Source organism: Engraulis encrasicolus, chromosome 19 (assembly GCF_034702125.1).
Source record: "Engraulis encrasicolus isolate BLACKSEA-1 chromosome 19, IST_EnEncr_1.0, whole genome shotgun sequence".
Classification (NCBI taxonomy): Eukaryota; Metazoa; Chordata; class Actinopteri; order Clupeiformes; family Engraulidae; genus Engraulis; species Engraulis encrasicolus.
This window is the reverse complement of record NC_085875.1, coordinates 34743021-34813925: the sequence shown is the minus strand read 5'-3', so window position 1 is coordinate 34813925 and position 70905 is coordinate 34743021. Positions and strand designations below refer to the sequence as shown.

General features: G+C 42.9%; 5 protein-coding genes and 1 long non-coding RNA gene across 9 annotated transcripts in view; 2 read left to right on the top strand and 4 right to left on the bottom strand.

Moving 5' to 3' along the window:
* The window catches only part of hivep2b (HIVEP zinc finger 2b), a 16278-nt gene extending 10617 nt beyond the window's left edge, over window positions 1-5661 (bottom strand). Inside the window, exons 1-2 of one of the 3 annotated variants that reach the window (XM_063184209.1) lie at window positions 4843-5661; window positions 1-29 (exon numbers count right to left, since the gene is read on the bottom strand). The exon at window positions 1-29 is cut by the window's left edge and continues 67 nt beyond it. The gene's annotated coding sequence lies outside the window, so the exon portion shown is untranslated. The remainder of the gene's footprint in view (window positions 30-4842) is intronic. The other 2 variants (XM_063184210.1, XM_063184211.1) reach the window with 2 other exon arrangements.
* A 7978-nt stretch (window positions 5662-13639) lies between these two features.
* Window positions 13640-24403, bottom strand: fuca2 (alpha-L-fucosidase 2). Its single transcript, XM_063184208.1, has 7 exons — window positions 24037-24403; window positions 23699-23886; window positions 22846-23185; window positions 22006-22216; window positions 20667-20857; window positions 17949-18057; window positions 13640-14619 (listed from the first exon to the last, which is right to left on the bottom strand). The coding sequence occupies exons 1-7, from the start codon at window positions 24270-24272 to the stop codon at window positions 14479-14481; spliced, it is 1416 nt and encodes a 471-aa protein (XP_063040278.1). The 5' UTR covers window positions 24273-24403; the 3' UTR covers window positions 13640-14478.
* Window positions 24404-27226: 2823 nt separating this feature from the next.
* On the bottom strand, window positions 27227-30264 carry LOC134470141 (uncharacterized). Its single transcript, XR_010039161.1, has 3 exons — window positions 29920-30264; window positions 28873-29018; window positions 27227-28244 (listed from the first exon to the last, which is right to left on the bottom strand). It is a non-coding gene; the product is annotated as an uncharacterized LOC134470141 (long non-coding RNA).
* Window positions 30265-31037: 773 nt separating this feature from the next.
* LOC134470140 (putative deoxyribonuclease TATDN3) lies at window positions 31038-35164 on the top strand. 2 transcript variants are annotated; one of them, XM_063224163.1, is made up of 10 exons: window positions 31038-31236; window positions 31337-31369; window positions 31477-31550; window positions 31977-32061; window positions 32808-32870; window positions 33128-33237; window positions 33592-33647; window positions 33754-33866; window positions 34338-34418; window positions 34875-35164. In XM_063224163.1, exons 1-10 carry the CDS (start codon window positions 31183-31185, stop codon window positions 35016-35018), a joined length of 813 nt encoding a protein of 270 aa, XP_063080233.1. In that variant the 5' UTR covers window positions 31038-31182; the 3' UTR covers window positions 35019-35164. The 2 variants fall into 2 exon arrangements, with proteins under 2 accessions (XP_063080233.1, XP_063080234.1); XM_063224164.1 differs by having other exon boundaries at window positions 31039-31236; window positions 34341-34418.
* Window positions 35165-40399: 5235 nt separating this feature from the next.
* On the top strand, window positions 40400-53679 carry coq8ab (coenzyme Q8A, genome duplicate b). The gene is made up of 15 exons (XM_063224162.1): window positions 40400-40858; window positions 41042-41201; window positions 41428-41679; window positions 42041-42107; window positions 43734-43811; window positions 44299-44424; window positions 46426-46511; window positions 47197-47337; window positions 48209-48290; window positions 48625-48718; window positions 49127-49268; window positions 50384-50491; window positions 50932-50997; window positions 51287-51373; window positions 52714-53679. The coding sequence occupies exons 2-15, from the start codon at window positions 41061-41063 to the stop codon at window positions 53020-53022; spliced, it is 1779 nt and encodes a 592-aa protein (XP_063080232.1). The 5' UTR covers window positions 40400-40858; window positions 41042-41060; the 3' UTR covers window positions 53023-53679.
* Window positions 53680-57499: 3820 nt separating this feature from the next.
* On the bottom strand, window positions 57500-68075 carry LOC134470138 (proton-coupled zinc antiporter SLC30A2-like). Its single transcript, XM_063224160.1, has 8 exons — window positions 67822-68075; window positions 67392-67588; window positions 62484-62630; window positions 60707-60860; window positions 59885-60089; window positions 59008-59113; window positions 58501-58635; window positions 57500-58040 (listed from the first exon to the last, which is right to left on the bottom strand). The coding sequence occupies exons 1-8, from the start codon at window positions 67887-67889 to the stop codon at window positions 57895-57897; spliced, it is 1158 nt and encodes a 385-aa protein (XP_063080230.1). The 5' UTR covers window positions 67890-68075; the 3' UTR covers window positions 57500-57894.
* Between the last annotated feature and the right edge of the window lie 2830 nt (window positions 68076-70905).

Sequence of the window (70905 nt, the reverse complement as noted above, 5' to 3'; positions counted from 1 at the left end):
GGGTCAGGTGTGCCTCTTCAACTGGCTGGCTAAGGAAAACACATGGTGGGGGGAGAGACAAGAAAACAACAAGTTGTTAAAGCACAATTGCAGCGCTTACCAGTAAATCCTGTCTCTACACTTGTGTACCAGCAATCTTCACAGACATACAGAAATTTACGGCATTAATATAACCCATAGCCCATCTGTGGTTTGACATAGCATGGGTGACAAAAAACAAGGTGTTAAAGAACAAAAGAGCGTTTAGCAGTCAATCCTGTCTGCACTTTACTTGTGTACCAGCTATCTTCATATAGAAATAATTTACGGCATTGAGCTGTCCCATCTGTGGTGTAGTGTGCCATGGCATGGCTGACTCTGACTCAGTAGTGAAAGCAGCACATTATTCACATACAGGCCAGGCACTCTCTTGGCTGGAGCTGTGTTTCAATTTCTCTTCATTTTCGATTCGCATAAGTTATTCACAACATCCCCACAAAACAGGATACCACCACAGGATGCGAGTGCCAGGCAGCAACTTATGGAGTCTGTATGACTTTGTCAGAGACCCCTGTATTGAATATGGGATTAGACGCTCTTTGAAGGGGGGAACTGATCCGCTCACTATCCCGTTCATGGATCCCTCTGTCATTATTTTTTTTTGGCCCATTCTTACAGCGAATCTCCCTGTGCGTGAGGGCCTCGCCGATCGTCTCTTAGCCAAGGGGGAGATCCGTTACTTGTGCTTCCGGGAGCTTGTTTTCTCATCCAAACACCAGCTCTCTGGTGAGCCGAAGCGAGGGGGGGGATCGATACGGTGTAGGATGCCCGTGCAGCTCTGTGGTTCTGACATTGACTCCCAGGACAAAGCACTTCAGGGTGACTCTGCACGCCTCATGGTGAAAGACCCCCCGGTGTTATTATCATGTCATTGTAAAAAAAATGTGGGCCCGGGGCCCTACCGTGGCACTAACAGTAGGGCACTCCTCTACTATGCGGCTGACCCGGGTTCGATTCCCGGCCGGGGTCCTTTGCCAGCCGTTCCCCGTCTCTCTCTCCCAACTCACGTCCTGTCTCCCCTCAACTGTCCTGTCTGATAATAACCAATAAAGTCTTGAAAAGCCCCAAAAAATACTAAAAAATAAAATTGAAATAAATTGAAAAGATACTGTACATACTATAGAGGGGCTAGGGGCTCAGAGGTGGCTTAGTCCAGGTATCATCAGGTCTCCTCACTGTAGCATTCACACAACACCCACCCACCTCTCTGTCTCCCTCTCTCTCTCTGTCTCTCATGTGCACACTCTTGTTCTTTTGCTCTTAGCCATGTGAAATGGATGGACTACTGTACTTCTTATGTAGAGTTGCTATGGCTACTGAGATAACTACTACTTATTCAGACCCCCTCTAGGTATGTGCTGTTAGGTCTAGAGAGAGAGAATGGACAGCAGTGATACTGTATGTGGGAAAGGCGAACAGCCCTCGTTCCCTCCATCCCACATGCGGATGATTCATTTTTTTCTTGTCATATTCATGGTAAAGCATTATCTATTGCGCTTGTAGTGAAGAGATAACCTTTGACTGGAACAAGGACATCTATTAGCAAGTTTCTGTGAGATTAAAGGCTGTGTGAGAAGAGTATGATGATAGTGCTTCACTGAATGCTCTGCCGTAATCTTAAGGGTAAATATTGGCCCCATGTGGCAAAACAATCACATTCAGGAGCAAAATCATTTTAGGGGGATTTTTGCTGTACTTGTGTATCTTTATTAGGATGACTTCCCTCACCCATATCATACCATATAAAAAGTAAATCAGCAAATTATCATAATATTAATCCAGGAAGCAAAATGACTGCCGCTCCGACATGGAAAAGATGAATGCCTCAAAGAAGATAGGATAATTTAAACTGGGAGGAAATTGTCCTTCCATTTACCCCCTTCAGGGCAAGACCTTCACATTAAGAAGCTAGGTGAAGACAGTTTCATGGCTCTTTCCCTCCCTCCCCCTGTCCCTCCCTCCTTCCTTCCTTCCTTCCATCTCTCTCTCTCTCTCTCTCCCTCCCTCCATCTCTCTCTCTCTCTCTCTCTCTCTCTCTCTCTCTCTCTCTCTCTCTCTCTCTCTCTCTATCTCGACCTCGCTCCATCTCTCTCCCTCCCTCCCTCCATCTCTCTCTTTCTCTCTCTGTAGCAGCTTATTCTGACACTGCCCAAGGAGCAGATGATGTTGTCAGAGTTTTAAGAAATGAGCCTCCCATTAGCTGCTGCGGAATAATAACACGTTCCCCTCGGCCTCGGCTTCATCTCATCGCACTGAACTGTACTACACACAGGGCAGAGATATATTAGTCCAGGGCTACAGCCGAGACACCCAGGCTTCATTGCACTGTACTGTACTACACACACAGGGCCGAGCTATTAGTCCAGAACAACAGCCGAGACACCCAGGCTTCATTGCACTGTACTGTACTACACACACAGGGCCGAGCTATTAGTCCAGGGCAACAGCCGAGACACCCACCGAGGCCCCTCCGATCATTCCCACATCCCCTCAGTTAGAAGAAGAAGCTGGGTCCTCACCGCACAGCTTTACCAAGGGTGCTATCTGGTCCCACACCTCACCGCACAGCTTTACCAAGGGTGCTATCTGGTCCCGCACAGCTTTACCAAGGGTGCTATCTGGTCCCGCACCTCACCTCACAGCTTTACCAAGGGTGCTATCTGGTCCCGCACCTCACCTCACAACTTTACCAAGGGTGCTATCTGGTCCCGCACCTCACAGCTTTAACAAGGGTGCTATCTGGTCCCGCACCTCACCTCACAGCTTTATCAAGGGTGCTATCTGGTCCCGCACCTCACCTCACAGCTTTACCAAGGGTGCTATCTGATCCCGCACCTCACAGCTTTAACAAGGGTGCTATCTGGTCCCGCACCTCACATCTTTACCAAGGGTGCTATCTGGTCCCGCACCTCACCTCACAGCTTTACCAAGGGTGCTATCTGGTCCCTCACCTCACAGCTTTACCAAGGGTGCTATCTGGTCCCGCACCTCACCTCACAGCTTTACCAAGGGTGCTATCTGGTCCCGCACCTCACCTCACAGCTTTACCAAGGGTGCTATCTGATCCCGCACCTCACAGCTTTAACAAGGGTGCTATCTGGTCCCGCACCTCACCTCACAGCTTTATCAAGGGTGCTATCTGGATCAGACCTCGTTGCTCTGCCTTAATTAGGACATTCAGATATGCTCCTGACATTACAGCACATCAAGGAAGACTCAGAGAAAGCAATGAAATGGTTGCATAACACATCAGCCAGCTAGCAGGCTGTCTAGTCTCGGGCGATTTAAAAGTTTAAAGCGATATATCGCCCCCGAGTGAAACTGAAACAACATGATCAGTGGAGGGGGGGGGGCGGGAGGGTTTGTGTTGTGGAGGCTTCATATTCTGCTCTGCATCCACTCTCTGTGTGTGTGTGTGTGTGTGTGTGTGTGTGTGTGTGTGTGTGTGTGTGTGTGTGTGTGTGTGTGTGTGTGTGTGTGTGTGTGTGTGTGTGTGTGTGTGTGTGTGTGTGTACCTGTGAGCATGTGTGTGTACATATCTTTGTGAGTTTGAGAGTGCTGTAATGGCAGGGCAAGTGTGTGTGTGAAGTGTGTGTAGATGAGTCTGTGTAAGAAGGGGTTGTGGGCTGCGAGATCCCCTCTTACAGTAAGTCAGCTGTGTTTGGAATATATGTGTGGCTCGCACGTGAGCGAGGTGTGCGTAAACGTGGCTGGGGTGGGGATATCTGTGTGTGTGTGTGTGTGTGTGTGTGTGTGTGTGTGTGTGTGTGTGTGTGTGTGTGTGTGTGTGTGTGTGTGTGTGTGTGTGTGTGTGTGTGTGTGTGTGTGTGTGTGTGTGTGTGTGTGTGTGTGTGTGTGTTACGGTAAGCAAGCATAAGCCATGTTTGGAGTGCGCTTTCTGGGTGATGGGGTGGGGATATAATGGCAATGTTGTGGAAGAACTTGTCTGGGGGGGGGGGGTCCTTTCAAGGTCATTCTGACCTCACTCCCGGGTTTCCCCCCCTGAATGAGGGCTATTAATACAAACAAACAGCCTCAGCGCATCCACAGAGATGCCCGGAAAAACCACACACACACAAACACACACATACAGACATGCACAAGGCTGAGATGGAGCAGGGATGGAGCCACAGCTTAAAAATACATCTCTGTCATATGAGCACTTCTCTAAATCCACATCTTGACCACGGGGACATATGTTTTTTTTAAAACTCTTTGTCTCTGCAAAAGGCTGCCTCTTCCATTTTAGTCTCGGGTAGTGAAAGAAGAGCTGGTGGGTGTCTGAGGATCTTGACCAAAAAAAAGTTAAATCACTGTGAAAGGAACTAGCATCAGGCCAGCCAAGCTCCCTGCCGCAGCATCTGTGACAAGCTATGGGGAGAGATCAGAGAATATCCCCGACTTGAGGGGATAACTATTCATTACATCATTCTTGCAACATATACTGTACACACAGGCATACGCACAGTCACACACACCACGTATGTACACAAGAGCAAACACGACAATACATGCTCACTAACACCATCTACACCACCACCACTGACAGACTGACACTGCTTCATGACCCGTTCGTTTTCCCCTAAAGCTATGGAGCTACAGAAACCGCTCAGCCTCGAAGCCCCTGGGGCAGGAACACGGCAGCCTTTCGCGCTAACGCCGTACATCACAGCTCGCCGAACGAAGGAGCCGCGCGCAGAAATGAGGCTCGCACTTTAACGTCCAACGACCCACCATCTGGAAAGCACATCAACCAACGGCCACACAGACATCAATGACATTTAACATCATCCACCCACTGACCTGCCAGTCTTGACAGCCTCCAATTCAGCACATCTGGCCAGATTTTAGTTATATTCCTTTTCGCCCCGGTAGTAGCGGCTGACCTCTCGCCAGGGTCAAGGGGAAAAAGCCAAACGATTCGTGGTGAAGCGAATGTCTTGCCGTCTGCGCGCACAGCACAAGACCCACTGATGTAAGTGAGTCACCACAGAAAATACCTCACAGAGACGCGTATCCAGGAACAAAAATAGCAGCGGGGCCCACTGAAGGATTATGCAACTGCCCACGATTGGGCTCTTCTGCAGTATCAGTGCAGCTCAGCAAGGCAGGCTGTCTGAGCGCACGGTTTCTATCCGACCGCCGGTGAGCTATTTTGCCGTTGAACGGTATAGATATGTTCGCTGTTAAAGAAAAATGAAATGAAACATTCATCCCACGTCAGCGGCTGTTTGGGGGGGATTATTCTAAGATAGGATGGCCGTAGCTGAACTGTCGTCTCCGGTTAATAATCTCCCTCTCTCCCTTTCTGCCTGAACACCGGGAGGAATGACTCGCTCTGTTTCATCTGAGGGGTAGCGCAGAGTAGGCTACTACTGCTGTAGAATGTCCCCGCGCGCACGCATACAGGCTTAAATTAGGGCAGCGGTCTCCGTGGAGAGATTCCGCCAGGAGGATCGCGCGCTGGCCTTCCTCATTTCTGCGTGGCACGCGCTGACCTGATTGACAGCCGCCCTGTGCATGGTCATCTCGCTGTCAGCACACCCTAAGGCCACAACATCCCTCCTATAATACACAACCACAGGGGGAAAGAGCAAGCCCCACCACACATAACACTGAAGTGATGTAGAAGGCTAACATGCAAAACACACTATAATCATATATTTTATTAATGCATGGCATAATACTTTGTTATGGTCAGTCTCCACCCACCCATGTTCTTTTCCATATAAATAACACCCTTCAACTGTACCTAATTACTTAATAATGTCCATCAATGGGAGGACACACATTTAGAAGAAAAGTGATCCATGTAACTAGTCTTTCCCCCACCCCAACCTTGCCCTTTTGATACAATACAATTTACACAACTAAAAATATTTGACCCGCTTTGACCAGCGTCTTGAGTTTCAGGGGGAGAGGACAACTGCAGGCCTAGCTGCTTGAGCAGGGGGGGATTAAGCTAGAGTGGCATGGGGGCCATATATTGTCCCTCCCGCATAGGCCTACACTACACTTCAACTGCCAGTAATGTAACACAAGCCACATTACCGTAAACATGCTGAATTAGAAATCTGCATATGGGTTTTGGCAGTTCTCAGCTGTTGTGACTCGCAGATGCTTGCATGAGAAATATAAATAGAATACACCCCATGGCTGTGCCCCCCCCCCCCAACCCACCCAACCACCCACCGCTGAAAGACACACTATCAACAATGCAATTTATTTATGCTTTGCCTTGAGTGGGTTCTTGGCTCCCGCTCAATGTGTAGTTAAGGTCAGATCTGTGGTTGGTTGGTCCCCATACTCTCTCGCTCCCTCCCTCCCTCACACCCATCCTGCGTGGCGCCCCCCCCCCCCCCCCATAAATATGATGCTCTACTCTACCCCCTCTGGATGTCCTGTTCTGCTTGGCATCCCCAGGCTCCAAGACACACAGCTCTGTTGACCGGCTCAAATCCCCAGCAAATTTACATGTGATTCAATACCGGCTGGCCGATCCGGCCAGCCAGCCAGCTAGCCACCCTCTCTCTCTCTCTCTCGCTCTCTCTCTCGCTCTCTCTCTCTCTCTCTCGCTCTCTCTCTCGCTCTCTCTCTCTCTCTCTCTCTCCACTTACAGCCTATTCATGACATTAGGGACAGACAAATGGAAAGCTAGAGACAGCCGCTGATAAAGAAAGACGGAGAGCAGAAGAGTTAAAAAAAATGGTGCCAAAAACATTGACAGAAAAGTCTCAAGAGAAAACCTTGTCGTTACCCATTTTGACTTGGTTCATGTCTGCCATCTTTTTGTGTCACTGTATTCGCCACAGACCCCCTGCAGACCAGACGTGAGCTTCTTTGTGTGCATGTTCCTTTAAATGCTCATGCCATTTTAATGAGCCACTTAAATAATTCAGGAAACAAGAGCAATTAAAGGTATTACCATTACAATGGAGTTAGTTAGACTTCTTTGATCTGTAGGCTATGGTATTTTTTTTTATGCATGGCATTGGCGAGCGTGTACTTGCCAGTGTAGGATCGCCATTACATAACACAATACAACTCACACCACCTCTCAGAAATGGTTGTTAAATTGAGGGACAGCTGTTGGTGGCCGGCCAGACATGCGGTTGGTTGTCCACGGTGGGGAGCAGGCCTGCCGACAGGGGCGGACAAAGAGGTATGTTGTCCCGGGCCCAGGGAGATGGGGGGGGGGGCATAATTGGGTCCCTATTACATTTTATGTATTGGGTAGGGGACCCTTTCAGAGGACTTTGTCCTGGGCCCAGTGAAAGTTGTCAGCATCCCTGGTGGGGAGTTTTGCAGGACGGACCTTTTGACTGGCACACGGGGTCACATGGCACAACAATGGGCACCCACCACACACCAACTTTAAAGGCTCCTGATGCGATGAGTCATCACAACCCCCCCCCCCCCCCTTCCTTCCTGCCTGTCATAAATTTGACTGACAGCTCAATATCAAGCAGAGGACCAGAGCGGCTGGTGTATATAAGTACATCGCAGCAGGTGTAGGCTAAAGCTGTGCTGTCGGGCCCAGATGACTAGGCAGTACAGTACACGATGTCCTCTTTGTCAACCGTGAAAACACATTTTCCCATCATTAATTGATTCCCATCTTGCCTCTCTTTGGAAACACAATCCTCCATTGGTGTTTGGCAGGTATAAGAAAACCACATGTAGGCCTATGTAGCATGATACGCGCTGCCGGAACATTTCACACAAGGCCTTATCAGCAAAAGAATAGCAGCCTCGCCTCACCTAGGCTGTAAAACTCAATACAGCGTTCGGGAACATCCATGTAAATGCCCTATGCAAATGGAGGACGGGCAAGAGAGGCAACACGGTAGCACGCAGGGGTAAAGAGCAGAGCAGGGCAATAATACAAGTGCAGAATATGTTTTTGAATGCAGAGGATTTGCAGAACACTTTTTTTTCCTAACACCTTTAAAAGACTTCAGGAAATAGACAGAGACTGTGACACTGAGGAAGGCTCTTGCAGCCGAAACATCTGTCTGTCTCTGCAATGTTTGAATAAAAAAGAAAAGAATAAGAAAGAAGAAAAAACTGAGTGCGATCCATTTCCTTACTACTCCTGACCCCTTTGCAACATGCAGCCTTGCACACTCATGCACACTCCTCTGCCCTCTCTCATTGAGCCACATTGTTCATGTAATTCCACCAAGCCATTGGAATACAAGTGCTCACAGCATTCCCATGGCAACGAGATGCTGTGTTCTATGAAGGTTTTTTTTCAGGCGTGTGTCTCTGATACATGCATGTGAAAGAAAGAAACCATTGGCTATACAGTACATAGGCTACCAGCTCACTCACCTCATGCACAAGGAGCATTTTTATGGTAACATGCACAAATGGCAAACGACACATGCTTATAGCTATATTACAACACTTAGCAAATATAGTCAACAATGACAAAATTGCACACAGTTAAGTTTAGCAGCCTATTACTGAAAAGAAAAAGATAAATATTAATAATAATAATTTAGTTTAATTGCATGTTTGGCATACCTGAAGAGCTGTCTGGGTGTCCCTGACTCAGTTCAAATGGCCCTCGTCCTTACCTTGGAAGAGTACAAAAAAAGCTACAGGGAAGACTTCCAAGTCCCCCCCATGCAACGCCGCCAGCCAGCACCACCCCCGGTTTGTTATAAATAAAAACACCCCCTGATACAGCAGCACCCCACAAATGTATCTTTTACTCCTCCATTCATTGTCACAGCTGACACGGGTCGGGCGGCGCTCACCTGATACAGGATCTCCAGTTCCATGTCACCCCCCCACCGGTGTTCTCACAGGGTGCAGCTCACTCGCAGGATGCCCTCCTCCTCCCACTCCCTCTCCCCCTACTCCTCCTCCTCCTCTCTCCCTCCCTCCCTCCCTCCCTCTTCTCTTTCTACCGCTCCGTAGGCTGGGTATTCACACAGTCTCCTCTCCTCTCCGACACACCACACGCCGCCTGCGTCCCTGTACTGTACCTCCCTCCGAGCGCTTGGCTCGCGTCTCACCCCCGAGCACTGCAGGAAGCCAACGGGAATCATATCTCTCGGTATAAACAACACCTGGCCTGTTGATTGGCTCATCACCGTGACAACCATTCTCAAGCACTCCTGGGTGGGAGGGTGGTGTTTTGGAGAGGGGGGGGGGGAGGAGGTGAGGGGAAGCAGAGGGAGCGAGGGAGGGGGGGACTCACATCAGAACAGAAATAGAACAAGGCTATTTTACCTCTATGGGCTGCACAATGCTGTCAAAAGAGGGAGGGAGGGGGAGATAAGGGAGGAGGAGAGAGAGAATGAAAGGGAAGGAGAAAATGGATAAAGCACAGAGACAGAGAAAGAGAGACGGTCGGAGAGAAATAAAAACCATCTCAAGGACAGCTCTGTCTGTCGTGCACATGTCTCAGACTAAACGCTGACACACTGTGTCCAAGGCAATGTTGTTGTTCTCCAAGACAGGCAACACAGACTCTATGGGGGGGACTCCTTGCAGTTTTATCTCCTAAAATGCAAGCGTCTGTCTGAAATGCATTGCATATGTGTTGCATTGTAAAAACCCACAGAGAGGGCTGGGTGTTAGAGAGAAGGCCAACATGCAGGACTAGTTACAGTGACTGGCCATTTAATGGGCCTCAGAAAAGGAGTTCCTTCCTGTGCCTATAAACACACTAGACGTCTCCCACTCTCTTCACAGCACAACATACGTACATTATTTTTCCCTTCACAGAAGAGCGTAATACCCCCTCACACCAGAGAAATAACTGCACCGTTTGCAGTTTTTTTTAGGCACCACACCCACAAATGGCAACTATATCCTTATGATCCACACGATGCGCCAGGATTAAACGACAAAAAAAGGAATAGACAATGTGAAAAATCTTGGTGATTCATAGTCCGCAGACAGTCGCAGCCACTCGCCGGCTGTTTCATTTCTGACACATTTGCAGCTCTCAGTCTCTCATTAAAATGCCTGAAAGCTTCAGGGCTGAGAGTCTTAACTTACACTAAGAATCTATTATGTTGTCCCTGAGTCTTGCTGCTGCCGTGCCTCTGCTCTGCTCTGCTCAAACGGCTCTTGTTAACAACACTTGAGTGTTAGCTGCCTCCATATGTCTTATTTTACAAGTCTTATAGGCCTGACGTATGTGTCCGGTCAGGGTGTGTCTGGTCTTGTTGAGGCCAAAGGATGTGTGTGACACCGAGCCGGCTAATTCTTATTCATCATGCATCATCACACTGACACTATTCTTTCTTTCTCATCTCATCCACATTAATTAACAGGGAATTAATTTTGTGTGTGGGAGGGTGGGGTGTGTTCATGTGTGCATATATGTGTGTGTGCGTGTGCATGTGTGGGAGAGAGAGAAGGAGAGGGAGAATGTGTGAGATAAAAACTGTGAGAGAGAGAGAGAGAGAGAGAGAGAGAGAGAGAGAGAGAGAGAGAGAGAGAGAGAGAGAGAGAGAGAGACAGAGAGAGCAAAAGAAAGAGAGACCTCGAACATCTTCTCAGTTGGCTTGTTAGTGAAGATTTAGCTCATGGCATGTTCAGAAGCCCAACATTAGCACTTTCCAGAGGTGATATTCCAGAGAGAGAGAGAGAGAGAGAGAGAGAGAGAGAGAGAGAGAGAGAGAGAGAGAGAGAGAGAGAGAGAGAGAGAGAGAGAGAGAGAGATTGTGTGAGAGAGAGACAGAGGCAGCCACAGAGAGAGGTGAGAGAGACAGCCACAGAGAGGGAGACAGCTCTGTCACATCCGTAGCAACACACCTCCCAGTCAAAACTCCTGATAGGCCTTTGAACAGTGCTGCATGCTTGATCCAAAAGAACTGAGACGTCTCTTCACACGATGACCCAGGACGCCCACAAAGCTGTCATGATGTCATAATTGTTGTTGACGAACACGGCAAGGTGATCTTAACTTGTTCTAAAAATAAAACATCAAGAGGTGATGGGCCTTTTTTCATCACAGGCTGCCTGCTGCATTTTTAATTCTTTGTGTGCAGCAAGCCCAAAATGTAAATATGTTCCACAAATCCGCATTAAAGGGATGAGCAAATGCCCTCAATATGCCCAAACTCCTGGGAGGCACTTCAGAAGCCCCTTACATACAACTTCCCCCCGCCCCCACCTCCCACCACCCCACACCCCATGTCTTAATACATCTTATCAACAACAGACACATTTTTTGACACAGACTTGCAAAAACTTTCTTTCTCTGCTTAATCCGAGCGATGGAACAGGGAGATAAAGGAGTGAGTTTTTTGCCGGGCTTTTGCTGTTTGCTGTGGATTGCTGCCCTGAGGAGTCTACACCCATAACCAGAACCAGGGCTGCTGACAGCATTGGCCGGGCCCAGGACAAAGTCTTCTGAAAGGGCCCAATACACCCAGCCCAATACATACAATGTAATGAGGGCAACAATTCTGGGCCTCTTATTTCCCAGGGGCCTGAGACAACTGCCCCCTTTGTCTCCCCCCGTCGGCACCCATGACCAGCGCTGCTGCCGCTGCTGCTGCCATTCCAGACATAGCAGCCCATGCAGCATAGTTTCCATCCAGCAGTTAAAACGAACGCTGAGGCTAATTGACCCCAGCGCTGTGTCGCACATATGGACGGACATAAAAAGCGCAGGCAGGCAGCCGGCTGACTGAACTGAACTGACTGACTGACTGACTGACGGGGGAAACCCACAAGGGCGGGCGGGTGGGTGTTGCTCGGAGAGCGCTGGGGTTGGGTGGGTCATGGGTAGGTGTCATGTGCTTGTTCCACTCCCACTGGCTAGAACATGTGTCAGTGCTTCCTGGTTCTCATAGCTGAGAGGTGAGGTGGAGGGTGTTCACTTTTTAACTCTACACTAGAGAGAGAGAGAGCAGTTTGCAGAGGAGAAGATTACAAACATGTTTAAGCCGCCGCTTCTTAATGTGTTTTTTAGTTATTAACGACACTGTCAATCATTTTGGGCGTCCACTCAGTGGACTTTGTGGATAGAACATGTGTTAAAGCAGTATCAAAAAGTAAATAGTGAAAAATCAAATAGCAAGATATTTTGCAAGACATGGCTTGTCTGTTTTTTTTTATAGATTCTTGAAGAACATATCACACACCAGACACCAACACCAGAAAAAAGCAAAACATGGCACTGCATGGCATATGCTCCATTCTGTCTTACTACAGTGCAATAACACTATGGCGTAAATGAGTAGAGCAGGGCTGATATCTGCAGTCTGCTGCCTGCTTCTGTAGAAGAGGATCCCCCTGTTGTCCCCCTCTCTCCCTCTCCCTCTCCCTCTCCCTCCCTCTCTCCCTTCGTCAGCCAGAACAGACTCAAGAACCCCCCCTCATCCCCCCATCCCCTCTCCTCCCTCCCCTCCCCTCCCCTCCCTCCACCCCCCCCACTGGCTCCCACAGACGCTGTCTCTACAGAGACCCCAGCGTGTGCCAGAGTACACGCACTCAGACCTCCTCTAGCCATCCGAGAAGCAGCGTCTGGCTGGCCGCAGTCGTGAAAAACCCACCGCCGCGGCTGAGGGATGGAAAAAAGATTTCACTCGCGACGTAAACGCTTGTGTGTTTTGAACGTGGCTTTTTGAAATGTTATCTGGGGAAAAAAATTAAATAATAATAAATGAAAAAAAAGATCTTTACATTTTGTTGTAAAGCTGTCACGAGTGAACGCGCCGTCGCGCACAGGCTTTATTTTCCTGCTCTGACGTGTGTGCGCCCAGCTTGTGATCTTGAAAAACACTGTGGTGCTATTCTTGGCAGTTCAGCGGAGGTGTCTGAAAGAGGCGAGGGAAGTGGGAATGTGTGTGTGAGTGGGAATGTGTTTGTGTGTGTGTGTGTGTGCGCGAGAGAGAGGGAGAGTGTGTGGCATACTGTATGTATGTGTGCATTTGTGTGTAGGTGTGTGGTGTATGTGCATGTGTGAATGTGTGTACAAGTGTGTGTGTGTGTGTGTATGTGTACAAGTGTGTGTGTGAATGTGTGTACAAGTGTGTGTGTGTGTGTGTGTGTGTGTGTGTGTGTGTGTGTGTGTGTGTGTGAATGTACGTGTGTGTGTGTGTACAAGTGTGTGTACATGCGTGTGTGTTCGCTCGCTCTCATCAGACTCCCCACACACGCACACTTGCCAGGCATGATGGGTCATTCACACTCTCCACTCCTCCCTCGCTTCCTGTGAGCAGAAAGAAGCTTTGCGTCAATCAGCTCCCTTTCAGTCACGATTTTAGGCATGTCTCCAGAGGCAGCACAGCCGTCTTATGATCATCATACAGCCGCCCGCAGTAGCAGCAGCAGCAGCTTATGCATCCACCTTTCATCACACAGGCTGTTGCATGAAGCTTAAACACGCGGCTTCTTTTAGAGGATGTTTGACAAGAACTTTCTGCTCTTTGGGGGATATATTTTATATGTCAGTGATGTTCTCTTGCTTGCTTCCAAATACTGTAATATTTGTTCGGTTCTCTTAAACAAGAGATCTTGTTGTTTTAAAGACTCTTGACGCTTGTTTTAAATGGCTATGTACTAAGAAAAACAATAGGATGTTTGCAATGTGAAGTCACATTAAATCAGATTTAGAACCAAGGACTATAAAGCACATCAAATCAATTTATTTTAAAATGTAAAAAAAGTGTTCATCAAAAAAATATGTTCAAACTTTTAAAAGAAGCATAAAGACACAAAAAGTAGACACAGAATGATTGAAGACTTAACATTGAATAGTGGTCATAATTATAAGCATCCCTTTTCACACAAATCTCTTCTCTTCCTATGGTGGAATGACAGAAATTTGCACTAATTATTCACAAAATCAAATGGTCTAACCATCTCATCCTAACTGCATAGCCATACAAACATTTAATTTTCATCTCGCAAGCACTCATACACTCATTACAAATCATATGATGCGTCAAAACACACCCAGCCTTAAATGGACATTGTGTACTAGTAGAGCTGTGAGTAATTGGGTCTTAAGGACTATCAGTTATACTACCCTACTACCATCACCAGCATAACATAATTCAAAAGTGCATTTCCAGAGGATTCACAGTACATGTACAGTATCCTTAAAAAGATGAACCATTTAGATCTCCTGCAAAACTGAAAAATTACAACAGGGTACGAATCATTGCAACCATTTTTTTAAAAGTCCCTTTTGAAAACATACAGCGCTTAATAAATGTCAAAACATCAAAAATCTATTAAATCACCACCAAAAATCCCTGCATTCCCTGAATTAAGTAACTGCTATTCTAAAAAAGCCATGACAGCATTACTCATGCCTCATGTCTGAGTATACATCCTCCACCCAACTCTCTCTCTCTCTCTCTCTCTGTGTGCACTTTAGCTGCATTCATTCATGTCCCGTATACTTCATTCATAACGCTCAACCATTTCTCAATGCCAACGTCGGTAACGTCTTTCCCTCTAGGAGGCACCAGTGAGCTTGAGTGTCCAGGCCCAGGAGCAAGGCATCTGAGGTGGGGAGAGTGGAGGCAAGAACACCCTCACACCTCCGGCAGCCACCGGCTCCCATTTCACCGGCTGCTTGTAGCCCACTAGCGCCACCTGTGGCACACAAATGGAAAAACAAGCAGTTAGGGGAAAAAAAACCCAGAAATAAAGACATGACCTCACTTTATGTGGTATGCACATGGAAAAAGGCTGGGATCTATTTACACAATGGGCAATTCACAGACAGCAGAAAGTAAGAAAGCATATCACAGACGTGCTGCTAAAAATCTCCTTAGAACACCACCTGGCCTTAGTAGAAACGTGAGAGAATGATTATTAAGTTTCCTTATGTGCAGTGAAAAACCAACAACAATGTCGATAATCATATTTACAATGTTAGTGCAGATTTGTGCAGTGAAAAACCAACAGCAATGTCGATAATCATATCTACAATGTTAGTGCATATTTCACAGGGGAAACAGCTGAGGTTGTTCTGCCGAATGCAGCTGGGTTTTTAGCAGTGCTTAATTTGTAAATCACAAGGTACCGGAACGCAAAACACATATGACACCACAGCGATGATGAGTTGGACAGAGGTCCCGGAACGCACAGAAAAAAACTACATAGGCTACAATTACGCAAACGAATAAAAGGGGAGGGTGCAATTCCCTGCATTTTAACGACATTGAGCATGTCAGCTCATGGAACCATACTTTTGTTTTTTAATACGGTTGGCAATCCAATGGCCAACAACCATAGCCTATTAAATGATGTAATGACAACAACCAATATTTCAGTTTGATCGCTAACTTTATGCTTAGTAGTTTCAGCAAATGCAGTGCATGGAAATTATGCTTTCCACATGAGGTGAAAAGAAACCGAATCGGTCTTCTACTACCCATGGAAAGGACAGCGCATGGCTTTCCAATTGTTATCCTTTCCCCGTATTCACACAACGTTGGCAAATCCACGCTTTGTTGGCGACTTTCTTGCATATAATTTGGCTAATCCGCATGTGCTGTTGCGATATGCCACTTCACTATTTCAAGGGCTCGTGCACTGATGGTAAGCGAGCGGCAGCGAAGACGGCGATGTTCCCTAGACTTGGCTTTTCACACTGACTGTCTGCTCGCGCTGCGGTCCGATTGAAAATCCCTCCAGCCAGTGCTTTATTTGGAGCGTGTATGCCATATTTGAATGAAACATCACATTGTCTTTGCTGTTTTCGTGCTCAAATTGACTTGTAAGCAGCTGTCGGGTCCTGGGAGGGAAGGAAACGCGCGCACTAGGCGGAGCGCTCGCCAGCCGTGGAAGATATCATCCTCTCACCTCGGCTATCTATCTTCTATTTTTGCTACATGGCTGATTAATGCACCAAAAGTGGCCCAGGCGCCCGTGCCACTATAAACTAGTATGTCCAAAACCTTGTGCGCCGACCAAAATTTGATGAAAACTTTTAAACAATGTTTGGCACAGCCAGGCTTTCCATCTCATCCGCGCATATGAACAAACAGCGAGGGAGGGGCAACTTCATGTAGCCTACATTTAATCAGATACTCGGGATGGAAATGTAGATCCATAATAGTTATGATTCTTAAATGTGTGGGACAAGCAGTAGGCTACCAATTGCGCTTCCCTCACCAAAATAGCCACGCAAACGCTGGACTTCTCCTACTGCAATACGTGGAGAGGTCGCCACTTCAGAATCCTCTCTCTTTCACTCAAACACTCTCACTATGTCGAATGTCATATATGATTAACTGTTGCATGCCCCTGCGTCGCGATTATAAAATATGATGTCGATCTTTTTTTTAAGTCGGTGCCCGTTGCCTTCAGCTCTACCATATTGTAACGTGCAGCCGACTGTAGGCTATTTTAAAGTTTTAAAGGTTATGAGTTGGTTTAGCCTTTCGTTACCTTTCCAAATATGAATAAAAACCACTGACCAACACATAAGAAATAACGTAGATCAACACAACGAATATCTTTTTTCTTTTTTAGTAGTGCACTTTTGCAAACCCTTGTTTGCAGACTTGCGCGCTCGGTCTCAATTTGGAACAGCGCACATCAGTGTCTACTGTCTAGCTTTCGTGATTCAGAAATGGTGATCTTCTCGGCGCGCACACTTCGTGGTTCCTTCTCGCTTGCTCACTCGTGGTTGTTGCGATCCTGACAGTCTCAAACCCAATGTATAGGCTGCACGGTGAGATGGGAAATGTAGCCTAGTGAACATCATGATGCTGCGCTCTCACTCCTGAGGAGGCAGAGGTAGTCCGTTATAATAGGCTATATATATATTTTATTAATTCACGGGAGGTGCCGGATCAGCCAAAATAAGTCCCGGAACACAGGGGGGTCAAAATTACGAGGTGGGGGATCCTGTTCCGGCATGTTCCGTCTCAAATTAAGCACTGGTTTTTAGAAGAAGGCAGCTGATATCTCATTTTAATTCCAAAATCAAGATGTGGATGCACGGTCACATGTGTATCAATAAACTTGTCATGCAATAACAATGTGATCTCATTGCACCTCAGACTAAAATGCAGAGGGAGAAAGAGGGAAAAACAAGGCTATTGCACTGGCAAGACTCTGGAACAATAAAACTAAGAGCATAAAAGTCAGACAAGTCACACAAAGATCACATTATACTCTACTGCACACTGCAATACTTCCAATAACCTTTATCAAGAACATAATTTCTCAGAATCAAGGAAGGTGCCAATACTCAGGATGGTGCAAATATATAAATAATCAATAAAATACACTATTGGTTTTACTGTATGTGTCCAAGTATGGCATCAGAGAAAGAGCTCAAAAACAGGTTTGATTACAGCAGTGGTTCCCAACCTGAGGTTCACAGACGCACAGCGGGGTGGTGTGGTCACACAGAGAAGGGACTGCTGCAGACATTCTGAATGTACTAGGCCTATATGCTTTTATAGGTAGTGAAGAAACTTAGTATGAGGAAGGGCCAGGGTGGCCCGAAATGTCACGCAATAAAATGGCTTAAATAGGAGCTCATCGGTGTGCGGTTTTTCTTCACTACCTATTGATTAACTGTTTTTGAACCTGCACCCGAAACCAGTCATTGGATGTGCGTGAGATTTGATTGCTATATGCTTTTATACATTATAATAAAACCATGTCATACATTTGGTGGCAACAGGATTCACCTTTATGGTTAAGAGTTATATTTAAATGTTTCTGTAAACCTCTTACTAAAAAAATAGCAATATTAATAAAAATCATAAAATAAACAATATTAAATGTTTGCCGTTTGGGTTACTTGCAGATATGCTTCAGGTCCAAAAAGGGGGTCCAGGCCAGAAAAAAAAAAAACCTTAAGGAACCGCTGGATTAGAGTGCGTCACTGGGGGAGCCTTATTTGACTAAGCTGCTTTCAAATACAGTCGTAAACGCCATATTGTACACAGCCATCTCACCTGAGTCTGGCCTGCAGATGCCTTCGGTGCACCGAGAACAACAGATCCGTCAGCAGGCCAGGAGAGGAGGATGGCGTAGACGGCCTTCTCCTTCGGCCCGTAAGTGTACCTGCACAAGGATTTAAAATGTACTGTAGGTTGGTGATAAGGATGTCTGGCAAATATGGATGATAGAGATGGATGACAAAGACTGATTCCACAAAGCAGATTTCTTGTGTTAATTCTAGCACCAACTAGAGGGGTTAAACTCAACTCTTTTTTAGAATTAACACTTTAAAATGTACTGTGCAGCCATTAGTTTATAAAGATTCAAATTCTCTCGGATCAGCCACTGATGTGACCGAAAGCATTTCCTATTCAGGATGTTCCTTTATGTTTTCAAACTAAAACCACACATTTTGCGTCAATCAGATCCCTTTCCGCGGTGACTTTATAGACATGTCTCCAGAGACAACCGTCTTATGATCATCATATAGCCATAGTAACAGCAGCCTATACCTTACATCACACAGGCTGTTGGATGAGCTTAAACATGCGGCTTCTTTGAGGATGTGTGACAAGAACGATCTCCTCTTTGGGGAGTGTTTTTTGTCAGTGGTGTTCTGCTTTCAAATGGTATTTCTTTTTTTTCTCAGACTTTTATGGCGGGTGGCACTTCCCTAATACGCATGGTGTTTAGAGAAGCTACACAAACAATCATCTGTCTGTTGTGAAACCACATTAAGCCTGTTCTGAAACAAGGGACAATGAAGCACAAGCGATGTATTAAAACAGACCATATGATTGCTTTTTTCTTCTTCAGTGCAATCAGAGATGGCAACTTTGCCCCAAATATGGTCAATGCTGCAGGGAAATTTGCAATGCAAAATGCAAACTTCGCTTTCGGGTTTCACTTTTCACAAAGGCCCACATGACATTGAATTGTAATGCAAGTTCTCCATTGCCTCTTTTCCACTGCCAGTTTTCTGGTAGGCCAACAGGTCGACAAAGCCTGAGTAGGCCGCCACTTTTTGCTTTTCGAATAGGCACGACACCGCTCAATCGTAAAGCAAAAAATGGTGGCCGAGTCACACTGTGTCGAGCTGTAGGCCTTCCGGAAAACCTGCAGTGGAAAAGAGGCACATGTGTCTACAAAGCGAATTTGGCAACAATCAAGGCATTAATGATCGAGTTATTGACAGATGAATCAGCAACAGACAGTACCTGCAATATTACAATACCATGCCAACACCCTCAGATAATAACTGAGGACAAGTGTAATGCTAATGGCAACTCCTTCTCACACCAGAGTCACAAGATAACCAATTACATCAGTATTCACTTGCTTTGTTTGTGTATGTTGCTGTCAGACATTGTATGCTGTATGCTCATTTAGAAGGAGTGAGTGTTTGCTGATGATTTTCAATTTATCTTAAGTGGGTCATGTTAGTTAAATGAGTCACATAATATAATCTACTGGCTTTCTTTTTGGAGGCTTTAAACTAAAGACATTTCACCTTTCTTTAAAATCTTCTCTTCAGTGCTGACGAGGAGCTATAGGTGGACATCTCCAGAGCTCCTGGATCATGTGACCGCGTGACTGTCCCTCCGATTCTCACCTTGCCAGCAGACTCGTGGCTCTTTTGTCATATGACACTTCACTGGTGCGGTGTACAACTTCCTCTCCTGTTCTGACTTCAGGAGGAGTCATCATAACACTCTGCAGGGGTGTCTGAGGACATGCCCTATCAATCTCATATGCTGCACTCTCATGTAAATCCCATATACTCTTTTTAGTAGGCTTAGGCATAACACTTGCTCTGACCATAAACAGGTAAGCAACTATACAGTACACCCGTTTTCTGTTATGCCCCCATTTTGTGGTCATAATGGCCATGTTCAAGATGCATGAATGTTGCCCTGAACAACTGTGTGCCTATGGCAACTGAGAGGGAGATTTTTTTGGTGCCGTTCTGGAAGAGAAAACATTGTCTTCAATTGGATAATTGCTCGAACATGACTAACAAAGGCTAGCAAATACACTCAAACATGCATAACAAATGTTAGCAAATACACACAAATGTCAGTTACGCCCAAACAATTTGTTAAGTCAGAAAACCACAGCGGTTGAACATGCCCACCCAGTGACCGCACTTTCCATAATGGAAGACATGTTCATCCCTGTAGTAGGACAGACAATCATGTGACCTATCAATCTCACCTACTGCATTTCCCTCCCTCCTACTCCAGCGTGTACCTTGCTCATACTGGTTTTTCAGGATATCCTACCCTTTTTTTCACAATTTTACTCGTCTCAGACCTGCATAGAGGGCATTGTGGATTTGGTCAGGTGTTGTCAGTCGCATACACACATGACTCTATCCGGCACTTTGCCAGTCATTAGGTTGGAAAACTAGTTTGTTAACTAGTTTGTTTTTGTAGTGATTGCCAAGGATGTACCTCAGGTCTTATGACCTTAATCTCTGTTGAGATCTGATCTTAGACAATTGACAATAAGTCCATGTATGAGTACTGTCTATGTCTATACTGTCTATGCCCTTGCCTAGATTAGTCTATGTCTGCATGGGAGAGCAAGAAACGCAATTTCAAATTCTTTGTATGACCAGTGCATGTAAAGAAATTGACAATAAACTTAACTTGACTTGATAAGTAGAGACAGTGACTTAAGTGCTATAAAAGGTGTGAGGTGCTTGGGAGTGTGCACGTGAGGAGTCTGACCAGAGTCCAGGGGTGACTGTGTCGTTCTGGGCTCTCCATGGGGCGGACCCGTAGATGGCCTCTCCATTGACCTTCATCCACTGGCCTAGCTCCCGGAGACGCTGCTCGAAGATGGGGGAGATGCGGCCGTCACGCGTGGGGCCCACATTCACCAGCATATTCCCACCACAAGACACGGTCTCCACTAGAGTCTGAAAGATATGCAAAGACAGAATTACTAAATCATACATAGCGGTTATACACATGACTTGCAACTGAAGTGTTCCCTAGGCCACAACAATAAACCATTTCATGGATATGGCAACATAGACATAGCATTTCAAGGATAGTACAACAGTGTAAACATACTAGTAATACATTTTACAGTAATACAATAAAATACAATATAATAATACAACATCAACATGTAAATCACAAAAATCTTTTGGCTGTAAATGGGGTCAGGTAAACAGCAGAAGTATGTTGTACACGGAAATGTAACTACAATATTAATGACGACAGTGGACTTTGGAATGCCATAAAACTATGGCCTGAATGCAAAAGCCCGTCACACAAACACAATGCAAAGTTATATCATTACATTACATGACATTACATTACATAGCATTTAGCAGACACCTTTGACCAAGGCGACTTACAAGGACAACATTTAAGCAAGAACAGGGTAAGGCACAGTGTACAGTTGCAACACTGACAGCATAGTGTCAAAAATCACATATTAGGGGAGCATTGAACAGTGTTAAGTGATATACCTGGCTAAGTTAACCTACAGAAGACAAAAACCTGCTAATAAAAAGCCAGCAGGTATCATTTAGTAGAGAAAATCAGGAAGGCCATTTTATCATCTGATTTAGAACTACCTCCAGGTTAACTGTGTGTGTGTGTGTGTGTGTGTGTGTGTGTGTGTGTGTGTGTGTGTGTGTGTATATGTGTGAGTGTGTGCGCGCATACGTGTGTATATGTGTGGTGGTGGGGTCTTTTTTATTTTTATGAATCACATGTGTAATATTTATGTGTTCTTTTTTTCCCCTCACAGGGGTGTGTGTGTAATGTATGGTCTGCTTTATTTTGGACGAATGTTTGACGGTTGGTAGCGCCAAAGGGGAAGCACTACACTAAAAGCAGTTGTTTGTTTACATATTACATGTTTCCTTGTTTAGTATACATGCGTGTCATTTGTCTGTGCTGTTTTTTGGTGTTACATCACACTCTCATGTCCAATGAAATGTCTCTTATCTTAACTTAACATGGTTTGGTGCTGAACTGCCTTCGTGGGATACCCCTCACCCACCCATGACCCATCCATGTCAACCTGTTTGGCCATGCTGCTACTGCTTACGTTTATGATCTCTTGGGTGGTGAGGTAGTCACTCAGCACGGCCTCTCGACGGTAGCCCCACGAATGCTTGTCAATGGTCATGCAGTTCTCCCACTTGTGCTTGACCAGGTGCCCTGGGTTGTAGCGGTCATCGCAGGTGTAGTAGCCTCCGTGCTTGCAGACAGTGTCTTTTCCCCAGCGGTCGTTGGTCACCACCGTGTCTTTCACCGGGCTGCAACACAAAATTATTCAATTATATAATATTTCAAAGAGAATGAAGAAATGTAATGTTCAAAAAATAGCAGCATAGGGGAAATTGTGCACATCCCAGGTCAAGGTGCAGGACAAAGGCTGAATCAAGTTTTAACGTGAGGAGTCTCCACACAAATCCATTTTTTTCTGATTTCAAGCATGCAGGATCCTCACTATAAACTTTATTAACCAATTAGTGAAACACACAAGTGCACCGCACACAGTCAGTTGTGGAATATAAGATGATCAATAGCCTAGATGGTTTTAAATGGGCTTTGAAAAAATGGCTTAGAGATCAGTCAGTGTAGTAACTTATATTACTTTCAGTGGAAAGAGTATGTGCTATGTGTATGCTATGTATTGAATGTGTTATAATTTTAGTTTGGTCTCAGTGCTACTCTTGTCATTTTAACAATGGCTGCCATAAACACCACTAAACACCAAGGACCACAATGGAAATAAGCTTCCGAGCTTTATTGTGCTATCCTGACTCTCTGTTTTTTTATTTAAGTATGTGGTGCGGTTTATATGAAACTCAATCATGTATTTATTTTATTTATATGAACTGAAGATGTCAAATAAAATCAATCAATCATCAATCAAGCCTACCTGTCGTTGTAGAGCCAGGCAAGGAAGCCTGTGGCGTTCCAGTACTTGTCAGGCGCGTCTCCATCCCCGTCAGACCACAGCACGTCTGGCTTGTACTTCAAGATCAGATCGTACAGCTCTGGGAGGGTCTTTGTGGTGGGGAAGTAGTTGGTTGTGAAGACGTTGGCTGCGTCCTCTCTGAAGAGCGGGTTGAACCACTCAAATAAGGAGTGGTAGAGTCCCAGGCGGAGGTTGGTGTTTTTCCGTAGGGCATCCGCAAGGTCGCCCACCAGGTCCCTCTTTGGACCGACGTCCACCGCATTCCAGTTAAAGGAATTCTTTGAACCCCATAATGTAAAGCCTAAAAAGTTCAGAAAAAAAACATTAGTGATCCAACTTGTTCCAATGGGTCTGAGGTGGCATGTTACATGTAGGGTATTGAGTAGCCCAGATTTGAGTAATTATATCCGAATAGCACATTTAGAATGTTTAGAACATCTTTTCCAATGGGTCTGAGTGCATGACGTTCTTCATGGAGGGTAGGCCTACTGACTAGCCCAGATTCCAGTCATATCCACAAAGCACTCATTTTATGCATTGACCTGTACTGAATTACAACAATTCACATTCGGAACTAAATCATAAGATTGATTATTGTTATCAGGAGTCAAACTCAAGCGAATCAATAAGGCTTTTCTCACCATCTTAATCCACAACATTGTGTAAATCCAGCACAATTATATTATATAAACTACTTTTTAAAGGACTGTATGCAGGGTGAAGCAGGTAAAGGTTCCAAGTTCAATTTGGATTGAGGTGCATTAGGCCTATAGAAGAATTAGACAACACTGCATGTAACAATATTGCAACTAACCTTCGTGGTGCTTTGTAGTGAGAACAATGTATTTTGCACCAGATGCTGCAAATAATTCTGCCCACTGTTTGGGATTGTAAAACTCGGCAGTAAACTGTGGTGCAAAGTCAGGATAGGTGAACCCTGGCGGATAGTTCTTCTCCATGAAGTCAACATAGGGGTGCCATTTCTTGCCTTGCCAGAATTCCCTGCACACAATTTAGAACACTTAACTGACAAGTTTGATCAGAAATCATAAGCACAGGTTATTTCTTTTTAAAGCTAATACGCTACTTCAAGCAATGTATGCCTATAATTTCGCAAGTTCACGCACTCTATTTTGTCTGAGCATAACTTACCAAAACCATTCACTTCCAAAACTAGGAACAGAGAATACTCCCCAGTGAATGAAAATACCGAGTTTGGCTTCGTCATACCACCCTGGAAGAGGTCGGGAGTCTATGGATTCCCATGTTGGCTCGTATCTCATGGAAATGCAGCAGGTCAACGCGGACAATAGAGTAACAAATCGCACGACCTGTGCGACCGCCATCCTCCTATCTGTGCAAGGAACTAGTACAGGCAGGTACTGCATGAAATACAATACTACAGGGAAATAACAAGAACCAGGAAACAAATGCTACGCGTCATATGACTGCTCTCACATGATGCTAACCACTGGTCTAGATAGTAGCCTACTGACAAGTGACCTGCTTTTCAGAAACATCTAAGACAGTCCATACAAACAGGTTCGACGGTATGGAACGCTAAATGAGCCACGCTTAATTAAATAAATATGCCAACAAATAATTAATTAAATGTGTCATTAATTTATAAAAGTAGAAAAGTATTTAAAGTACTCCTTTCACCATTTAAGTAATTATTGAATTATATTCATTTAATTATTTCATGGCCCGTGTGTTTCAGCACATTATGAAATAATTGTATCTGTCAAACTCACCCATCAAAGTCTGTGGGCGTATCCTAAAATCTGATTGGTTGCACTGCCTATCAAGTCAAAACAGATCGAGCGTAGAGCTGATCATGAAGATTTTGTCGGACGTTGTGTAGGTATTAACGTGAATCACCCAGATCGGTGAGGTAAAAGGTGACCCGCCAGCATTCATTCACCGCGATCAACATTTCAACTGGTAAGTCCATTTTTATAAAAATTTGTAAATTTACACATGGTTAATGTTCTGACCTAGGTTAAGCAAGTTCAATTTGAACGGAATGGCTAACCTTAGCCAGCAGCTGTCTACCAGCTAGACTGTGTGCTCAGATAGTGGTTGAGAAAGAGATATAATGGGCTATGGCAGATAGTATTCATTTGTTTTTTTGTTGTTTTTTTTTCCACTAAAAGCCCATGATGTGATATGTTGTTGAGCAAGGATGAGACGTGTGCATTTGACGTGCAAGTGGATAGTGTCATGAGTGGCCCAGCCCAGCCATCCTTGAAAAATCTGTGCATGCATGTAAATTAACCTAGAGATGTTGAACTAGTTGCTTCGTCAAAACAGTCTGACTTCACTGTAGTAGCGATGTGTGTGAACATACTAGGGCCTAATAGCTTGGGTAACATTAGGTAACATTGTAGCACATACTTTGTAACGTGTACACTACGTCTATTCCAGGCAACTGATTACTGCCCGTCTCTCTTTCGCTAGCTGCTACTGCTTCCATTGGTTTTCTTGACCAAAAGCTTTTTTTTCTTTTTACAGTGAAGATGGGACTGGGACGGATGAACTGATGGCAAAGCCAGGCACCTACCAAAGAAGTGACTGCACGAGAATGCCCCACAGACCACGGCAGAATGCTGACAGGAGCAGCAACAAAACCAACTTCAGATGCATCATGTTAATTTGACGTTTCTGACATACCATGGCCACAAAGTAGTAACTTCTATTACATGTGACATGGGGTCTGCCCTATAGGCTCCCACATCCCATTAGTCCCATATATCTTCCACAGAGGTTATCTTGTATTGTTATTGTGTACTGACTTGGGTTTAAGCATGATTCCACCCTGGTTGTGGTTTAGTTAAGTCCATCTCTACTATTATGAGTAGAGCATGGTTAGAGGTCATTACATTGTGGTTTAGAGGTAGGTATGGTTGGTGTTAACTGACTGTTAGGCATGATTTCAATGAGGTTAGGGAAAGGTTTTTGGGTGGAACAGTAGGCCTACCATTGGCCTGCGGGACAATTCAATCTATTTTCTCCCCCTTTTTTGTTTTTGTTTTCAGTGTTTGTGATGTGGGACGGGCTGTGGGAACATAGACACACTCCCTTTGGTAGACACTGTTACTCAAAATTGTTACACATAATAACGCTCATTCCAGTCTCACATCAGAAACATCACCAAATCTGCCTTTTTCTATCTCAAGAACATCTCCAGACTCCAGCACTCACTCTCCGACTCTGTGACCGAAACACTTATCCATCCTTGAAAGGCACTATATAAAAGCAAGTTATTATTATTATTATTATTATATAACAATATATGTCTCAATTGTTTAACAGTTGACCAATAATGATTATCTAACCCTTACAGTGACAGTTAAGGGTTTATCGAAGTGAAAATACTGTAGGCCCCTAGGCCCTACAGGGGCAAATTATTATCAGCAGTTGTAGCATAACAGCTATATTGTATTGATGGTATTCCTACTAGGGCTGCAACTAACGATAATTTTAATAGTCGACTAATTCAGTGTTTCTCAGCCTTTTTTTAGGCGAGGCACCCTTCCAATTCATGAAAAATTTAAAGGCACCCCAAACCAACAAGCCGTAACATGGCATCGCATCCAATACCACACAAGCTTAGAAAAGTAACACATTTGGTCACACGACCTACGTTTGAAGTTGCAGCTTACTGGGGTGACCTAAATTTACTTTATTGTGCGTAAATGGCAGATGAAAGATTCCACTGACTAGCATTAACTTATCAATTTAGACAAATATATCTTATATTACATAATTTATTCATCAGCCACTTTTCCGCGGCACCCCAGGGTGCCCCGGCACCCCTGTTGAGAAATAGTGGACTAATCGATATATCTAGTCACGATTAGTCGCGAAAAAAGAGACTTCTCCAACCTTTGACAAAACTTCCTGGCCTCTTGCGCAGGGATGAAAAAATTCTTTCAGCTCACATTGATCTTTAAATCTGGATAGTAGCTTATTTACTCCAAGATACAACGTCCAATTCATACGTGCTGGACAATTTTAGGATTCAATAAAGTAATAAAGCTGATATAGTACCCATTTGTCAAGAGTAAGAGCATGTCAGATTGAACAAAGGTCTCGACTCTAGGCTTCTTTGTGGAAAACGAACAGTCTATAGCAGCCTGTAGATGGAGTAAACATGTACAGCATCACCACTTCTTCACTGTAACAAATATGTGGCATATTTGGATAGTCCGTGCCTCTTTCACTGCTTGTAAATATTATAATTATTGATGGCTAGTCTTCCTCTTGTTATTTATGCCTCCAATAGATACTTTGACTAGAAAGTTAACTTGGCTCAGTTCATGCTGAAAAGAAGATACAATTATTGACAAAGACGAACATTTATTAAATCTGTTCAATTGTGTTTCTGCAGGGAAAGAGCAAGAACAAAATACAGGAAATTGATCTGAAGTGCACAAAATGTGTATCAATGTGAAGAGGTTAGAATAACGTATTAGTTGCTTAAAGATGGCTTACACGTCTACATCAATTGCAAGATTTAAAGGATTTATAGGTTGCATGCATAGAAATACTAAAACATGCAGTGAAATTAGAGTTGTGTGCCTATACTGGGCGTAGCAAGGTTTCTCGCAGGGGAGCTGTCCGCAGCAGCCTCCTCTGGTCTTGGTGGACACGTCGTGGAACTCATCCCTTTCTGGAACCTTGGTTGACCACCTCAGTGCTATGATGTGTTTGGCCTCGGCTTGGATGGCAGGTTGACTGCAGTTAAACATGGGAAGAAAGATAAACCAAGTTGTGCAGAATTATATAAACAAGACTGAACTGGAATATACATACATTTAGGAAAATCATGGTGTAACAAAGAATGGTGATCACTTACACCTAATGGTGTAACTGAAACTTGGGTCCACCTCTGACCCAATAAACAACACAAAACCCACAAACCAATATTATTTAAAGGCGCACTTGGAATACTGTCCACATTGTGCCCAGTTTGAGAATGAGTGTAATCACTCTACTTTCCTTCTGGCCTCCAGCGCTTTAACCCATTGTAGCCTGGAGACGCATATACGCTGCATTCAGGTTCTTGAGATTTGAGGGTTTTTTTTTTATTAAAAATGTGGGTATGTTAGAGCTGAATGAACACATTGTAATGGATAACATGAGTTGTATAGTAAGAGTGCGTCTGACTGATTGTATAGTTTTTTTTTTTCTTGCAATGATACAAGCATGTCATGTTCTGTCTTCGTGTATAATAAAAGTGTAGTACTAGACTACAATGATGATACAGGCCTTGTTTATCTGCGGTTTTCTTGACAGATTTCATTGGACTGGCTGTCTGATCCAGGTGTTGTGGGCAGTCAGGCTTTGTTGATTATCTGCATAAATAACACACATAAAGTCAGATGATCCATGATCAGTGCAAGCTTGCAATCTCAGCTAAATTGATACTGTGCCATTTGTGGAAATAAGCTCATATTACGCCTCCCCTTGAGTTAAATGATCAAGGTTTACCTTCCTCCTGTACTTTCAATCGTTTTCAGAGTATGGCTGTGCAAATACTACCTCCATGCATGTGATAAACATTGAATCCTATGAGACCAGCTGGCGGCTAGAGAAAGGTAAAACTCAATCATTTAACTCACAGGGAGGTGTAATATGAGCTTATTTCCAAAAATAACACAGTAGTAGTAGTAGTAGTAGTAGTAGCATTATGTCCCAGTATTGGCAATTGTTTTGCAGTGGGTGGTACACTTCTTACACCCACACACACAAAACATTTAACAGATAAAGAATAAAATAAAAAAAAAGGTGGAGGGGTTAAGATAAAATAGTAATCTAAAAGAAAGCTCTACAGATTAAATCTTAAAATAGCTAAACAGTATCACTTCAACACTTGATTAGTCAAATAAGGTTTGATTGTACCACATTAAGATGGTACAAGTGGGTTACATATTTTACCATTTCCATACATGGATGCAATATACGCAATATACTGTATAATACCACAACGCAGATGATGTCCAGAATGATCCCGGTTGGGCGAAGGTCCAACTCGGTCATGGCACCAATGTGACAGACATTGTCTTGTGTAGGGGTAGTCTGTACGGACATCAGTAGGCCGGTTTGGTCACAGTATCCCCTTTTTATTTCTGAAAATACAGTGCAATACAGATGTGGGAATTACAGCAGATCTTACAACAGATTACTTCTATTCATCTTCCACAATGTTCTGAATAAAACCAGTGTGTGTGTGTGTGTGAGTGAGAGAGTGAAGAACCCTATAGCACTTTATAGTATACACATGACAGACATAAACACATTAAGTACATAAAACAATAATTGAGGCTACTCTACATGAGGTTACATTGTGGAATACTATGACATTGATAACAACAGTAGGCCTACTGCCCTACAAAGGCAAACTGCAACATTTTTAAAACGTGCTTAACATACCAAATCAGTTTAACTTATTTAACTGCATTACGTGACAATACAGAATTCATACATATTCAAGAGAGAGAAAATAGTCTCGGACCGCTCATGAACATAACTGGACAGATCTAGTCCCAGAATGTTCTGAAGTTGAACTAGTAAGCCAAGCACTGGGAGGTACTCTTGATATTCATACCATTTGCTAGTGACCAAGCTATCCACCTTGAATTCGCAAACTAATCACATACCGGTACTTGCTTGTTTTCTATGGTGTGATAAGTAACTGGTAATTTGTTGTGTAGTGATGCCTGCTAATGCTATTTTTCTAGCACTAGCACCCTCCTAGAAGAGTATCGCTGGTTGACGTCTCGACCCCATTCAAAAACTGGAGCGTCCGCCAACATTGTTATTGAACAACGTTGGTAATGTTTCTTGGCATACCATCTACTTTGTTTTGCCAACAAATGACTCGTTGTCTGCGGTCACTCTGACCGTGCTACTTCTTATGACAAATGCAACTAGCATTACCACGGTGAAAATGAGACCACGTAGCCGGCTAGTTCGAACGTTTTGTCAGGTTACACAACGGCAAATGCCTTTCAAAATTGTCTACATTACCTGTGAGAAAGTGTGTCAAACAACTAACACGATGATTGAGGAGATTTGGTTCCCGGAGCCCTTGTAGTGGATAGGCCGCGAGGAAGCCAAGAAGAACTTGGAGACAGCTGTCATCCTCAACCATCAACGTATCTCGACAACATGCATCCACTCCTTTTAAAACTTCATGGCCAACAAGCTAATTTTACGAATACATTTTCCTAAAGATAAAACTCTAAGCCTTTCACTTGAAATGTTGACAGCGCTACAGTCCCAATCAATCACAACCCTTTTTGGTCATATTTCGAATAGAAGCAGCTTTCCTCCTTGATCCATTCCAGAGTTTGCCTGGTTACCACCAGACCTAATCACAAGTGAGATTGTCTTTCAGATCGAAACGATTGTGTAGAACGTAAGGCAGTATGGGTGTTCCCAGGCTATTCCAGAGTGGCTCTGATCCATTCATGTCATGTAGGAGGTGTGTTACGCTTCAGACCAAAGCAGTCGATAACACCAGATTGGCACTAGTCCCGCCCGTTTACGTCAGTGGTTCCGCCCACTGACTTTGATGGGTGAGATTGACAGATTAATTTAATTAATTATGTGCTGAAACACACGTAACATGAAATAATTAAATAAATTAATTAAATAATTAATTGAATTGCGAAATAAATATTTAACATTACATTATATAAATAGCCATTTAATTCATAAATTATATATTTAATGCCAATTTTAATTATTTCATTCTACTTTAAATTAATTAGTGACACATTTAATTAATTATTTGTTGGTGTATTTATTTAATTAAGCGTGGCTCATTTGGCGTTCCATACGACGGCACCATACGTTGTTAATATGTAACGACACCTGCGCTCAGGCAACTTTGTATCTCATGCAAATTTGTAACAAACTGGTTTGCTGCCGCGCGCTTCCGGTAGTCTGAGAAAAAAAAGTTGCAACCAATCACAACATTTCCCAAGTGATCAGTTCTGTTCACTATAAGTGCAGTTCTTTGTTGTGCGTTTATAACATGTGATAGCAATACGACGGGGAATGATTTACAAAATTAATTATTATGACGACGAAAATGCTTTGCATAGGATTCGTCGACAATAATAAAAAACCTTTACTTTGAATTATAGGTGCACTAAATAGGACACATCCGGTATCTTCCTGATGGTCGTAGCTGCGAGGCGATAGGGGCCCACGTTTGTCTTTTTCTGCGAAATGATCTAATATAGAAGTAGCATTTCTTTGACCAGGAGTAAAATAAATACATTAATGCAAGGATACATTGATTGTCACTGTCACATTTCTGCGACAGAGTTCGACAACGTATGTTCAAATGCCATACTTACCAAGCCTACTGATACAAATGCATGCTGTTGCAAACTGATGCGACATCTAAACCTTTTTTGTGTCTGTTTTATTTCAGGATATTGATATTGTAATTGAGAATGCCAAGAGAGTAAGTTGTTCCCATGTAGTCTTTGCCAGTCTTCTCTTCTCAACCAATGACTGTATGATTGATGTTAACAAGCCACAGTTTCCATGTTGGTTCTTGTGTTTTGACAGGCGGGGGTGGTAGCACTTCTAGCTGTTGCTGAACATGCAGGGGAGTTTGAGAAAATCATCAAGCTCTCTCAGAGGTACTTTGGCATAATGAACATGCAGATCCTGTAGAATGTAATACACATTGCTTTGGAGAAAACGTTCAATTAAGTGAATGCAATATAATGTAACAGTGGTGGACAAAGTAAAAGTAGCCTTAAAAAAGAAACAGTGTATTTTTCCAACACAGGTAACTTATCTGAGTAAAAAGAAGACCAATGTACTTGTCTTACGATATGCTGATTCTGCACATTTTGGATTGAGTTTGTGGTGGGTCCTTGTTAGGTTTTTCTGTTTTTTACAGTAGTAACACAGTCTATCTAAATGGCGTAACAGCTATGTAATATAATGTGCCACTGTTGTAATTACACCACAATAGTACTTGTACTTTTACTTTGTCCATCACTGTGTAAATGCAACACTCATCGGAACATCTAAAGATTAAGAACCCCACTGCTTGACAGGTTTCCGGGCTTCATTGCACCTTCCCTTGGAGTCCATCCTGTACAGGCAGTGGATGAGACCCAGCAGCGGGGTGCTGTCCTTGATGTAAGCCCAGTATGGATGTAATATCCCACTACACACACACACACACACACACACACACACACACACACACACACACACACACACACACACACACACACACCAGGGCTTGACATTAACTTTTTCGCTTGCCGGCCACTGTGGCTAGTGGTTTTCCCGAGTCACAAGCCATCCAGCTATTCTACTAGCCATTTTTTTTTAGATTTTCAAAATTTATTTTTTTATCATGATATTGTATATCTAACCTCAGAAGATGAGGTGCTTAAAGCAAGAAGATGAGTGCATGGGTTTCTGAATGAAAATTAAACAAACAAATAGAAACTGAGTAAATTAGCTTTTTCTTCAACTTAAATACAAACAATTGATACATAAGGGGCAAAGTGCGGAATGATATGTCATACCATAGAATAAACTACCTGCCAAATTGGCTAGTGACACTGAAATTGTTACCAGCCACAGCCAAGTTTTACCAGCATTTGGCCGGTTGGCAGATGCCAGTGTCAAGCCCTGACACACACACACACACACACACCAGTCCATCACTGTTACCTGTCCTGTCTTGCACTTTATGTCAGTCTGTAAAATGTCAGTCCTCTGTATGTCTATGTCTTGGCATGGTATAGAGAGAGAGAAACGTAATTTAATTTTCCTTGTATGACTTGTGCATATGAAGAAAGTGACAATAAAAGCTGACTTGACTTGACACACACACACACACCTAAAGGAATCACGTTCTCTGTGTTGTGCAGGATCTAGAAGCAGCAATGCCTCTGATTGAGCAACACAAGGACCAGCTTGTGGCCATTGGTGAGGTGAGAAGGTTAATGCAGAGATGCAGGTTCAGTGCTTTTCATGACTTTAAATAACATTTTTGGTTACGTTTGTTATGCATTTATGTTTTACTAGCCTATTAGGCACCATGCTATTGTATGACTGCAGTTCTCTACATTCTTTGCTACTTGCTCAGAATGAGCAGGAATTTCCCTCTGTGTTGTTATCGAGCCCTATCTCTATCCTTCACGAAATGATAGAGATACGGTTGTGTTATCACATCACATTCCATCATCAGGTGGGCCTGGATTTCACCCCCCGGTTTGTAAGCTCTGATACTGGGAAAGACCAGCAAAGGCAGGTGCTCATTCGTCAGGTAGAGATTGCCAAGAGACTCTGCCTTCCCTTGTAAGTCTGAAAACCTCAGTCACCCTCCCTTCTTCTTTACCTAAGAGATTGTAACAGGAAAAAAAGCACATGAGAGTGTTTTGCTAGCTCTGTTGTCCTAGATACGGCATGATGTGTCATGTACCTCAGCCCTTGTGGATTGTGGTTGATTGTGTAGCCAGAGCCAGTCCCTTATTAGACTTATTTTGTTTAAAAAACGTTTCACCTTTGCGGGTAGAGTTAGGAAGTGTTTTGGGATAATGAAGGATTCTCTTTTGAAAAGTATTTTTAAACACAAAGTTGAGCACTACTCTATATCATGCACCAATCTATTTTACATAACTGCAGTTCTAAATTCATTCTTCATTTGACCAGAAATGTCCACTCAAGATCTGCAGGCAGACCCACAATCCAACTTTTGAAAGATCAGGGTCGGTGAAATGATTAATGATTACAATGTATTAAACATGCACATTTTTCACAACTCATTTGCACAATTTGAGTTGTTGCAAATATCTTTCAATTGTTTATTCACAGGAGCAGAGAATGTTCTTCTTCATGCATTTGATGGAAAACCGTCAGTTGCAATGGAGGGCGTGAAAGCTGGTTATTTCTTTTCCATACCTCCTTCTATTATAAGAAGTGAACAGGTACATACTGCTCTCTCTGTCTCCTATCAAATAGCTTAAAGGGGTATGCCACTATTTTGGGGCTTAATGCTACACGGATCCATTGACTTTCACTAGCTTAGCGACATGCTCCCTCTTTTAACTTGTCTTAAAGCAAGACAACAGCTTACATGAAAAATAAGACACTTTACCACCTTTATAAACCATGGCAAATGATTTTAACTGTATTAAGCCCCAAAATAGTGTCATACCCCTTTAATAGACAGTTTCACCAACCTTTGAAATAGTCTTCCTATGTTAGGATGTATGAATGAAAAAGAGGATGTGTTTATTTAAAACCCATTTCAAGTTTTTTTAGTTTTATAGTGCTGGCGTCATTGAGTAACAGTAGTACCATAAGTTGTAGAGACCTTTAGAATGTAACTATTGACCTGGTATTTACAAACCTGTTATATTTATACACATGCTAATTTTCTTTTCTATTTCAATAAGAAGCAAAAACTGGTGAAACAGCTGCCATTGGAGAACATGTGCCTGGAGACAGATTCTCCTGCGTTGGGCCCGGAGAAGCAGGTAGCCTAACTGCACAACACTGTACAAGCAACCCAAATACTTTACATTTAGTTAACAATATTCAGTACTCAAAGTAGCGTCCCTGTGCACAACCACTGTCCAGGTGCTGGTGATGTGCAGTAAAAGTAATCCAAGTAAAGGAAGGATGAATCTCCGCACACTGGTATTCTTTGCTACCAGCAAAGAATAGAAACTAGAGCTTCACACAGCATTACTTGTAGACTAATGCCCCATTACAGTATATGCCATACTATTCACAGTGCATGACCACAGGCCTGTGGCGCTGGCTGTGATGCTATGATGATTGCCAGTTTCTGTTGTTTTGATATAAACCGTCTGTAATATGTTTTCTGCTTCCGCGCTCACATATAATGTTAGTTCAATGATTTTGCTGCATTTGCACATCTTGGCTAATGCAGCGCATGTGCTGCTGCTCCCCCCCTCTCTGCCCTATAGGTGAGAAATGAACCAAAGAACATCTCCATATGTGCAGAGTACATTGCCAAGATCAAAGGCGTGCCTGTGGAGAGGGTGGTGGAGGTGACCACACAGAACGCTCTTCGCCTCTTCCCCAGACTAAAGACCCTCTTGACCATTTGAAAGGAGCATCAAAACATTGGACATTTCATTCATTTTAACACTGCTGGCTCGGCTACTGGATGTAGCCTACAGTGGTTGGCTCCATGTTTTTTTTCCAGGTTTTTCATATCTTTGAAAATATAATAATAAAAGAAACATCTAAAATACAGTCCCAGGAAAAAGTTTGTACACCCTTTGAAATTTCTTACATTTCTGTCACAATTGATCATAAAAAATGGTCTGATCTTCCCAGAAATCTCAAGAAGGAACAATCAGAGTCTGCTTTAATTAATTCCACCCAAACATTTACATGTTATCATATTTTTATTGGTCATAAGGCCATAACATTCATAGGAGAGCAGGGCATGAGTAAGTACACCCTTGCATTAAGTAGGTTTTAACCCTCAGTTAGTTGCAATATCATCAACCAGACTTGTCCTGTAGTTGCAGATCAGATTAACAAAACAATCTGTTTGTATCTTGTCTCCCTCTTCTTTAGAGAACTGCCTCTCGTCAGCAAGGTTTGTGGGATGTCTGGAGTGCATAACTTTCTTGACTTCATGCCATATAATCTCAATTGTTTTTTGTCAGGGCTTTGACTGGGCTATTCCATAATGTGTATTTCATTATTATGAAGCCATTCTAAAGTCGATTTGCTTCTAAAGTATGGGTTGTTGTCACATTTCAGGACCCATACTCTTGTGTGCTTCAACTGTGTGACAGACATCCTCACGTTTTTTCTGTAATATATCACAATAAACTTGAGTTCATTGTTCCACTGATAATAGCAAACTGTCAAGGGCCTGAGGCAGCAAGGTAGCCGCATATAATGATGCTCCCGCCACCATACTCAGAAGAGGAGATGTAACCAAGAATAGCTAAAAATGGGATTCATTCTGCCAATCTAAAATTAATGGGGTTTCTGTCCCAAAAAATATTGCTGCACCTTTGAGGTTTGCGAAAAAGCATTTATATGCTTCATAGAATTACTGCAAAATATTCTGTAGACCAACGTTGAAACCAAAGTTGAATTGTTCAGGGGAACACACAATGTCATGTTTGGAGGAGAACTGGAGAACCACACCTTCACCAAAACATCATCTCCACCTTTGAGTATGGTGGCGGGAGCATCATTATATACGGCTACCTTGCTGCCTCAGACCCTTTTCAGTTTGCTATTATCAGTGGAACAATGAACTCAGAAGTTTATCGAGATATTTTACAGAAAAAAAGTGAGGTAGTCTGTCACACAGTTGAAGCACACAAGAGGATGGGTGCTGAAATGTGACAACAACCCATACTTTAGAAGCAAATCGACTTTACAATGGCTTCATAATAATGAAATACACATTCTGGAATAGCCCAGTCAAAGCCCTGACAAAAAACAATTAAGATTATAGGGCATGAAGTCAAGAAAGCTATGCACTCCAGACATCCCACAAACCTTGCTGACGTTTGGCAGTTTTCTAAAGAAGAGGGAGACCAGATACATCCAGATTGTTTTGTTAATCTGATCTGCAACGACAGGAAACATCTGGTTGAGGTTATTGCGACTATCTTAGGGTTAAAACCTATTGAATGCAAGGGTGTACTTACTTATGCCTTGCTGTCCTGTGAATGTTTACATCTTATGGCCAATTAAAATATGAAAACTTGTAAATGTTTGGGTTGAATTAGTTAAAGCAGACTCTGGTTGTTCCTTCTTGTGATTTCCGGGAAGATCAGACCATGTTTTATGACCAATTTTGACAGAAAGGTAAGAAATTTCAAAGGGTGTACAAACTTTTTCCTGGGACTGTATATATGCTCCTCAAAAACACTATTTCACTCTAACATTTAGACCATAGGTCAACCTTCAGACAAGAGGCTTGGAAATTGCTTAGACATATCTAATGCATGTACCCTACAGATTTGAAAATGAATCAGCTGTTCCGTGGACAATTTGAAATCCTCTTGAAAGCACCTGCATTTGAAAATGGACAATATTGACGTTATGGGAGATATTTATGAAATAAAGGAATGAATTGGATCTGGATTTGTTATTATGTGATTATTTAATCATAGGCCATTAAGTGCAGATGCACGGAGATGTTTATCATGCGACTGACAAACCTTTTGGAAAAACATTGCGCCCTAGCTGTGTCCTAACCTACTGCAGCCTATATAGCCTACTAAATTCAACGTGTTGGACACACATAATAAAAACACAAAGGTAAGCATATTGGATTTAATTGTACGAGGTGTTGTACATATAAACATAATAAAAAAGTCTATTATGGTATATGAGTGATTCTCTAATTCGCCTACACTTTTAAGTCCGTGGATTTTATTTGGCAATTCCACTAACTATTAACTGCATCCAATGATGTTTTTGGACATTAGAAAACATTTATCTTTCATATAATACAGAAAGTGTAGACATAGCATTATTTCCCTCAGCAAGAATGAATATTTAATACTGGTTTTGGGCGTTTTCATGCCGTCCTGTTTTCCAAATGTCAGATTCAGTCTTCATATTAGCATGTAAAGAAACTTGTTTTGCCCAAGACGATTGGAAATGTTGATTCACAGTAATCATCACAATATGACAAAACTGTCAGAAAGACCACTGTCCTTTCCATTATACATGAAATTTGCCATTTTGTGTGTGTCCACGAAAACTGTGTTAACCGTGTCACGGTCTGAAACCTCATCCATAAATCAGTAATGGTTTGGTCTTAGGCAGTCCCTCCAGTTTTTCGCGATTAAGCGATCGCGTGGATTCATGCAAATTCAATGATATTCCGCATAATTTCACGATGCCACGTAATTCCTGTAAAGCCGCATTTTTCCCGCAAAGTTTATTGATTTATATTTTCGTCGAAAAATAAAAAATGAGACCAACACCACCGGAGACGAAAACCAATAGGAAGCATTTTTGTTAATATGTCACTGAAACGTTGAAAAATAATTGCCTGCTATTTCGCAAGTCGCGACCCTCATCTCAGCAGCTCCGCTCTCCCCTCACACATACACGCAGGCGTCGGTGCTGCACATCCGTGACCTTTCTTTAACAGCAGTAGCCTACTTTTCAGTGCAATCCTGGCTGGAAAAAAGTATTGTTGCCCATTTATCCATGACGAAGAAGTGTATGCAGTCATGAAATAGTGGCGGTGCTGTCGCACAGTAGCAAACATCTTACGTTACATTTTTGCGCAACTTCTCCACTCTCCCCTGTCGCTTTCATGAGCATGCTACCCGACGGTCGTTGTCTGATCTTTTTTCAATGTTCGCTAATGTTTGTAATTTAAGGGTCTATGTCTATGCGTAGGCACAAGCCTTCTGATAACAATCACTGTAGTGCCGATCGCAAAGGATTCGATCGGAAGTGTGGAGTTTTGCAACTTGTTTCAGTCAAGGACACCGAGATAGGAAGTGAACGGCCCTTCCACGCTTTCACTGTGTTATTGCAAGTCTTGCGAATCCATGCAACCATGCACACAACCATGTCAACGAGAGCGTGTATGCCATCACAACTTTGCATCAAGCAAATAGCCTAATATGCAACAGCTTGCAATACGAGCACGAGAGAGAGAGAGAGAGAGAGAGAGAGAGAGAGAGAGAGAGAGACGTCTTCCAACAGGTGACATTGTAACGCTTGCATACAACCTGGCTACTGTACCCCGCGACGCTCTTCATTAGCCTACTGGTAGGCTATACCCACAAGTATTTTTTCATAACGTGCAGTCCCGTTTTCCCCCGAAGTCGTTCTAAAATATCGACAGAGATTTATGAGTGTCGCGGCCATGATTTTTTTTACACATTGGACGCACTGGCTTATAAGACGCTCTGGCAGTTTTTGACAATCTTTTATTGTCAATATTTTATTATTCTATTATATAGGAATTGTGTTTCTGAATCTCTCTCTCTTTTGTCGTAAGCCTGCTTAGACTGATTGTGGTTTTCAGTTACCAAAAAAACCCAGAAAGGGGTGCAAAATCTTTGCAAAAAATGAGAAAATGCCGCAAAATCTTTGCAAAAAATGAGAAAATGCCGCCACAAAATCAGACATTTTGACCGCAAAAATCACAAAATCTCAGCGCAAAATCCTGGAGGGACTGCTTAGGCCATACGAATAACATCACGTGATGTCATAACCTCTTTGGCAGGATACGGGAAGACTTTTTGGTCAATTTTGAGCTCCATCCTTCCATAATTTAATCCATTCTATTTCATGTTCTCATAGCGGGAAAATTGCCTGTCAACTGTGTTATCAACATATTCATAAGAATCTGAATTAGACATCACATGTAGAAAAACACAGATAAAGCATACAGATACATGAATTGATTAAGGTGTTGTGGTGGAACTTCTGAGGTCCTCAGTTAGCACAACACCATAAAAATGGCTGAAATGTCAACGGTGTTACCGTCAATGGTGTTACAATTAAGTATGACAGTCAGGGTTGCCAGATGAGGCTGATGATTTCCTGCCCAAAAAATGATCAAAATCCGCCCTAAAAAAACGCCCAATTCTATTGATTTATATGGCAGTGGGAAGGTTTTTCTGATAGATGCCATTTTTACCTGCACACGGCCATCTTAAGCAGCCCAATTGGGCGGGAACCAGCCCAATCTGGCAACACTGATGACAGTTGAGGAGGAGTATGTTTTTGCCAATTTATATCCATATTGACAGACAAACAAACAAAATAATTTGTGTTCTAGGGAGATGGGTTTGTCTGCTCTGTTTTTTCTCCTAAAAAAGTGCCGACTTGTTCCCCTGCACTGTTGACCGTAACACAGTTGAGTAACACAGTTGACTGTTTTGAAAGTGTTTTTGCGCTATTGATCCCTTATGTGTTGGAAAAATCCTATGAACATACACTAGGGATTATCTCTGGAGAAGGAAGTCTTGTGTAAGGAGGGTGACTATATTCAAATCAGAAGTTACAGGGATTTATGATGAAAAATGTGTCAGTCTGTATCACAGTGACTCATAAAATCCTACTTATGAAGCTCAACAATCACATTTTCTATATCAGTTGCACAGATTAATGACAACATTACTGCTAAGGGACATAAGCACTTTCAAACATATATATTTTCAACTCTGTAGTATTTTTATATATGTTTGAAATGACATAGTATTTGTCCATAACACTGTTGACAAAATAATTAAGCAAATGTTCGCTTTCATTAGAGTATTTATCAAATGATTTAAGATTAAGCTTGGCAATTTGTTTGTTTGGAAACTTAAATATATACACTATGTAAACATCTAGGTCATTTAGTTGAAAAAAAATACTGATAATTGACATTTTGCTTTTGCCAAAAGCGTAGGGGAATCGTAGAACCACTCATATAGCTGCAGTTGTCATGTAACTTTTTTCAAAGCTGTCCTGCCATAACATATGCCCGCCGTCTTTTGGCATACACGCAACAGCAACCAGTTGCGATGTAGTTTACTCGGCGGTCTCTTGGTCTGACATCTGCGGTTTGACTATGGCTGGTGGCTGGACGCTAGAGGACTCTCGCAACCTGCTCAGAGAAGTTAACAGTTTAGGCCGTGAGGTCGAGCACGCCTATAAACTTTTTCTGCAGCTGCACTCTGCTTCCTAGCCCAGTTGTTTTCCAGACTTCATTGGCTAGTAATACTGACTGTCAAACAACGCATACCTTTTGGTATTTAAGAATTATATCAAATTGAGATGACGCACAGTTGTCGCTATAAACATACACCACGCCTCCTTGCCTACTTTTACACCAACTTCGACTAACAGTCAGTTAGACATGGGAGGAAAGTTAAGAGCCATACAAAGAGCATTTCATAAATATGACTTTATGAGTGAAATATTTTATCAGGCGGAACAGTCAAGTTTGGTAAGTTGTTCTTTTATTTAATGGTTTTTTTTTAGAGCATAGGCCTGCTATCAGATCAGATGCTGATACTATGATGAAAGTCTGACCTGTTTATTTTTAGTCCAGCACTGTAGATAATGTTGATCATTTAACTTTCCTGACTGTTAGTAGTAAAGTGATTGTTTCTTTTTCATTTATGGGAAGAGGAGTGTATGAGAACATCATGGCTGGAGAAAGGTGTCTGATGTTGGGGATGGTGAGGTTGAAACCCATGGCAAGGCAAACACACGTCCTGGAATCCTGGAGTGGACTAAGGGCTTTATTTGCCACAAGAAACATCTACACGTTTCAGCAAAGGCAGCAGGTAGAATCTTGATTTACCATTACAAGTGCTGGCCTATATCTTGTGTCTTTTACATGTGCAGCACGTTTTTGAACATAATCCACTCCTTTGAAGTTTTTTAAATTTATTTTTTATTGAACACTTACAAAAATACATTTTCACTCCATTGAAGTTATTGCACAATGTTGGTACGTAACCTTGAACATTTACATGGTTGTGATTTGCGAATGAATTTTATTCTATACAGGTTTTCAGGTGCAGAGCAGATTTTCTCCTCCCTGGGCTGGGGTCCAGGGTGCAATGGAAGGGACATGCAAACACCAAGTCTTGCAGATCAACACTACAGTTCCTCAAAGCATGCAGGGCCAGTGGATTGATGTTGTTCAGTGAGAGGAGATGGTCTCAACACAGCTACTCGTCTGTGGCCAGCAACAAGGCAGAGACGGTGGAGGGAGCTGGATCAAGCATAAACAAAGATACCAAACGCCATAACCAAACAGTACTGATTTCCTTTTCCTATTCACTGCGTTTGTTATGTAGTTATTACACAAATTCATATCATAATTCAAAAGAAACAAGTGTACATCTGTTTATTTGCTTATTGATGTGGAATTCCTCAGATTTGATTGGAGTTTGCCGTATGACTGCATTACAACACTATCAACATCATACTATCACACTATCAAAGTCATGTCCTCTTGCTATTCTTTCTAGTTTCTGTCTCTCTTTTCTACCTCACTTTTTATTTTCATTTTTAACACTGATGTTTATCCATTACAGTTATTATTATTATTATTATTATTATTATTAACTCTTTATCAGTGATTGGGTGCATTGTTTCATGGTGTCCTTATCTGTAGCTCAGTTCCACTGCCAGAGAGAGGAAAGTGCCTGTGACAAGAATTGGGAGACTTGCCAACTTTGGAGGTAAGCTACAGCAGGGCTGGTTCTAGTCAGGTTGGTGCCCGAGACTAGCACCCCTCTTTCGTACTTGCGGAATTAGAATTTGGCATGTGTAAACATAGCGTCATATGTACATCTGATCAAGCACAGCTGATCTAGAACCTACAAAGTACATACACCATGTACTGAGTGGCCATGAAAAATCATTGTCAATGTAACGTTTAATGCTTTATGTCATTTAATATTGTAAATTTGTGGGACTTGGCACCCCAAGACATTTGGCGCCCTAGGCGACCACCTTATCTGCCTATGCCTAGCGCCGGTTGAGCTACAGTATGACTTGATTGAATTGGTGGTGCCTTGTTTGATATTAAAATCTGCACAGCTAATTTTAGTTTGGCCAGACTGAGTGCACATATCCATATCATGAGGGGTATATAGGCGTTACTTGTAGGTTTCTTTTACCTAGGATGTTCTGTATCAGCACAAATGCGGCCCTCCCCCAAAATGCTGACTCGTACCAAAAGCACCTGCAATTTACATTCTCGTTTTTTTGTGTGCCGGTCAATATTTGCTGACAACATGTGTTTCCTACAGTCTTATGTGATTTAATGCCTTTAAAATAGGTCATTGAATGCACTTTAATGGGCTCAATGAAATGTGAACGGCCCAGATCTTAAGCACAGTAGTATTTGTTAAATCTAACTCCCTTGCAAGGCTGTGGAGACCACCGGAACCTTTAGATTGCTCATTTTATTGATCATGCTCTGTGAAGAGAGCATAGACTCAATCCCTGCTATACATGTTTTTTTTGTTTATAAACATTCTGTTGTGAGGAGGGGCAAGATGCTGGCAGCCAACCACGTGAGCTATTTTTTTTGACCAACAGCGGTTTCCAACAATCAGAGGTTGAGTTGTGCGCAGCCAGGTTCTCACAGCCAGGGCGAAACAAAAAAAGAAAACCCATCTATATGCTAGCTACTGCATGTGCGTTTAACATTCTGTCAACATTTCACCAATTGGCTGGTGCATCTGCCTGTTGATTTGCCTTACTTATTCGGAGCAAAAGATTAAGAAAATGGCACAAAGATGCATGAAATATATGGCAGGTTTCCCTGTCTCACATCAGGGTTGGTGCCTTTGGTGTGTGGAGGGAAGAGAGTAGTGCTTTCCCACATTAGCTTTCCTTACAAGACCTGCTTGACTGCACCTATAGGATCTGCTCGGTCCATTTAGGCTTCCATCCAGGCCATGTCATACTCTTGCCTCCATTCCTGACATGTCTGGAAAGCTGCCCTGTTTTTTGAGTAACCATCAGAACAATGCGTTGTCCTTTAGGTAACCTTTTGTGTATGTTAATACGTGACCAGCATTTCATTCCCACAATGCATACCTTTTGTAGAGAACTTGACAAGCAAGCACAATGTATCTCAGCATGTCTACAATTTTCTCGTATCAGTTCAGTGAAAGGTCTGTGTTGGCCAGGCCTGCTAAATGACTTTATGGGAATGACGCCAGATAAGTTCGGTCGTTTGTCTCTACAACCTTCATCGGAGAAACACTCAAATATTAAAGTGTTCAGTGTTTGCTTGTGTATGCTGCTGATGCCGTGCTGTGGCCATGTGGGCATTCCTGTTGTGCGTCTCACAGGGCTAGCGCTGGGCCTGGGCATCGGAGCAATCGCTGAGCTTGCAAAGAAGACTCTTAGGTCACCAGAAGACAAATCTGGTGAGCTTCCTGAAAAGCACACACTGAAAGACTCCTCAGCTGACATTATTAATGTTTGATGAAGACATTTGGGTTTTTTTTGTTTGTTTTTTGGGGGGGATTTTCGCTTTTATTCTTGACACGACAATGAAGGACAGACAGGAAATGAGTGGGGAGAGAGAGACGGGGAGGGATCAGCAAATAACCCGGGCTGGAATCGAACCCGGGTCACCGGAGTAACCCATTGCCCTACCATAAGGCCACGGCAGGGCCTTCTAAATAGTCGCTTTGGTTATAAAGCGTCTCCCACATGCAGTGTAATGTAATGTAATGAAGACATTTAAGGAAGTGAAATGAAGTCACACGTATGTCATGACATTAAATTAGCTTTTATCCATTTTATGCTTGGCTTACAATGGAGGGAAAAAAAAAACATTGCCGACCAGGAAACCTAAGCCATATCATTATTAGGAGTGATCTTGTTGTTATTTTTTTTATTTCATTGCAGGCAACAAGAAAGCCATCCTGGACGCCAGCCCTTTCATGTCTGAGGCCAATGCAGAGAGGATTGTCAGGACGCTGTGTAAAGTACGAGGGGCCGCCCTGAAACTAGGCCAGATGCTGAGTATTCAGGGTGAGTTGAATGGCCATCTGCAGTAGTGTGCAGTGTAGGGGTGTAAATCACAGCCTCCATGACGATGCAATTCGGTATCGATTTCTGAAGGCAGGGATTCAACGATTTTCGACTTAATAATGCCTCACCATACGATACGGCACGATTCGACTGAATTTTTTCCAATTACTTTTCCACTTCTATAATGTGTATGGAGCTAAGACATTGGAGGGACAAGCAATTCGATTACTTTCGATACTTGAGAATGTCCCACAATACAATGCGATTCGATTAGATCGTTGGCCGTAGGAGCGATGCATCGATACATTTAGATTATTATTTACACCCCTAGTGCAGTGGCGTGCACAGACATTTTTGGAGCGCAGGGGAAGGGGGCATGTACAGCTGCCTTTCTAGGCTATAGAGACTTTATATTACATCGGGGCTTTATTGTCACATGATTTTCATCATGAAGCATAGATTATGATGGACCACAATACATTTTGACAAAAACACTTTGAAAAATAACTCTCAAAAAGGGCGTTTTTTATTCAGCAGGGCAAAGGAGCAGGTGCTTTAGCACCACCTCTTCCCTATCTGTGCAGGCCTATGGTAGTGTGTATGCATACTCTCTCATACTTACGTGGCAGCCCCCCTGATTTATCCTCTGGTGAATGAGACTCAGACGCTATACATCTTCTCTCAACTGTAAATATTTACAGGTCAGTGCGGGGACGGCTGATCGAGGCTTTTTAATCTGGTATACGAGATGTGATGAACATGCACAGGTTCAAAGTACATTTTTAAAAATACGTCACACGTTTCTTGTTTTGAAGTGCTTCGTTTGGGTTTGAATGTTTCTTTGAATACATACGACCAAACATTCGGAATCTGTGATAACAGCTTGCTTATCAGCAATGCCGACCCACCTGGCAGCGTTGGCATGTTGTTTTGTGCAGCCAGTGTTTTGTAATGCGAATCTGACTGTGTAATTCAGCCTGTTTTCTCCAACAGCCCCTGAGTCACTGCCCTTGACAATGACTTCCTGTGTTGGCTCGTTCCCTCCCCTCTCCCTACATGGTTCGGCTTATTTTAGCAGATTGCATAGCAACAGATGAGTGAAAAAGGTCAGCTTGCCAGTCTGGCGTACCATCGCGTCCTCTCACACCACCACCACCACCACCACCACCAAGGAAGCGGGTTTGACGTAGTTCGCGCACAGTCCATTTTAGAAAAGAACACAATGAACACTTGAGAACACTGAGTGATTAATTAAAAACACACTTATGAAATGCATTTTGCATTATGTATCAGTGCTAGCAAGTCGGAGCAAGCAGTGAGCTGGAAAGTGTGAACAGTGTTGCTCCTGAGTGTGTTGCCATTGCTGTCATCTGGTGGTCATGCTGAGAGCGGCCTGACCCACGCCGTGCAGTGTAACCAACCGGTGGCTACTAGAACTAGGGATTTTCCACCTGACAAAATAAGCAATGGCCAGTAGGATCCAATGCTGTAGGATTATGGTGACCTTTGGAGAACAATGCACACACACTTCCATACCACCGCACATGAAATCAGAGCCCTTGGTCTGTATTGTATGTGTCATCTGATGCCTGAGGCACACATACGTTGCACATTGCTTTGATTGGTTCAGAGGTTCATCATTGGCCATCATCTGTTCATCGTCATTGGACAGGCAAGGCATTTGTGTTGGTTTACTGTGTGCATCTTTTTTCCAGTTGATTTGGGAGCATCATATACAGTACCTCTCAGAGGGTCAAAGACGTCCAACATGAAATTGTCCTTCAGTGCCAACGGACACTTTTGCTCACTGTAACTGTAAAAAACACGATTTTCCTTTTTTTTTCAAGTGAATGCATGTTTTTCGCAGTTACAGTAAGCAAAAGTATCCGTTGCACTGAAGGACAATTCAATGTCAGATTTCATGGCCCAATCGTGCTGTCGTTAATAAATCAATAACCAAAGTTGTTTCGTTATGTTTGTTTCTGCATTTCCTCATTCTAGATGATGCCCTCCTGAATCCCCAGCTGGCCAGAATCTTTGATCGTGTCAGGCAGAGTGCTGACTTCATGCCCACAAAGCAAATGATGGTATAGTTTGAAATGTGAGGGTTAAAAAATGTCTTTCTGCTAAAAACAAAACAAACAAAAAACACATTTTCTCTCTGCACAGATTTGTCCAACTGAGCAAAAAGGTAGTAACTATGCAGTGATCTGAACTGAGTAAAATGACTATGAAATGATCCTGTTGTCCAGCTAAAGTAGTTTTAGGTAGATTATTGACATGTTGCAGTTTTATTACTTTATTTTTATCACATTTTTGAGGATCAATCATTTTCTTTCACTTAATATTTTGATATATCATTCAAAACAGAACTGCTCCTCATCAACAACAATGCAGTTACTGTTTTTTTTTGCTCTGTAGGGCGGAGATTTCTTCGTAATAGTGTCATGACATAGTCATAGATAAGTCGTAAGCATTATGTACATGTCACAAACATTTCATGACTCTTGGCCTTAAGTGACATTCGGTTATGGCAAAGACATTGTCAAATTTTTATGACATGGACATAATGTTTATAACACATGCATAACTGTGCCATGACACTAATATGACACTGTAATGACATGCATATGACACCGGCGTCAAGTAAAGTCCTACCGAAATAATTTACCATAGCATATGATTGATAATGGTCAATGGTTAGTATTTTTCTTACCATAGGAAGGCGCCATTGAGTCATTGATGCCCTTCGTTTTGTTTTGATTTTGGTAGAAAACCCTGACGGCGGGCTTGGGGCCAGACTGGAGGGCAGAGCTAGAGATGTTTGAGGAGCGTCCGTTTGCAGCGGCCTCCATTGGCCAGGTCCACCACGCCCGCATGAGGGACGGCAGGGAGGTGGCCATGAAAATACAGGTACATTTGGGCTTGCATGCCCAAGGGTTGCACCCAGGGTTCGAATCCGGCCTGGGTCATTTGCCATCCCTACCCCGTCTCTCTCTCCACATTTGCTTCCTGTAGCTCCTCACTGTCCTATCTAAAATTAAGGCGAAAAAGCCCATAAAAATACATTTAAAAAAAGAAAATCCAGGTGAGCACATCTGCCGTACTGCGCCACTCTGACCTAAGGTGACCATCTCTGTGACATTAAAAAGGCTGACTTTTGGACGGGGGGGGGGTTTTGGGGTCGTCCCCGAAGAAAAATTGTGTTTCTTAGATGCAAATTCATGCATTTTAATGCATTTTAATTAAGTAGAAGTCCGGATCAATGCTTTGCCGGACGCCGGACAAGGCACTGAAAAGACGCCGTCCTAAAGATGGACGCCTGGCCAACTTGCGCTGACCTAATAACGCAAGGTTTGGTTTGACACTCAGTTCCATATCAATGATGTCATTCCATGTCATTTATACCATATCATTCAAATCAGAAAGCTTCATAACATTGGACAGCCTCAATAAATGGGATATTTAGAATTAAAAAATGGCCCTGCCGTGGCCAACCGGTAGAGCACTCGTCTGCCATGTGGCCGACCAGGGCTCGATTCCTGGCACGGGACAACTTGTTTCTGATTATGAATACTTTACATTTACCATTATGAGTTGTTAAAAGGTAAGTGCCCCCATTTTGCAGAAGTAAAGTTGCTTCATTAGGAAGAGCATATAGCCCTTAGACAAACAAATAAAGTTTGCAATTGTGTTGTTTAGAGTTGTGTTTGGTCTTAAATGAACAGCGGTATTGGAAATTTCCTTGACTATCACTATTATCCAATGATGTGGTGTTTTTCAGTATCCAGGTGTGGCCAAGAGCATCAAGAGTGACGTGAACAACCTGATGGCTGTCCTCAAGATGACTAACACTTTACCTGAGGGTGGGAAAGAAACTAGCAAGAGATCCACATGCACACCCACATCCATGCCATCCATGCCCCCTATTCTGCCAGGAGATAAGAGTCTAATTTAATACCGTAGCAACAATTGAATATAGTAACTCTCTGTGAAAGTCTTAATTTTCACCCTTGTATTTTTTTCATCATCATCGTGACATCTGTTCTTCTCTCTTTCCATCTCTTTTTCTCACTCTTTCCTGTCTCTCTCCTACACACACATTTTCTGTCTTCCTCATCCTCCCTCTCTGTCTGTGTTTCTTACTCTCCAATGCTCTCTCTCTCTCCCTCCCTCCCTCCCTCTCCCGATCCCCTGCAGGCCTGTTTCCTGAGCACCTGATCGAGGTGATGAGTCGAGAGCTGGCACTGGAGTGTGATTACGTGCGTGAAGCCAAATGTGCGAAGAAATTCAAGTGAGTCAGATGGAGGTGCGAGGAAGGCGAAGGGGGCGGGTAGCGGGTGGGTAACGGGTTGATGATTTTTTTGTGCTTCATGTTTAAACATCACTGCACCTGCTGCCGCAGCCTAAGCAGCATGTTTGTTAATGTAAATGTATGGAATTGAAATGGATGATGGGATTGAGTAATCATCACACTGGAGTCTAATGAGGACGGTATTAGGATGGGCTGTGTTTTTATTACATAATTTTAATTAGTGGTTGGCTATACAACACATTAGGAGACTTGCACATGTGTGGGTGCTCATCTGTCTGTCTCTCTCGTGTGTGTGTGTGTGTGTGTGTGTGTGTGTGTGTGTGTGTGTGTGTGTGTGTGTGTGTGTGTGTGTGTGTGTGTGTGTGTGTGTGTGTGTGTGTGTTACAGACAGCTCCTCAGAGGGCATCCGTTCTTCAATGTGCCTGACGTGGTGGATGAGCTGAGTAGCCGCCATGTCCTTACCACAGAGCTGGTGAGCGGCTTCCCATTGGATAAGGCCGAGGACCTTCCACAGGAGCTCCGCAACGAGGTGCAGTCCACAGTAACTTACCAAGAACATACCTACTGAAACTTACTGGGAACCTAACTAGTGTAACTTACCGTTAACCTACTTACTGTAACTTACTGTGAACCTACCTACTGTTACTGTACCTTCCATGAATCTACCTACTCTACTTCTCTGTTGCTCTAGTTTCACAATGAGGTGCTGTCTACTATACCTACCATGAACCTACTTACTGTAACTTACTGTGAAGCTACCTACTGTAGCTTACCCCTAACTTACCCACTGTAATTTACCGTGAATCTACTTACTCTACTTCACAGCTTTGCAACGAGGTACAGTTTATTGTACTTTACCGTGAACCTACCTGGTGTGCCTCACCGAGAGCCAACTTACTGTACCTCCCTGTTGCTCTAGTCTACTGTAACTGACCGTGAACCTATACAGTAGTATCTAGTACTGTACCTACCTACCTCACTGTTGTTCTACTACTAGGCTGGGCAGGAATTTTGTTTCCACAGCATCACGATTGGTCCACGGTTAAAATACAATATATGCTTGTAAATTGACTTACAAATATGATGCACTATGAGTATCAATTACACTCATAAATAACTGCAAACAAATACTGGAAATAAATAACTAAATGGATTTAAAATGCGAATATGTTTTAATTAAATAAAATATACGCTTGTGGGAACATGTCTTACCATAGCAGCCTTCCTTGAAAATGTTGCTGTTTCTGGAATGACGTGTAGTGCTTAGCACACATAATTGCGATGATGCATAAATGACACCTTAGGCAGCACCAGTAGCATAGGGCACAGTACAGCATCATAGCACCTTCATATACAACTAAGGTTACATATACAACTGAGTTTCTTTCATCTTATACAATATGTAAATAATGGCGTCTGTTCTTGGGTCTATAAATAAACTGCTGCATTCTGCTGTGAACAATGACAGCAAGCACACTCTTCTGATGTTTCACAAGCAGAGCAAGCATGAATACCATCAGTCTTTGTGCATGGAAGTCTTTCAACCTCTCTAAATGGTGTATGCACCAGAGACAGTTTAATAATTAATATGACGGAATTTATATAGATATATAGATCTGACATATTTCTCTGCTCTGCCGTCAGATCTGTGAGCAAATCCTGGTGCTGTGTCTCAGGGAGCTGTTTGAGTTCCGGTACATGCAGACGGATCCCAACTGGTCTAACTTCTTCTTCGATCCACAGACGCACCAGGTGAGTTAATTTAGAATGTGACTTACAGTATTACGAGGTTTATTGTCCTGGGGGTTAACATTGATTTGTTTATTAAGAAAGATGTGCACTATACAGTGGTTCTTAACCTGGGGTGCGGGCACCCCCTGAGGGTGCGCCAGAGATTTCAGGGGGTGCACAGATTTTTGTTTGTGTTGAGGTTGTGACCAAAATTCTGCAAGCCAACATTATAATTAGGCCCTCATGCAAAGTAATTAATCACTTACATTTTTAGTGAGTATTGAAGTATTGGTTGGGGGTGCGAAGCTTGTCTTGAGCGCAGGTAAGGGGGTGCTTTAAGAAAAAAAGGTTAAGAACCACTTCACTATGAGGTGTGAATTACAGTGTTATGTGAAATAACACCCAATAATGCACAAGGGAAATAACGGGAATCTCAGTGTGTTTCTCCGCTCACCCCTTAGGTGGCACTGCTGGATTTTGGGGCCACGCGAGGCTTTGACGCCAGCTTCACTGATGTATACATCGAGGTATGAATTGCTCTGCTTTGTTTAACATAGCAGTGATAATTGTTGCAATTGTAATTCCCTCCATGTTTATGTGCCCTCTGAGTGAAGTAGAGCAGCTCTGAGTTATGTGAGTGCGTTTTTGAAAAGTTGAAAAACATGAAAAGTTTTTTGTTTTTTTGGTCATATCCAGGCAGTATTGGAATACATGTGTAATTTGTTAAAGACTCTAATTGTATTGTATGTACTTTGGCCATTTGAGTGTCAGTATCAGAGGTAAACAAGTAAACTAATCTGCTCCTGCCCTGGCCAGGTGATCAGGGCGGCAGCAGAGCAAGACAGACGGGGGGTCCTCCAGAGATCTATAGACATGAAGTTCCTCACCGGCTACGAGACCAAGGTGATAAAGGACACATCGCAGACAGACAGAAAATATTTCCTCTTTGTGTGTGTGTGTGTGTGTGTGTGTGCAGGGCCGCTGACAGCTTTTGGTGGGCCCGGGACAAAGTAATCTGAAAGGGCCCCCTACCCAATACATACTATGTAAGGGGGACCCAATTGTGGGCCCCCTATCTCACTGGGCCCGGGAAAACAGACCCCTTTGTCCCCCCCTGTCGGCAGGCCTGTGTGTGTGTGAGTGTCTGTGTGCTCGTTGTCAGAGAGAGTACAGGAAGGAATGTAATTGTATTTGGTGCAGTCTTCACATCACATGATCCAAATTCTTTAGGGTTTTACATTATCTATGTGGTTTATACAGGTAACATTTGCAAATGGTCAACTCCTCTGAGGTACAACTGAAATGTTGGCCCTAGAATCAGCTGACTTGTGCACTGCCCTGATACACTGTACCGTACCATGAATGGGTAACTGAGTGTGCCCATGGGGACCCAGGTTTGGGTCCGGTCTGGGCCGTTTCTGGGCCCTTTCTCGTCTCTCACCTACTTGTTTCCTGTCCCGCTCCTCACTTTCCTATCACAATGAAGGCAAAAAAAAAAAATCATAATTGACCGGAACAAATTGTACAAGACACAGAAGAAGACATCTGTCTGCCATGCTAACCCACTAGAATAAACTGCAAGAATTACACCTGAGAGTGCGGCTTTTCTACTAAAACTGGACAAATAGATACAAATAGTCCCACACCCCCCCCCCCTTAAAGTGGTTATGTTTTCACTCGTGTTGGTTTGTCTGTCTGTCTGTTTGGGTGTCTGTCAGCAGGATAACTCAAAAAGTTCTGCACAGATTTGGATTAAATTTTGTGGAGTTGTTGGAAATGACCAAAGGTGATACCATTTTTGTGGTGATCAGGTTCAGGAATTAAAAAAAAGATTCTTCACCTTTGCAGTTTAGGGCGCATTCCAGTTTCTAACTCCACAAGGCAGAAAGACTTGAGAAAATTAGGGTGTAACATAGTCAAATGTTCTATCAAACAGCTTCCTTGGTGGAGGTCTGCACTCTCTGAGTGCCTTTCTATTTTGTTACATATTGTTGCTTTTGAAGCCCTGTGTGTGTGTGTACATGTGTTTTAACATGGAAACATGGCACTATCAACATGCCCTGCCTAGTGGCATGACCCCTGTAGGTGAAGAGTTACATGTGCTAGAGGTACAGTATGGTGTAATGAAGTGTTACATGTGCTATTATATAGAGGTACAGTATGGTGTAATGAAGTGTTACATGTGCTATTATATAGAGGTACAGTATGGTTGACATGGCTGTATGTGGCATGACTCCCTACAGGCTATGGAGAACGCCCATGTGGACGCGGTGATGATCCTTGGCGAGGCCTTTGCCTCCTCGGAGCCCTTCGACTTCGGCGGCCAGAGCACCACCGAGCGCATCCACAACCTCATCCCTGTCATGCTGAAGCAGCGGCTGACCCCGCCCCCCGAGGAGACCTACTCGCTGCACCGCAAGATGGGCGGCTCCTTCCTCATCTGCTCCCGCCTCAAGGCCCAGGTCAGCTGCAGGGACATGTTCCAGGAGGCCTACAGCCGCTACTGGAGGGAGCGCCGACAAGTGCAGGAGATGGAGCTCAACCACCACTGAGGCGCGGTTTCCACGTAGCCGGATATTTTTAAATGTGTATATTTTTCCTCCTGTTTAGGTGTAAACACAAAACTGCATTGTAACAGGTGCGTTTTAGCTCCCTAAATGGGATATTTTTAAAGCCGGATTTTCAATATGTGAATTTTAAATCTCTGCATACGTGTAAACAATAAGCCAAAACCAATTCGTTGGTTACGTGGAGACAGACTAAACAGCAGGTGATAGAGAGAGTTCTGCAGAAGGCCTACAGCCACTACTGGAGGGAGCGCAGACAGCAGCAGTAGATGGAGCTCGACCACCACTGAGACAAAGACAGAGACAGACTCAGCAGCAGGAGATGGACAGGGTCAGATTTACACACAGGTTAGAGATGGCTGAAGCCTACGGGGCTCCACTTGCCAGGGGCCCCCTGATTGGACAAAAGTACAACATGGCAGAATTATGTGATATTACAAATACATTTTTAAATCTTGTTAATACTCTCCACAATTGGCAGACATGTCCTTAATTCCAAGCTTGTAATTATGACACTGTCTATGTAATTCTGTTGCAAAATTTGCATTCCAGGGGGCCCCACAGCAACCTGTAGCCTAGGGGCCCCAGGCCATCTTAATCCTGCTCTGAAGATGAACGACCACTGAGGTGCTGTTTCCACGTAGCCGGGTATATATATATATATATATATATATATATATATATATATATATATATATATATGTATGTATGTATGTATGTATGTATATATATATATTAAATGCATTGGTTTTGGCCTTCCGTTTCCACATACAACAGAGTTTTAAAATCTACTTGTCAAAAATATATCCCATTTAGGGGGCTAAAACGCACCTGTTTACAGTGGAGTTTTTTTTATCCACATGTTGTGTTTACACCTAAACAAGAGAAAAAAATATCCAAATATCCGGCTACGAGGAAATAGCACCTGAGACTGAGACAGACTAAACAGCAGGTGATGGTAGAGAAAGTGAAGAGTAGAGATCGAAAAAAAAAATTGGACATTTTTTGGAATTTGGTGTTTTTTTTTCTTGATACAATGACATTGATCCATCTTCATGCACATCTGAAATCTGAAGTGAAATTTGAAACAGAGAGGAACCCTACCAGAGAGATTTACAGGTGATGGTACACTACGTATGGAGAGGAAAGTGTGATTGATAGAATCTGTGTAAGACAGTGTTGGTGTTACGAGAAAAACTCTTACACTCAAAAGTATATTGTTTGTCCTTTTGTGATGAAATAACATTGGTCCTTCATGCAAGCTTAAAACTTTTAGACAGATTGCCTGAAGGTGTTGTCAGTCAGACACAGCAGGTGATAGTAAGAAGAACAAAGCAATGATAGAGGTCCTAGAGATAGACCCTGTAGTATTGACCCCGGCAGTATTGACCCCTTTAGAAGTTACATGATCACTGACTGCGTGTGCATTGTTGGCTCAAACACACACACACAAACAGACAGTGCAGACCCTAAGGAGAGAAGACCTGCCGTCCTGAATCATGTATGGTTGTAAAAAGTAAAGATCCTAAAAAATACACTTGTTACGCTATTCTGAGAGGGAATATGCTGTTCCAGACGCATGGGAGATGATTGTGGTTTCAAGAAATTAAACGTACCGACTGGAGTGAGGACACCATCAGGAATGCCCATGTCTGTGGTACCCACTTCATATCTGAAGTTATCGTGACCATTCATTTTCTTATTTTGGAAAAAATCACCTGGTTAGTTTCTTTACAAATGTGCGGTGCATGGTCGATTCTGCTGCAACAATGTGCGCGCAGCCCGATTACATCACATCTGTGTACAAACAGTGAAGTGGTCTGTAACTGTCAGGAGAATTCCTCTTTCCAGTGAAATGTTTGTCTTTTTGTGATTACATTGGTCCTTTAGGCAAGTTTGAAACTTTTAGAAACATTTGAAACAAGCATGGAAATGAGCATTATGTCAGGATGTAATACCATTTTTACAACACAATGTTGAGCTATTTAGAACATGTTACATGATATTTTTTCGAAGAAGAAGAATTATATAGGCCAACATTTTGTATAAAATGCCCATTTTATTTCATGTCTTCTCAGGACATTAAATACTTCAAGTACATGAGAAGATATGTAGTGATGAAGCTGTGTTCATGGTGTCTGCTATGTGAAAAAAGATCAGCGTTATATGACAGCTGTAAATGCCAAAAAGGCAGATGTGTAAGATTATTTTGGGAAAGTTTCATACAGTGTGTACTGCTTTTGTGTTTTGTGTCAAGATTGTAAATTGAATAATTCTATAAATACATGTTGAAAAAAAAACATAACCACACAATATATTAACTGATTCCATCAGGTCTTTTATGGTTTAAACACATTTTCTAAGCACAGTCATCTGTGGCAGGTGAGAGAAAAATAAAGAGTTCTCCTTAGTTAATTCTTTATATAAGCTTAATAAATCTAAGGTGTGAAAGCTTGTTGGAAAGAAGGTGGAGGTGTTTAGATATTCAATAATTATTTATATTGTTTTAATCAGTCTCAATCAAAGAAAAGGCATCTGTCGCATGCTCTACACTCAGATCTAAAAATCGAAACAGCACATCAAGTGTACACTGACTGCATTACACGCTCTCTCAGAAGCCTGCACTGGTGTGCACTTGAGAGAGATATTTTTTCACTAGCTGTTAGAGACTTGCCGAGCCCATCAAAAAGTGGTGGCGGTGACAGTATTATTTTTGTCATATTGGAGTAGGCGACCTTGTCAGTGCTTATCTCCCTAGAAAGACTAATATTGATAGAATGAGGAGCTTTCCCACTGAGCCACTGCCTTATCGTGCTGCGCCAGAGGGGCTTGTGTGCAGGGGGAAGAATGACCTTCTGACCTGCACACACTGATAGGCTGCAACTCCTGTACACAGGAAAGCCACAGGGAGGGGTCATTTGTTCCGGGCCCAGGTAGAGATGGGACCCAAAATTGAGTTTCCATGACATTCAGGGCTCTAAATTAACACACGCCAACACGCCAAACACGGGTGAAAATTCATTTTGGCTAGTAGAAAAAAATACCTACCCGCCAATTTGGCTAGTAGCGCCCGAGTACAGTAACTTATGAATGGTAAACCGCTGCTCTGATGAACGTTATACGGCGAGATTTCCTACATTACCCATGGACACTAGCGTCACGAGGTAGCCTCCCACCGTGGGCTTTCCAGTGTATGGAGCGTCAAACTCAAAAAAAAAAAAAAAAAAAAAAAAAAATCGAGCGTCAAACTCAATGCTGTTGCGCGCGCCAGGATTGAAAACATTTCAGACGACCAGCCTTCTGTCAGCTAAGCTGCGCTCACACTATTCTCACAGGCAGCTCTCCTCCTATGCTCTCGTCGCTTTCGCTACAACCTTTTTAACGTCACTACTGCTATTATTACTATATGAACCTTGCTGTAACAGGCTGCATTTTTAAAGCAGCGAGACCCTGACCGTTTCAATAACAGGACTTACGCAGATTATGCATAGCGCTACTTCTGTTGTGTAGACGTTTTGTGCGAGTGATGAGAATGTGGCGGGGGTTAGAGCAAGGTTCTGTGTGTTGGTGAATGCTAGTAGTAATTGTAAATAGTGACGTTAAAAATGAGTGGTTGTGGAACGAAATAGCGACCAGGGCAGAGGAGGAGAGCCGACTGTCAGAGTAGTGTGACCGTAGCTGTCAGTTCAGTTGTCTTCTGAAATGTTCAGAGTCCTGGCGCAACTAAGTTGGAAAGCCCACGCCATCGAAAAGAAAAAAAAGCAACCAACGACGAAGCTGTGGAAGTAACAAAGGAAGCGAAGATTCCCGAGATATTAGCCTATTTACTTTTAATTAAACTAGGCTTCTTGTCATTTTGTTGCGCATGGTAGAGAAGAGCTCCTCCTCTCTCGCTGTGTGCTTGGTTACTGTAGGCCTATGTTAAAGGTCTGTTTAGTGAGTGGCTTGTGTGATGTGATTCAGCTGCTTTCAGAGGAATTGAACAAAAACTAATCAAATTAATTAGGCCTAAGTAACGAAAGTAAAAAATAAAGTAGAAGGTAAAAAATAATGAAAAAAATATAGCCTATAATATGCTTATTATGTAGGCATATAGTAGCCTATGCAGGCCTATAGTGTATCTGTGTTGTAGAAACAGTTGGACAAAATGACCATTTAATTAGAAAAAAAAACTAGCCTAATGCATAGTTTATTTTGGCGAGATAAAAAAAAAAATGGCTAGTTGAACTTCTGTTTGGCTGGTAAGAAAAAATGTCCACTAGCCAAATTGGCTGGTGGTGGAAAAAGTTAATTTAGAGCCCTGATGACATTGTATGTATTGGATGGGGGGCCCTTTCAGATGACTTTGTCCTGGGCCCAGTAAAAGCTGTCTGCGGCCCTGCCTGTACACATTCTGCAGTTGTGTGCACCGTCAGTGGAAACATACTTGAAGGGAAAAAACATTAAGACTAGGTCTGGCTGCAGTCATTGAAACATACTCGAAGGATTAAACCTTAAAGACCAGATATGATGCAAGCCCTGTACAGAGCTGCAGACGACTGTGACGTCAGCCATCGTGAAAACAACACTTGAAGAAATAAATATTGAGACACAAGTTGAGGTATTTCTTGCTCAAAACAAGATGCTCCCTTCCAAAGGGCGCGTTAAAAAAAAAAAGTCGGTTCAGTGACTAACTCATTTGAGTTGCGTAACTCAGATTGAGCCCTAAATCCCAAGTCAAGTCTCTCCCTTTAGGAGATTTACCACTTACAGTACAGTCCTGAGTTAACATGCCCAGGTAAGGCTAAGTCACTGACTAAATATGCTTTCTGGAATATGGCCCAAGCCTGTGGTGATGGGATGGGGCCAGGGGCAGGATCAGTCCATGGGCTCCAGGCATTGGGAACAGAAGGCCATGGCCGTGCTGTGGAGCTCGATCTGGATGGTGACGCGGCGGAAGCCATGTTTAGACTGGAGCATCTCCGTAGACTCCATCAGGACCTGCTGGGCATTGGCTACATCCTCTGGAACAGGAAACACTATTATGGTTATCCAGGCTTCTGATGGCACGCTAGCGTGTATGGCCGTAGTTCTACCATTACATTACATTACATCATGTTACATTACCATGATTTAAGGTAAATTATGCAAAGATGCAAATGGAGGCTTTACTGCGTTCACAAGAGTGTACAAACATATTGGGCATGATCGTGATGAAGCAGTGCTGCTTTTGCTAGGCAGCGCACATGCGCGCTTTGCCCGTTTGATGCATTGTGGTTCTAACCAGAATGCATCAAACTGGCAAAGTGTGCATGCGCGCTGCCTATAGCAAAAGCAGCACTGCTTCATCCTGAATTGTGCCCACTGTTTCTTGAACCAGAACATCTGTGATCTTCGACATGCTAATCAGATTTACCTACAGTACATTAAAAAAGGCAACATAGTCCAAACTGTACATAAGGTCATAGAGATTAGATTCCTTACCAATAGCCAGGTGAACTGACAGAAGTCGGTGGCTTGGTGTAAGAGCCCAGATGTGAAGGTCGTGCACTGCTTGGACACTGCTCACGGTAAGGAGGGCGTCTTTCACCGAGTCAAAGTCATAGCCTTTTGGTGCACCTATTGCCAACATAAAATGTAATTATGAAGTATACTGTAGGTAGGTGAGGGAGTAATACTGGTTAACAAAGCGAGTCCATTTCTAAAAGTTAGAAAAATTAAAGCCACTCTAGGACAAATGTTATGACTCACAGTAGTACAAAGCAATCCACCTTATTATCCAGCTCACTGACCCTGCCCATTTCAACATTTTTCGTGCTAACACATGATTTCCATGATGTCTGTTGGTTGCTGTCTGGGAGCCCATCTAAATGATTTAGCACCATCAACTGCTACCAAATTAGTCATGGCACCGCACTTGTAACCATATACTGTATAATAAGGTGAATAATGTACATCTAGTAAACTTGTAACTTCTAGTAAAAAGTGTACCTTCCATGAGTATGCTGACGATGTCCCGTAATATGGTGATGGTCGTTGCGAGCACAAACACAGAAAACAGGAATGTGCAAATGGGATCAGCTATTTTGTATTCAGGCTGCGAAAAACAACAGAATATGCAATGAATTGCAAATGGGAAGAAAATCTGAACAATCAACGCATGAAGGGCTGCAAACAGTTTCTGTTTTTTTTTTCCTCAACTTGTTCCTCATCATGCCATTCCAGGACCTAGGGCTGTGCTGGCCATCTGGCGTAGCGGGCATTTCCCGGTGTGCCCTGCACCCTGGTGAGCCCTGCACCCTGGTGGGCCCCTATTTTCAGAAATGTAAAAAATGAAATGTTGTTGTTGTACATTTCTGAAAATAGGGGCCCATGAGGGTGCGGGGCACACCGGTGAATCAGTTCTGCGCCGCTAATTATGAGGGGCACTTTAAGCCAAAAGTGACGGGGCCCTATTTCTCCCCCTGGCCAGCCCTGCCAGGACCCAACAACAGCAGCATGTTGTTATGGTAGTCTTTAACATACCAAGAGAAAAAAAACACCACAGATATGAGTAACTACTGTGACGCACACTGACATTGTTTCCAGCCCTGAAACAGAACTTCTTGGTCCTCACTTGATACGGTGTTGAGGTCAGCCTGCCCGTGACGTCTGATATGCTCGTCAGTACCATAGATATAGAACACTAGATGTTGTGTTGACTACTCTGTCCCCTGTCTATAGGAAAAGATATCTCAGTTTTTATTTCATCTTTGTTTAGGCCCAACACTGCTTGAAGGAACATCAATGCATGAACCATGAAAGAATAAAAGAAAACAAAAAGGATGTTAAGTGTGCGGACCTCTCTCCCTGACTCCACTTTACTTACCCAACAGTTAATGATGAGAGCGGCCAGGAAGACTCCCAGGCTCTGGAGCAGGTCCCCCAGCACATGGATGAACGCTGCCCGGACACTGGCATTGCCATGGTTACCGGTGGCCTGCGAGGAGCAGCTGCCGTGACTGTGGCCGTGTGACAGGCCGCTGTGACTGTGGCCGTGGGAGCTTCCAGACTGGTGGAGGATCAGGGCCATGCTTTTTAGATCAGAGAAGCAGACCAAATGGCTCATCTAATCACATGCAAATCTCAAAAATAAATGAATAAAGAATCACTCATCAGATTTCGTTTTGATTTTTTAATCACCTCACAGACGTTTCGGGCTTGCACCCTTCTTCAGTGTGAAATGGCGATTTCCGACAAAAACAAAAAGAAATCTGATTAGTGCTTCTTTAGTCATTTATTTTTGAGATTTGAGTTCATTCATTGACAAAGTCAAGCACCCACCCATTAGATTACAAGGTGTTGAGCGTGCTTCCTGGTCCTTCATCTAATGACGTGCAATTCATTATGCCCTTGTACTACAGTTCACATGAGTTTTCTTTTTTTCCCAGTCCAACCTGAGTACACGAAAACAGCATTACAACACAAAAATAATTTTGCATTATATTTTTTAATCTAAATTACATGTATCATTAATCATATTATAAAAACACAGAAAATCGCACAAATAAACCTTGAATCTGCAGTTACACATTTTAAAATAACCCTGCTTAGCCTATATTCTCTGCTAAATGTTACATAATGTAAACATTTGAATACCGTCACAACACCAGCACTGACTATGATGAGAGCAAAGAGCGTGATGGCTTACAGTATGTTGACTCCAACTGCACAACCAGAGGTGATGATCATGATGCCTGTGTGGATCTCATAGTCATCGTTGAGGATCCTCTGGATAGCGATGAACACCAAGACTGCTGTCACGGCCCAGATGGAGAGAGCTGACAGCAGGGCACCCAGGATCTCTACAGAGAACGCACGCACGGCAAATGTGGCAAATGTTGGCATCAAAATAGCACATGGGTCATGAGATCACAGAGCGGCCCCAATTTGTAAGGATGGGTGACATAACATCGGAGACCGTGATTAGCAGCACAGGAGCGCCACAAGGAACGGTTCTCTCCCCCGTGCTCTTCACCCTGTATACGACTGACTTCAGCTACAATTCTGGGACATGCCACATGCAGAAGTTTTCAGATGACACTGCAATTGTGGGGTGTATAAGAGACGGTCAGGAAGAGGAGTACAGGGGACTGGTGGATGACTTTGTAGGATGGTGCCAAAACAATCAGCTGCACCTGAACACCACCAAAACCAAGGAAATGGTGATAGATTTCAGGCGCTCCACCCCGCCCTTGGTGCCTGTTTCGATTGGGGGAGAGAATGTGGAGACTGTCTGTACTTACAAGTACTTAGGAGTGCATCTGGACAATAAGCTGGACTGGTCCACAAATTCTGATGCACTTTACAGGAAAGGCCAAAGCAGGCTCTATTTCCTCAGAAGGCTGAGGTCCTTCAATGTCTGCAGCCAACTTCTGCTCATATTCTACCAGTCTGTCATGGCCAGTGTGCTCTTCTACGCTGTGACTTGCTGGGGTGGAAGCATTAGGAGGAGAGATGCTGGACGCCTTGACAGATTGGTGAGGAAGGCGGGGTCAGTGGTGGGCATGGAGCTGCAGTCACTCACCTCAACAGCTGAGAGCAGAACACTGAGCAGACTGGACTCTATTATGGACAATCAGCATCACCCCCTTAACGCCACCTTCACTAACCAACTGAGTCTGTTCAGTCACAGACTCCGTGCTTTCACCTGCAGGACAGACAGGCTAAGGAGGTCCTTTGTCCCTTGGGCCATTCAACTGTTTAACAGTATACAGAACGACACTAAGAAGGACATCATTATTGGGGATTGGACTGCCTGAGATGCCAGAGCTGGCCCAGATCTGGAGCCTCTTGGCATGTGTGTGTGTGTGTCTGTCTGTGTGTTTGTGTGTGTGTGTGTGTGTGTGTGTGTGTGTGTGTGTGTGTGTGTGTGTGTGTGTGTGTGTGTGTGTGTGTGTGTGTGTGTGTGTGTGTGTGTGTGTGTCTGTGTGTCTGTGTGTTTATGTAGCTACTTGACACCTGTATTTCCCCCTGGGGATCAATAAAGTTTCTCTACTCTACTCTACTACTCTAATAACAATAATGTCATCATTTTTTATATTACAATATTCAACATTCTTTGAGACCACATTGATGATGGTGACTATGAACTGTTTGTCAGAAGGTTAACTCAAAAACGTATGAACGGATTTGGATTAAACTTTGTGGAGTTGTTGGAAATGACCAAAGGAACAAGTGATTAAATTCTGGTGGTTATTCGGATCACAAACCGGAACTAGGATTAAAAAAAAAGATCTAGACGCCCCTAGTGACCGCAAATTGAATTGTGGGACAGGGCGAACTCCACAAAAAGAAGGCAGAAAGACTTCAAAATTAAAATAGGGTGTAACATAGTCAAATGTTCTATCAAACAGCTTCCTTGGCGGAGGTCTGCACTCTCCGAGTGCATTTCTAGTTACTTCTGTTTTGTTTCTGTGCAGACAGACCTGAGCGATGCCAGCCAAAGGTCATGGCTTTGGAGGGGGGTCTGGAGGAGATGCAGAGGGAGAAGAGGCTGACCAGGATGCTGGTGAAGTCTGTGAGGAGGTGGGCCGCGTCCGTCATGATGGCCAGGCTGTGGGCTGCATATCCACCTGAGGGAGAGACTCTTTTCACCCATTGATGCCTGATGTTGCGTTGCGCAACATTGGCCCTGGCGCCTGGAGCTGCAATACGCAACATTCCGGCTCATGAGATTTGAGACGACTTTATTAAAAATCTCTGTTTGTTTGAGATGAATGAACACATTCTAATGAAAGATGAGGGTCTTAGCGTTTAAATGCAACTTAGTGCATATTTTTATGTGCTTCAGAAGCTGAGATATTTAGGTTTTTACAGGCTGAGGGCAGCTTTTCTTAAAAAGGGCTCAGACATTCAGCACCCTTTTTTGCAGGTGCCTTAGGTGTCAATGGGTTAAAACACACATACCACATATGGCAGCTGCATTAGAGTTCAGCTGTTATACCCTACAACTGCGTTGCCAGATGTACAATAATTATCATTATCATATTTGTACCATAATTTTATGCTCTGTTCGATCCATGAAGTGAAAAATAAAACACGTGATACATGATAATTTCAGAGTTTTCATTTAGTTGCCTTAGCAAAACCATTTGGTTCATGATAACATCCACCCGAAAGCCCCTAAAAACAATAATTTTTAGGTTTTTGGGACGATGTTTCAACATTTTAAATCTCGCAACAATGCCCTTCACACAGTAGCCTGACAGGCCAGACCATTCATTTTGAATGACTTCTTAATCCACAAATGGTCTGATTACGCTTCTCTGGGGAGGATTTTCAGTTGATTTTCAGACGACCGGTGTTACCGGACAGTAAGTGAATGCACTTTGGAGCATAATAACATATGTCATGAACAACGTCAACTATCAACGATTGGTCAGAACTCATTTCAAACCAGAGCTAAGCTCACACCTCCCACCCAAGTGCTCCAGGGCACCGAGGATCTAGCCCTAAAATGAATTACGAAGTAATTAATGTGGTCTGGTAAAACCAGGCTATTCACATAGCACCTCAGCATTGCAAATGCTCACTTTCAAATGATGTAAAATACAGTTGCTACACTGTGTTAAGACACGTGCAGTGTCAATACAGCGTAAACACGCCATACATCTATGTATGAAAAGATATTACTTCACAATGTCAACATACTGACGTAGAGGGGGCATAGGCCAATTTTGACAGCATGCACTACACTCCAACTCAGTGATATGCTCACTAGAGCAGTCAATAGTATCCATGTCAATACATCCACAGACACTGTGGCGCACAAAGTGCAGGCAGCATGAAGTGCACCACTGCACAGCTTTTGAATCACCAACATTATTTATAATGGCAACAGGAACATGTCATATGTGAGATTAAATAAATAATTGATATGTAGACATAAACATATCATTTTGGCACCCCAGTGGAATAAAACTTAATATGCATATTGATATCAGCCTGCCTGTGGATGTGTCCTAGTCATAAAAAGGTTTTGCAGATTGTCAGTTGTTATTTTGACCCATTACTTCATGCAACACCCTCCAGTTACTTGTTTGCTTGTGTTTCTTGGTGGCTAGTTAATAGAGTTTTGGATTATTGTCGATCTGAAAAATCCAAACACCGGCGCCACAGCTCTAACTTTGTGGCCTAACTTTTGAACCTTTTGGGGAGTATGATGATCACATGCATGCAATTAGAGCTTCAACATTTTGAGTTCTCATTACCTATTTGTGATTGTCGAATAATTTGCAGGGTTTTTAAAATGGAGCCGTAGAATCACTAAAATGTGGTGGTCAAATTCTAGGAATACTGGGAAAATCCTTACTCAATAATCTACTGATACACTCTACATTCCACTGATAGTGTGACGGAAATCTTGCACAGTCCGTCCCCCTTGGGGACGCAAAACCTGTCACCTCGATAAACTGCAACGGTCTGGTAGTAGGAGGCACAGTACGATACCGCTGGACTAAAGGACCAGTCCCCCAGCTCAACAGCATCAACACTGTATGAGGCTTTGGGAGGGACGTTTACTAGCGTTCCACGCAAACTCTGCAAGTTAGCCTCCGCGTTACAATAGCCTACTGTGAAATTCACGTGGCCCTTGGTTACCAAAGTGCTTGTGCTAGACTCGCTGGTCCATAACATGTTGAACTCATCACCAAATTTCACATCATTCGGCTAAAAATATCCTGATGATTTTTACTACCACCACGGACACCAGATATTGTTCATAATAAATCTTAATTCTTATATGAACACAGTCTTGGGTAACACTTTACTTGATGTGTCCCTACATAACACATTCATAGCAGCTGTTGTAAAGTCTGCACGAAGCATTCATGATGGTTCCATGACCCATTCATACCAAACCGTCCATGAACCCAGCGGACGGAAGGACAGCAACTTGTCAAAATAAAAATTAAACAAAGCAGCATAGCGGGTTTTGCTCTGAACCCTCAATGATTACTGATTAGATGATGTATGTAACACACATGGAGTGTCCACCATGTAGCACATGCCACTCCAATTGCACTTTGTCGAACTGTGCCTATACCAAAACTCATCCCTAAACCTAACCTGTCAGTGAACAATGTGTGTCCACCAACCTGCGGTATAACCATGTCGAACAGTGCCAAGACCAAAACCCATTTCTAACCTTAAGCTGTCAGTGAATAATGTGTGTCCACCAACCTAAAACATAGCCTTCATTTGGCATGCCACAGGTCACTAAATCATCTAACCCCAACTGGATTTACACGTACTTTAGTGCCAGGGACAGAGCATTTGAATGAAAGATATTTGCTTGCCCATTCTGTCCCTGGCACTAGAGGAAATCATATACGATTGGTTGCATTCAGGACAGGTTCAGAACAAAAATAGCAATGCTGCTTTGTTGAACTGTCCTTTTGTCTTCCATTTTTATGAAAGGTTTGTTATGAATGTCTTACGAAACCATCATGAATCCTTCATGCAAAGTGAATGTGTTATGCAGCAAAACGTCAAGTAGAATGTAACCAAGTCTTCTTTTCAGTGTTGCATTTCATACAGTAAGTCTAGCCCCATGCAACAGTCCAACCACTCCATCTGTGGGCTCCTGTAATGTTCTGCACCAGGGGTGGGAAACCTTTTTCTTTTGGAGGGCCACTTCCAATTCATCCGAGGGCCGTAAAAGTCCTCCGAGGGCCTAGCCTAGCGAGCCAGACCCGTACAGCAAAAATCTAGATTTCTAGGCTACCGAGGGCCGTATTATGAACCAGGATTTCCCCCTGCACTTTAGGCCTATATTGAAGGCAGCCATCTTTAAAACAGACCCCATCTTTAACATCTAAGATTCCTTTACAAAATATGACATATATGAGGATGCATAACATTGAAATTATATCTGGGGGCTGATGAAATGGCCTCAAGGGTCACAAACAGCCCTCGAGACATAGGTTCCTACCCCTGCTCCAGGACAAGCACAGACAACATTGTCCATGATTGGTGTCATCTGTCTCTGTAGCTGTCAGAATCAGAACATTTTGTGTGTGTCAGGCAGGCAGCCTATCAACTATTCCTACAGGTTTTGAAATGAACAGGATTGAAATCAGAGCCTAAACCTTTGCAGATATCTGTTTACCATTTGTTTTATTATAATAATAAAAAAATGAAATAAGAAATGTCAGTAACACTTTATTTTAGGGACACATCTATTAGCACTAATACATACAATGTTAATGCCTGCATAAGTAACTTGTAATGCATGTACTAAGCAAACACTAAGGCCTACTAGGTCCTTACTAAGGTTAAATAGGTAATAAATCCCTAAAACCATGAACAAGACATTTGCGAATACATGCCTAATAAATGTTTGATTTTGCTTTGTACATGCCTTACAAGTTACTTATACAGGCACATTGTATGTATTAGTACTAATAGATGTATCCCTAAAATAAAGTGTTAAGGTAAGCGTACCCATTAAGCCCATGTACCCTTTAAGCCCACTTTCAACTTTGAGGTCAATTTAAAGAAAGGGAAAAGGTGAATTTTGTTGTTCATCACCCTATCCAATGAAAGGGTTTAGTAACTGACTAAATGTTTTTTATTGCAAACAAATCACATTTTTTATTGTCGAGTTATCCCCGTCCAAGTGAACCCACTCTCAGGACTACTAAAATCAATAAGAAAAAATACATTTCTCTGTTTGGATGAAGAATTTTATTAAGTATATGAAGTAAGAGATGCTGTAATGTTTAATTAGGTTTTATGCATTATTTTTTGAGCAAATCTTACATTTTGGAAGAATATTTTGATCTGAAACCATTTATGCCATGTAGGCTACACTGTTTAAACTCAACTCACACACCTCACCAGGTATTTTGATAGAGAAATAACTATATGAGCTTATTTGGAACACAAGTGGGCTTAAATGGTACCAAAGGTACCATTTAAGCCCATTCAGACTTTTCACTTTTCTCGTAAAAACTCTTCATATTGTACTTTGGAATATTCATCAATTCAGTGATAAACATTGAGAAGAGAGGTAAATCGTACTATTTAAGAAATCATTTCACAAAAAAATTGTGTGAAGATGATTGAAAAATAAAGAAATTTAGATTTTGGTGGGCTTAATGGGTGCGCTTACCTTACCGAAATGTCATATGCAGGCAAATGACTTGACTATTACAACTATGTAGGTAAACCATTATGTTCCTATGACCTTTCCCTCATAAAATGTATCTAATTATAAAGAGTTTGCTTTTGAATGCTGCTTTTCTTTACTTTACCTTCCACACATCTTTCCTAAATCAACTACACAATTACTCAATTAACAGCCAATTTCAAAACGCATCCTCACTACTTACCAATGACTTCTCCAATCATGAACACCAGACAGACAACTGAGGTGACAATGAGTTTCCTCTTGGCCAGCTGTTTCTCTCTGTCCTCGGCCCATGTTGTTGTGTCCTGGTGGCAGTGAAATGGTGTTCTTGTAGGACCGAGTGGCTGCAGTAGTCCGTCTCTGTTCTCTTCCTGCACTCCAGTATGGAGATATTCTTCTCTAAGAGTATAGCAGAGGCATGCAGAATATTGTTCTTTCTGTGAGTTGCTGGTATTAGGGGGCCAAATTGTTTTTATTTTACAACTTTAACTTGAATTTGTTTTCATGAAAAGTGTTATGTGAATAGAAGTATTGCTGGCTAAACGCCTGTAGTGACAACACAAGTTATGCAACTCTTAGGCCCTATATAAAAATGCATAAAAAAATGAAATAATAAAAAAAATAATCCATACCTTAGGCTGTCCAGTGGTATTGCTTTTAAGTTCAACTCCTCCCCAAGTAATGGTCTTGTCAAACTCATTCTTTCTCAGCCAAATCGCCTCATGAAATGCAGGTAGGCTTACCTAGGCTGCCTGGTGAATAGAGTTGAGAAACGTGTCCCAAATTACAGGTGTTTTGATGTAGAACACGTGGACCACCCATTATACGACAGATCCCACCCAATCTCACTGTTTGTTTACACGGTTGGAGCGCAGCCTGTCATATCTACAGGGGTTGGAGTCCCGTTACACCAAAGAAAATGGAATAAGTAGGCTCATTTGGGAAAGATAAGGTCGCCATTTGCGCTGAGTTTGACAAATTCTCCATCGCGATGGGCGTGTGTAAATGGCCCAACTACAGCCGATGCATTTTGATATAACGATTTCTGTTAGCACTATTTTGTTGTTGACACAGGCGTCGAGGAGCCCTCAGTCAGGGGTCAGAGAGTTGATCTCGTCCGAGTACCCACTCACCAGGTAAACGGCCCTTGCGATGTCCATAGTGTTGATGTAGTGACGCGTCTGGTTCAGAAGAGAATGTTTGTGGTGGGCAAGCTCAGGCCCGGGGGCCACATGCGGCCCGTTGAGCCGATACAAGAAAGACAATTTTTAAATCCAAATTCATATGGTCAATCAACATTCTAAAAATGGCTAGCTAAAACAGTTGTCTTGCGCATCTAAGATTAACCAAGTACTCTGGCTACATATAAACACATTTCATTATAATGCCTATTGACTTAGGGTGACTTCAGGTAATTTGAGCCATCAGCTAAAATGAGCCATTTAAGGTTTTGGGGTTCTAGCCCCTCTGGAAATGAGACCCAATGACTACAAAGTATGGGAATCTGTTGCCACAACAGTTCATTACATGTAACAGGGGATTTTATTGAGTTTTGATTGATATGGTGGGCGGGATACTTATTCCAATGAAGGCTGCACCAGAAAGTTGCATGGAATTTAGCATGGCACGCTAAAGTTAGCCAAATTATTATAAGTATTATAAATTACATATACCAGTAGATATACACATAAAAACAAAGTATGTTTTCTGTGTGGATGGTATGCACTATATTAATGTTTGTTAGTGTGGCATATTATTACCCTTTTTGGAAAAAAGTATGTTTATGGTGTTTCAACTGTTAGCTCAGTGGGTTAAGGTAATTTGAGCCACCACGTTCAGCTAATTTGAGCCACCATTATAATCAATGGGAGTTTGCTGCTGTTTGCTGCTGTTTAGCGGTAGCTAGCTCATGTTTGTGTACTTTTGGAGGAAAAATTAAGGAAGATGACAGGTGAAAAGAAATGAATGCAGATGAAAAGAGAGGAGACATAAAAAGTGAAAAAATAGGATGAACACTGTCCAGAGACATGTGGCTGTACAGAATTGTGATTTAGTATGAAAAGGAATTATGAATTATTGACTTTTTCCCTTTTTTATTTAACCGGCTCAAATTACCAGATAAGGTGGCTCAAATTAGCTGAAGCGGCTCCTTCCAAAAAAGTTGCCACATCCAGGGTTTCAAGACTTGTGGGGCCTAAATAATTATGTTTTATAATATAATTCCAACACAAAATGATGAAATATAGTAGTTATTAATTATATATACACATTAAAAGTGCATAGATGGTATTTCATTATTTTCCCAAGCGATTTACCAAAAAGTGGCTCAAATTACCTGAAGTCACCCTATGTGTGCAGGAATAGAAAAGCTAGCAGACAAGTTATGTCAGCATACACTTATTTCTTATTATTATATGGTTGTGACGTCATCTGTCGAATGCTCCATTCATTTCAACGGGGCTCCCCAACGTTCGGACGTCTGTTATTTTTCGATAACGGACGGGTTGGTCTATAACAGACCGCTGTCAATGGCAACAAGACTTTTCACTGCTAAAGCGACTTTTCAACAAGACTCTAATCAGCTGCTGTGATAGACAGCACCCGTTGTCCTGGCTACCGCTGTCAATGGCAACAAGACGTTCACTGCTAAAGCCACTGGCTTGTAAACAAGTCTAAAGCGAATGTTTCATATCACTCCGCAGGGGGTCCGGTCTTTTGTCACTCTAATCAGCTGCTGTGATAGACAACACCTGTTGTCCTGGCTAGCCTACCTAGCTGTTGCCTAGCGGTGTTCCACAACGGCACTGTTTTGTTTTGCGCAGCAACAATCTTAACATTAAATAGGTCTAAAGAAATGTCCCCGCATGTGTGAATCATTTAAGTATATCCATATAATAAGCGGGTTAACTTTCGGCGAGTCGGTCGCTTTGTGGAATAGCAGCACTTCAGAGAGAACAAGACCCCTCCGCTCCGCGTCGGGGTCTAAAGATTCTCTCTGTCGTGCTGCTATTCCACGGTAGCGACCTTCTCGCCGAACGTTAACCCTTACTTATTGACCCGTGCAAGTTGCCTGTGAGTGACATCTGGCCCGCCCTTCAGTCAGAATTCTACACCCTTGGGCCAAAAGAACGGCCCACCCCTGGTTTAGATTCTAGCTGCTAGTTGGCTGTATATTACAGTTTGTGCAAAGCAGATGGATCAGGTAGATCTACACTTGTCTTTCTGGATAGTGATTAATGTAATTAATTGGGACAAACAATTAAACCACTAATATCCTCATGAATGGCATTTAATAGGAGTGGACATAAAACAAATATAGACGGAACAATAACATTACAGTGTATTAAAATAAAATGGATTAAAACGTGCTGCCATTTTATTCCCTTTAAATGCTCAAATGCTCTCAAAAGTCACATTATTCCCCCGCCTGAAAATATATATTTTAATTCAGACAACGGTATAGATAGGTGCACCAGACCCCTATTGCATAATGAACCTACACATTTTCTGTTGTCGAACATGAAGAGAATGCGAAGACATTAGGGCTTTGGCACCAGTGCTTTGAAACAATAAACATGTGAGTGACTGTATAATGTTGCTAAACTAAATTAAATTATTAAGTTAAATCGATTTTAAATCAACCCATGCAACACATTTAGAAAGTCTGAAGGCGATTCAACACTGCCCTTTGTACAGTGTTGCAGAGCTCTCTTTGG

Coding starts and splice junctions, on each gene's coding strand:
- fuca2 (XM_063184208.1), bottom strand. CDS start 24,272: ATGCAGTACCTGCCTGTACTAGTTCCTTGCACAGATAGGAGGATGGCG. Junction 22,217..22,845: donor GCCTGGCTCTACAACGACAG/GTAGGCTTGATT, acceptor TTTGTGTTGCAG/CCCGGTGAAAGACACGGTGG. Junction 20,858..22,005: donor CCACCCAAGAGATCATAAAC/GTAAGCAGTAGC, acceptor CATATCTTTCAG/ACTCTAGTGGAGACCGTGTC.
- LOC134470140 (XM_063224163.1), top strand. CDS start 31,183: ATGCAAGGATACATTGATTGTCACTGTCACATTTCTGCGACAGAGTTC. Junction 32,871..33,127: donor AGCTTGTGGCCATTGGTGAG/GTGAGAAGGTTA, acceptor TTCCATCATCAG/GTGGGCCTGGATTTCACCCC. Junction 33,238..33,591: donor AAGAGACTCTGCCTTCCCTT/GTAAGTCTGAAA, acceptor TCATTTGACCAG/AAATGTCCACTCAAGATCTG.
- coq8ab (XM_063224162.1), top strand. CDS start 41,061: ATGGCTGGAGAAAGGTGTCTGATGTTGGGGATGGTGAGGTTGAAACCC. Junction 41,202..41,427: donor CGTTTCAGCAAAGGCAGCAG/GTAGAATCTTGA, acceptor TATTCTATACAG/GTTTTCAGGTGCAGAGCAGA. Junction 42,108..43,733: donor GAGACTTGCCAACTTTGGAG/GTAAGCTACAGC, acceptor TGCGTCTCACAG/GGCTAGCGCTGGGCCTGGGC.
- LOC134470138 (XM_063224160.1), bottom strand. CDS start 67,889: ATGAGTTTGACAAGACCATTACTTGGGGAGGAGTTGAACTTAAAAGCA. Junction 60,861..62,483: donor CTTTGGCTGGCATCGCTCAG/GTCTGTCTGCAC, acceptor CGTTCTCTGTAG/AGATCCTGGGTGCCCTGCTG. Junction 58,041..58,500: donor GTCAGTTCACCTGGCTATTG/GTAAGGAATCTA, acceptor TTCCTGTTCCAG/AGGATGTAGCCAATGCCCAG.